The sequence below is a fragment of the Pyrus communis genome, chromosome 14, assembly GCF_041283825.1.
Source record: "Pyrus communis isolate YQ-2024b chromosome 14, ASM4128382v1, whole genome shotgun sequence".
In the NCBI taxonomy this organism is placed as follows: Eukaryota; Viridiplantae; Streptophyta; class Magnoliopsida; order Rosales; family Rosaceae; genus Pyrus; species Pyrus communis.
Window position 1 is genome coordinate 9,333,768 of NC_142578.1, and position 72,089 is coordinate 9,405,856.

General features: G+C 39.7%; 4 protein-coding genes, 1 long non-coding RNA gene and 2 pseudogenes across 7 annotated transcripts; 5 read left to right on the forward strand and 2 right to left on the reverse strand.

The window, feature by feature from the left end:
- The first annotated feature begins 3,842 nt into the window (after nt 1-3,842).
- Nucleotides 3,843-5,771, forward strand: LOC137713989 (ethylene-responsive transcription factor ERF061-like). Its single transcript, XM_068453351.2, has 2 exons — nt 3,843-5,401; nt 5,461-5,771. The coding sequence occupies exon 1, from the start codon at nt 4,127-4,129 to the stop codon at nt 5,090-5,092; it is 966 nt and encodes a 321-aa protein (XP_068309452.2). The 5' UTR covers nt 3,843-4,126; the 3' UTR covers nt 5,093-5,401; nt 5,461-5,771.
- A 314-nt stretch (nt 5,772-6,085) lies between these two features.
- On the reverse strand, nt 6,086-11,523 carry LOC137714003 (uncharacterized; annotated as a pseudogene). Its single transcript, XR_015955944.1, has 17 exons — nt 11,473-11,523; nt 10,739-10,872; nt 10,486-10,535; nt 10,218-10,394; nt 9,832-9,909; nt 9,613-9,724; nt 9,461-9,545; nt 9,319-9,370; nt 9,166-9,227; nt 8,969-9,087; nt 8,758-8,879; nt 8,539-8,607; nt 8,303-8,360; nt 8,063-8,136; nt 7,240-7,291; nt 6,950-7,029; nt 6,086-6,685 (listed from the first exon to the last, which is right to left on the reverse strand). The product of XR_015955944.1 is annotated as an uncharacterized LOC137714003 (transcript).
- A 3,118-nt stretch (nt 11,524-14,641) lies between these two features.
- On the forward strand, nt 14,642-16,510 carry LOC137712270 (putative polygalacturonase; annotated as a pseudogene). Its single transcript, XR_015955827.1, has one exon. The product of XR_015955827.1 is annotated as a putative polygalacturonase (transcript).
- LOC137712560 (uncharacterized) lies at nt 15,543-16,784 on the reverse strand. The gene has a single exon (XM_068451644.2). It carries the CDS (start codon nt 16,538-16,540, stop codon nt 15,767-15,769), a length of 774 nt encoding a protein of 257 aa, XP_068307745.2. The 5' UTR covers nt 16,541-16,784; the 3' UTR covers nt 15,543-15,766.
- A 3,841-nt stretch (nt 16,785-20,625) lies between these two features.
- On the forward strand, nt 20,626-21,681 carry LOC148691190 (uncharacterized). Its single transcript, XM_088684657.1, has 2 exons — nt 20,626-21,096; nt 21,399-21,681. The coding sequence occupies exons 1-2, from the start codon at nt 20,637-20,639 to the stop codon at nt 21,431-21,433; spliced, it is 495 nt and encodes a 164-aa protein (XP_088540783.1). The 5' UTR covers nt 20,626-20,636; the 3' UTR covers nt 21,434-21,681.
- Nucleotides 21,682-27,770: 6,089 nt separating this feature from the next.
- LOC148691191 (uncharacterized) lies at nt 27,771-28,597 on the forward strand. Its single transcript, XR_015955610.1, has 2 exons — nt 27,771-28,050; nt 28,144-28,597. It is a non-coding gene; the product is annotated as an uncharacterized LOC148691191 (long non-coding RNA).
- A 15,265-nt stretch (nt 28,598-43,862) lies between these two features.
- On the forward strand, nt 43,863-45,859 carry LOC137712266 (putative inactive receptor kinase At2g26730). Its single transcript, XM_068451371.2, has 2 exons — nt 43,863-44,376; nt 45,178-45,859. The coding sequence occupies exons 1-2, from the start codon at nt 43,911-43,913 to the stop codon at nt 45,744-45,746; spliced, it is 1,035 nt and encodes a 344-aa protein (XP_068307472.2). The 5' UTR covers nt 43,863-43,910; the 3' UTR covers nt 45,747-45,859.
- The last annotated feature ends 26,230 nt before the right edge of the window (nt 45,860-72,089 follow it).

The window sequence follows — 72,089 nt, forward strand, 5'->3', positions numbered from 1 at the left end:
CAACACAATGTTGTTTACTTATCCAAACTGAAGCTATGTTGACAGGAGAGTTAGGATAATTAATGTTTTTCTTAGGGTGTGAGAAGGGTTTTGCGTAAAGCATTTGAGCTGTATGTTAAGTTAAATGGGCTTTCCATATTGCAAAACCTCTTCTATTTATAGGTGGGACCTCATAGTAAACATGTATGTGGAGGTAGAGTCCTGATAGGATTGTTTGTGCATCGGCATTTACCTGAATATTCTCTCTTTACCTCTTTATCCAGTCTTAACGTCTTTGATTCAAATCAGGATTCTGAATCCAGTCCCTTTATGTAATTAATTCATCTTTATCTGATCAGGATGAATTATGATTCTTAAAATAATTCGCACCTAGCCAAAGCCTATTCTGATCTATGGCAATTTTTTACTAAGGACTCGACCGAGCCACGCTTAAACTTTAACTTTTCACAGTCCTAATCCTATAAGAACTCAGTCGAATCACTCTTCTCTTGGTTTGAAAGTCCACTAGCCTGCAGAATTATTACTGTCGAGGATTATGACTTTTTAACTTGGGTTAGGCCATTCTCGGCCCACACTGTTATTTCAGGCCCAAACACAATCACTATTTTTTAATACTTTTCTTTCTTGAATTTACAATCAATTTTTAATTTACAACAATTGATTTATAAAAGGGGAACTTAGAATGTTTCTAACTAATTGTCACCAAACGACGTCACCAATTTTTTTGTTTTTTTTTTTTGTCTCAATTTTAAGGAAAAATTACGTCGTTAGGTAATTATCACCCGTTTATGCATATAAAACTTGTTGTGACTCTTATATGACGGAATTTTGATAACCACATACACTTTGAAAGTGAAATTCATTGATAAGGAAACCCATTGTTCTTTGTACTTCTAGTCATTAAGTCAACTAATAGACATATGACCAACTTTGTTTCCCTTTTATTTGCTATGGGTAGACATGGAGATAAGAAAATGAGTTATCATCTTCCATGTTGTAGTTCCCAACTCCTAAGGGCTACACATTCAAAAAGTTTGTTTGTACAAATTTGTGAAACAAAGGTATAGTCATATGCATAAATCAATTCAATTTGCAATGACACATATAGATTCCCATTAGGGTTGATTGAGAATACAGTAAATTGAAAAGGTATATGGAAATGTTAGGTTTACTTACAAGACAACCCAATCTCTGAGTGGATTTTGCAAACTTTCAGCTGCACCACAAGATTTGAATTTTAACGATAAGGAAAAGAGCTTGAAAATTTTAAGTTTTAATGATAAGGACAAAATAAAGGGTAAAGTGAATAGTATCATGATTGACTTTTTAGTATAAAAATTTGGTTTTTCGTTAAAGTGAACAGTACCGGGAGTTTTTCGTTAAAGTTCTGTAAAATCTATACCTACCTTCCAACATTTATTTTTTACCCCCTTTGCTTCTTCTATCAACTCAGAAATTACCCCTCAAATTCTGTAAACCTCAATTTATGTAACAACTTTTAAGGATCAACAAAATCTGAACCTAATTTTGTTGATTAAGACATTGAAAGTATCAATGTTGGCAATTAAAATAAAAAGGTCCAACCATGATTCAAGTTCACAATTTTATGGTACTTTACTTTCTTATTATTTCATGCCCTAGTGATCATACTATATATAGGTTTTTTTAGTTAAAATGGTCCATGAGATTTGCATAACTCTTACTTTGGTCCCTGAAATTTGATATCAATAAAAGTGATTCCTAAGTTTGTCCACCATCAATTATTTTGGTCATTCCATGACAATTTTGTTAAATAAGAATCAAAATGACAAAATACCTCAATTTGATAAACAAATGGGCTAAAATGATTTAATAAAAATTGAGAGTATCTTTGCCATTTAATCCTTATTTACTGAAGACTTTTTTATGGAAAGACTAAAATGATTAATGATGGACAAATTCATGGACCACTTCTATCGATTTAAATCTCAGAAACCAAAGCTAGAAGTTATGTCAATCTCAGAGACCAAAGTTAGAAGTTATGCCAATCTCAAAAACCATTTTAGCTGAAAAGCCTGCTATATATATAATACTATTGAATATTAACTGACATTCTCTAGAAATTGTGTAATAATTCTATCTAAGTGGGTTTTTTGGGTGCTATTGAGAAGCTCTTTGCAAACATACCTTTTCGAAATCAGGATAAGTACAATTTTCTTAGAGCACGAAACCTTCATGTCAGAGAATGTAGTTAGGAATCCACATCAGGTTAGATTAAACTAATCTTGTGAGAATGAAAAAGCGAAGATTGAAGACGACTGATTGAGCTTATCATGTAAAAAACGTAATGAAGTAGACTTTACACCTTATACCCATATTGTCTAATATCTGATAAAAAATAGATAACTAGGGTGATGTTCGGATATTCTTGATGAGAGATTCTAAAGTTGTTGTTAACGTGTGTACTAATAACACCAATAATTCGATACATGTAAACTTTACTGTAAATTTTACATACATCAACAATTAATAACTATATTAACATAGACATTTGTAAAACTAATATATATATATATATATATTTGTTCTGTTTCAAACCTAGCTATTAGCTAAGCAGGGCACACATGCACGAGAGAGACTTCTCCACATGCACAACTTGTTCGAAGTGAAAGGATCAATTCCAAACCCTAATTATTGCTTAGTATTAGAACCTTAGGAGTTGGATCAAACTTCCCTACTTGACATTATCCTACTATTAATCCAAAACGTCAAATGGTGTCACGAGGTGTAAGTAAGTCATTCATCAATCTTCACATACATATTCATTTGAGGTGATGATCGAGTGGATCAAGCTCCAAACTCTTATAGTTAACGTTAGAAAGCTTAGAAAATGAATCAAACTTCCTCACATATAAAACGTTGTATCAATGGTTTAAAATTGTTACAGTAATGATATTTTAAAGTGTAGTAAGTCTTTCCTGGTACGCACAACTCCTTTGAAGGGAATAGGATCAAACTCCAAACCCTAGTAATCGCTTAAGGTAAGAATCTTTACCTGGTTAGCCGATCCAGCTGTGAATATTGACAGATATGATTAAGCTTTATATGAAAAGGTATGATCATCAATCAGCAATATATTTAGCACTGATGATGGAAAGGCGAAATCTTTGTGCAGTTGGATTGGGATTGGGAGGGAGAAGACAGAAGACGCGTGGCAGAAAAAAGTTATTGAAGGTGTGGACTTTAACAGAAGAGCTGACTGTCTGAACTGTGTATAATAATAAATCGATAGAGTAGCTTTTGAAGAGCAAGAGGGGACCAAACCGAGTGAGTGAGTGAGTGAGTGTGAAACCACCGACGGTACCAAACAACTAACTCGCTTTCCCCACAACTTCGCATTTGCAGATACAGTTCAATTACACCTTTTGGGAGTTCTAGATCCTGCTCGCAATTACAATATCACCCTTTATCCCTTCTCCTTTGCCATAATTTTTGCACTTGTGTGTTTGATAGCCTTTCGTTTGTCTTTTCAATTTTCAATTTTCATTCCTTCCTAAGCAAATTCAATACAAATAAAACTCAATGATCATGGGTTATGACTCACCATTGTGAGAATTATACTAAAACGATGTGAATCAAGTTATCACAATTCTTCACGAGTAAGCTAATAACCTCATATTTCGTATTAACAACTTTTTAATATATGAATATTATACAATATTATGTAAAAAACATGAGGTTACAGAGAGTCCACGAAAGTCTATTTTTGAGTCTTCTTATCATTTCTGTGGACGAAATTTCCTGTTAAAAATCCTATCAATTCATTACACACTGCAGCTATAAATAGCAACACCATTCATCCTTTCAGCATAGTAAATTCACGAGTCTTGCCCCAAACTCCACCAACAAAACAAATCTCACTCCTCCTCTCTCACAGACCCAAAAGCTTCTCCCCTTGAGCTCTCATCTTTGATATTTTCTGATCCATATATTTTTCTCCGATCATTTTCCTTGTTCTCCATCTCAAAAATTTCGTTTTTTGTTCTGAATTTTTAGGAAAGGGACTTATTTGCAGTTCCCTGTTTCCTACACATTGATAATATTTCAGAACACTCTGTTTCAATTTTGTTTATTATCCCAGAAAATCATGGACATAATGCATGAAAACAACCTTGCTTTTGGGTTCACAGACGCCATTGACATCCGATCTTCTCTCTCAAATCTCATACTAACAAGCTCCACAAACACCCTGGACTCGATTTTCTCTCACTGCCCCCAAACACTCGCCGCCACCGTGACAACCACCACCAGCGGCAGTTCTGTATCTGAGCCGCTGGGCTCATCAGTTTACCTCCGCCAGAGAGACCTCCTCCAGAAGTTCTGCGACGAAAGCCGAGCAAACGTAAACACCACGGCCTCACGCTCTTTTGCGACGAACCCATTTCAGAGTTCGGCTTGTTCTTCGACTACTTACATGGCTCCATGCAAGAAGAAGCTCTACAGGGGAGTACGGCAGAGGCATTGGGGCAAATGGGTCGCCGAGATCAGACTCCCTCAGAACAGAATGAGAGTCTGGCTCGGTACCTACGACACCGCGGAAGCCGCCGCCTACGCTTACGACCGGGCGGCCTACAAGCTCCGCGGAGAGTACGCGAAGTTGAATTTCCCCAATCTCAAGGACCCGAACAATTTGGGTTTTGGCGAGGGCTCTAGACTGAACGCTGTGAAAAACACCGTGGATGCGAAAATCCAAGCTATTTGCCAGAAGGTGAAGAGAGAAAGAGCAAAGAAGAATGTGAAGAAGAGCAGCCCTTCAGTTGGTGGTGATGGGAGTTTCCCTGAGAACGGGAAGGTTGTGAAGATGGTATCCTCGCCGTCGCCTTTGGTCGATGGCGAAGGTTTTGGTCACGAAATGGTGTCATTAACGCCCACGCCCACCGTGTCTGAGGACGGGGTTTGGAGGAGTGAGAACTCGCCGCCGTCTGTTTCAACAGAGTTTCAAATGGGGATGGCGGAGTTGGGAATGGGAGAGAAGTCGGAATTTGAGGGGTGTTCACTTGCCAAAATGCCTTCATTTGATCCAGAGTTGATTTGGGAAGTTCTTGCTATTTAGAAAGAGGATTTTGATTTGGGAAATCTGGATTTTAAATTAATCTTCCCTTAATTTTATCAACGGATTTTTGTCACAACCCGTCTCTTATGTTTTATCATGTTTTATCAAGTCATCAGTTTGATCCCTTATGTTTAAAACTCATCAGTTCATCCTCTATCAATAAATTCACTCATCAATGTGGTGTCATTAGTTTTCATTAAATACTCTGCTAGTTTGCTTACATGGCACATGTATGGCCTCCTTCCAACCAATCTTATGGTGGCATGTAAATCAAATTAAAAACAGTGAAAAATTATCTTAAAAAAAAGGGTAAAACTTTAATGCATTTGATAGTATCTACATCAAGGAACCATTTGACCCTTTTATAGGTGTATAAGCAGTAGTGCGTATATGTCTAGTTTTTGTGTGGCTTTAGTATTTAGAGTTTTTAAGGGTAAATTGGTAGTTTACTACATGATGAGCTATCTGAATATGTTTTTCTTGTTTTAAACTAGAGCCTAGAAGTGGTTATCCTTATGGGTTGTTTTGGGGCTATATTTGGAGAGGTCCTGTTGTGTAACCGGGGTCCGGGTGTCATAGAGGATCGGGATGAGAGATAGTGAACGGGCCTAAGGGACCTTGAGTTGTTAATTATGTACGTTTACTTATCAATAAGACGATTAATGAATTTTAAACATCATTTCCTACTAGTGTAACTCTTTATGCATAAACAAGAGGATCACTGCTTGGCTCCTTATTACCCAAAAACAATCACTCCCACAAATTACAATTTGATATCTAAATAATAATAACTCTTCAATATTCTATTTACATGTCAGATTTTGGAATTGTCAAAATATTTGGATTTCAAAGTTTCTTGCACAATTTATTACAGTACTTACAAGTATTGAGTGCTATTATATCATTTGACGATCTATGCTGTAATGATATCCAGTAAGTATGTAACTGTTAGATGATGATATTATTTACCTTAGTAGTCAAAATTCTTATATAAGAGGTGATGAATGGTGAGCCACGTAGGTGAAAGGAGCAAAACCTTATCTCTAATTCCTTCGTTTTGGTTGTGGTCCTAGTCGTCCTCCTCCTTGTGTGCTTGTGCCCATTGCTTGCTATTGAAGAATAAAAGAAACCATGTGCACGTTGTCTCTTCCATTCACTCATCATTCTTTCAAGAACGAGACAACACATACCACTTCCCTGCGGTGTCATAATTCATTTTACCAATTCCAGTATCAATACTGTTTGCTTCAAAATTATACAAATGGTAGTTGAAATCATAAATCATCATGTCATAGAACAGATCTTCTATTGATAACGCCGATATCTATATTGATTAAAATGAAATGTTATCGACAACTTATAAACACGAAATTGATGCTGAGTAGCGCTCCAAAAGTTAATAATTAGTGAATGCTAAAGATGTCGATTCTTTGTTAAAATCCTAATTGTCTTTTGAAATTATAATTTTAACATCAACTAGATCCATGAAAGTTGGATATTCACAACATGAATTGATAGCAGCAAACAGTTTTACCAATTAAAGGAGTTCTTAGACTGCTGCAGTTTCGCATTCTACAAACTTTCCATCTCCTCCTGCAATAAAAAAAGCATATTCATACACACATTAAAACTAATGCCGAAAAATTAAACTTTACGACTTAGTTGAATTCTGTGTTCTACTCTAGAGAAGTGGCTCATTCAAGTAAACAAATGGGGATAACGCCAGTTTCGCTTGACAGAGGTACAGTTCAAACTAATTCCCAAGAAAGCAAAGAGAATGGCAGTATGAGAAGGTGATTCTGGTTTATAGGTCAATTTTTTTCAATAAAAGGAGAACTCTAATAGAATGTTATGTACCTTGCAAGATTTTAGCAGAGGCTGCCAAAACGATGGTCTGAAAAACCTGATTGATTTCCCGAGTGACGTTCTGTCCCATTCTGTGATCAAGGAAAAGATATATGATACCATCATCAATCATAAAAAAAAAACATTTTCCATTTTAGTGCAGGTTCACCTGCAGTGAACATTTTCCTACTCACTAATCATACATGATGCAATCACCCAACTGCACAATGTTTCCGAGAGGTATGAACCCCTATGCTAAATCAGATGCGATGTCAAATAAAATGAAAGATAAGCGGTGTTACTTGACGCATCACCTTCTGCTCTCAAACCGCCAATGTTGAGTTGTTCTAAAAGCTGCATTCAAAATAATCATGTAAGAACCCAAAAACTAAAAGACAAGGAATTGCATAGCAATAAAAAAGCAGCTCATATGGCATTTACAAAATAAAAGGCATGTACAACATCTTTTTGGATACTTGGAAATGTTGCACATTAACTGGACAGCCTTAGCAAGTATGCATAAAGAAGGCAGCTAGCTAATGGATCGTGCAGTAGAACAGAAATCATAATGAGCAAGGAATGTTAGATAGCCAAAAATTCGTTGCTCAATTAAGATTAAAATTGAACTAATTCATATTTCCCATCTCCCTAAAACAGGCTATTTTTCAAATCTGGATCATTCATTCATGAAGATTGAAATAGCAAGGAGGGTGTTGCCGAAATGATTAGACCAACAATGTTATATGCATGTGGTGCTGGGCAACTAGGTTGCAACATGTCCATAGGATGAAAATAGCTGGATTGCAGATGTAAAGATACTTCAGTGATAGTACAAACAAAAGATACAATTAGAAATGTATGCATTCATAAAACGGAGAACTGGTATCAATTGAACATATTATAAGGGGAAAGTCGTTTAAAGAGGTTTTGACCATGTACAACAACCTAGAAATGCAGATGTTTGAAAGTATTGACATTATTTCAAATCTACTATGTTACATGTTGAATTTTTGTGAAAAGTTCGACAAAAAAAATAAAAAGAACAGAATCTCCCACAAGAACATATGGCCACAGGAAAATATGTATGCAGAGAAGAAGGAAACTGTACATGTAGCAGATCCTTACAGTGGAAAGGGTTGGTACTGCAGTAGGATCAAAGTCCTCACAATGATTTGGATCATTTGGAACACAAACACGACCTGAAACAAAATAATAAAATAGAGCATCATTAAGAATATCCAGATGCATAGTAATTATTAATTGGGGGAAGCATAAAAAGTGGTTGAGTGCCTGAAAAGTTTCAAGAAATACGACTAATCATATCCGATACCACCCAAAAAATGAAAGAGCGGCCCGGGGACTAACCTGTTTTTGGGTGTACACAGAAAGGTGCCTTTAACAAATGGTTCATGTGTTTCGAAACCTGCCATATACAGATACATTGCAAGAGAGAATCTTTCAGCACATATTTCTGAAGTAGTTGGTTTAAACTCATTACATAGTATCCAGTGTAGAATCAGAGAAGGATGTAAACTAAAAACTAGTCACTAGTTATTGAATAAAAGGAGGCAGTAAAAGAAAGTGGGGATGTTGTGCAAAACCTGCATGTCAAGCCTAGGGTAGGTAAGAGAGAACACAATCTCTTCAACGCACCTACGCAGTCCTTGCACCTTAAACAATAAATGATATCAAGAGAAATTAAGTACAGAAGAGGTTAAACTACAATTTAAAACATCAAAATCCTATAAAAAAGACTAGAACTATTGCCACAGGACAATGTACTTTGGGACTTAAACTCACAAACATCTGCTACTTTGTACCTTAGGTTTTCCAGATTGCAACGTAGTTTTTAGCTGCTCCCATCGAACAACATTAATGTCTTCTTTTGAACTGGAGGTTTGTCTCTTCTCCTGCCACCTTCCACGAAGCTCAGAAGTAATAGCTGCAAGGATAAATAAAGTACTATAACTCGACCATCATTCCAGGATAGGGCATAGAGATGCATAGGCGATGAAAAGAAACATCGTGTACATTGTTCAGGATTGGGAATCATATCTAAGATCTTTTCATATCTCTCCTCAGTTGAAAATATCTTTTGACTCAAAAGCAATTTCTTAAAGAACTCTGTAAGAAATCCAGTATAAGATCTCCTGCATGAATGAATAGGTCTTAGTGGAAGCAACAAATGGTCCAGTATTAGAAAGTCAATAATGCATGAGACAACTTACGCAAGGAACGGATGGAGAGAAAGACCGGGAAAAGAAACCTTCTTCTGACTGTTTTCATTTCCCTGAACAATAATATAGAATCAAAACCTTTCACAAAAATGTATACCGTATAAGATCTCTCAAAACCCAAATGTACCTTAAACAGTGATCCACCTTATAGACACGAAAATAGTCAGCAATAGCTGCTCTCTGTTCATTTGTGAGCCTGCAGAAAAATGATCATAATTGGAGTTTCATGACATGTCTTAAGAACCTAAGAAATGGAAGTATAGATTACAGCTGTTCAGAGAATTACCTTCTTGCTTTCCCATCACAAACCCAGCAATGAACTCCACGTCTGCCACTATATACCCAGAGAATGTGACTGAAACCAAAGTGATATGCAGAACATAGATTTACAAAATTGCAACCACACATACATCAGATGACAATTAACAAAGTTCCTACCTCTAAGGGCTGTATCAATCACTTTAATAGCAATTGTCATAAGTGGCCAGCACTCCAAGCAAACATCAGCTCCTGAACAGCAGTAGCTCACATCATCGTAGTCAGACATATCCTGTTGGAGAAAACCCAGTCAAACATGTCATACAACAGTAACAGTATAAAGTTCAGTTAGATTGTGATATTGACAATTTTCAAAGTTTAAGTGGTTGATTAGCTTACTATATTAAAAATCAGTTCCCTCTCCACTGGGGTGAAAACATTATCGCCACTCTGAGCATATGTGTGCCTCTTTGCAGGCTGCAAATACAAAAGATTAGAACTGAAATGAGAGATATGGTGGTACAAGGTAATCACACACCCAATCATAGGTAAATTAAAATCAACAAAGAAACCATGGATTGAAATTGTCTCCGATCTATAATTATGCACTGTTTGATCACATTTCTACATTTTTTTCCTTTTTTTATATTTGCATGGTTCAATGAATAATTTGAGTCAATATTGCCGTTATGAAATAGTTGGGTGGGAAGAGCGGCATTATTGTACATACACTGAAAAAGTTCAAGCCACATAATCACATTTGGTTTAGAAACAAGAAAACTTACATCAACACTGTACACAGGCCCAATATCTATTTTGACCGGACACTTTTTTTGGACAGAACTTCCAAGCTCAGACACAGAGTTGAAGGACTGGAACCGCAGATAGACATCATTATCCAGTGTGAAGGAGAACTCTCTCCGGCCAAAGTAAGACTAGTCACACGCAGGATGCTTCCCATCCGCAAATCAGCAGTCAGATTACACATTCACAGTAGGGACAATGTTCAGTGTGTAGATCAGGGACCTGGTTGATTAAGATATATGGCTTACCATTTCTATAGGACATCCATTTAAAAATATCCGCATATGGAAAGAGTTTTCCTGCCACAAATAACACTGTCTTTGAGGGGAAGATTACTGATATCTTGTTACACGCATTAAAGAAATCAGATTCTAATATCTAGTTCTAAGTTCTAACTTGTTGGTGACTTAAAATTATAACCATCAATCAAACTGATTCAACAAGCTGAAGTGGTAATCCTAAAAACATTTGAATAGAATAATAAAATTAAAACAAGGTTTACCATAGTAAACTTTGAGATAATGTGAATTAAATCCATCAGGAACAACATTGACTTGCTTCTGTTCATATTCTACAATCATCATGTCGTCACTGCCTTTGGAAACTTGGTCTCCGGTCATGTTTGAGTAGATTTACCTGCGTTCCATGCCCAATTAACATTGTCAATTTTCCCAAATTCATAGATTTAAGCATGTAACTACTAAACCCTAACCTGATAGGACTGGAAAATTGTACAAATTTATAGCATTTTAGTGACACACCATAAAGCATAAATCGAAGTATCTGTATAAAATCATAAATTTAAGTGTCACGTATTGGATGAGTTCAAATTTCTCCATTTCTGGGTTAATTGGATCGAAATTCTAACAACACGTAATTGCTTCAAAGCTATTAGATGGAAACCCTAATTCTCTGTTTGGTTGTCGAGAAAATGTCTAGGGACGATTTCTCAAAATTCAGGGAAACTACAATTCAAATATAAGCCGGTGAAATAATCGATTCCCCTAATTCCCTAACCCCAACAATGCAATTAAACAAAATTAACATTTCAACAAGAACGAAAAAAGGGCTCAAATTTTAAAACCCAGGATTATAAAGAAACAAAATTCACATTATAGTTGACAGTAAGTATCACAAAGATGTTCGTCGAGACTGAATTTTAATCGAGCTTTCTCGGCAACCAAACAAAAAGTCGAATTAAAAACATAATTGAAATTAAATGAAAGCTGCACATACCTTGGAGAGAGCCAAGTGAGGGATGGCGGGGAAAGAGGGAGGGAGGGAGGGAGGGGGGGAGGGCGCGGGGGGCGATGGTGTGGGTTGGGTGGGGTTGGGGGAGGGGGAGAGGAAGTGGCACTAGGGGAAGGGGAAACTTTGGCGGGGAAAAAGGTTAAAAGGGATATTTGGCGGGAAAGAAGATAAGGGAGCACGTAGTCCCGTGCACCTAAATTTATAGCCCAAAAGTCCAAAATTTATATAAGCCCCAAAGTCCGCTCGAAGTTTCCTTGTAACCCCCGGAACTTCTTCGTAGTGGCTCCACTTCATACCTCATTTCATAGGGAACTCTGCTCGAAGGTAACCTCCGGAACTTCTTCATAGTGAATGTCGATCCACTATCCAAATCTTACAAGATTCAACGACATTTTTTTTTTTTAACCGTTGGATCTTGTAAATAGAGTAAATTCGGGGCTTTTATTTTTAGTTTGAAATCTAGGGTATAATTCAGTGACGGACCATAACATTCATAATGCACCTCTTAAAAAAGCATAGAACGACTAATGTATTTTGATCCTATCTGACTCACATTGGTCCTATCTGGTGTGAGAACAGTCTTAGCCCACGAAGGTTGGCCAGAGGGCTCGTTTTAGCCCTTTGGCCCTCCAAGATATTAATATTTTAATAAATAGTATAGGGCCATATTTGCCTCCATCTCCAACAGAGTCCCAAAGGGCCATATGGCTCGTTTTAGCTCTGCCATAAAAAATCGTCTCCAACCGAGGGTCAAAGGGCCATAGGGTCAAACATAATTTATTATTTAAATTTAAAAGTTACAACAACTTAAACTTAAAAACTACAACTTATATTTAAAAACTACAACTTAAATTTAAAAATTACAAATTAAAATTATAAATTATAAATTAAATTCATAAAAAAAAAATGAAATTGGCCCAAAAAAAAAAAATATTGAATCCAACGGTAACTTGCCGTTGTATTTGAAATTATGGCTTACCAATGCTGTCGGATATAACCGACAGGAATAATGAAAATTCTGACTTGGCCCGCGGATGGCTGGCTAGTTGCTTTGGACCAGCCAGTTGGCCCTTTGATCCTTTTTTGTCCAATGGGGTCCACGAGCCCTTTAGCCTAGCCCTCAATTAGAGATGGTTTTTGGGCTATTTTCGGCCCTTTGGTCCTCTGGACCCCTTCGGTTAGAGATGGCCTTAGTGAGGCAGCTGTATTTTAGTCTTATCTAACTCTCTTCATGTATTGATGCTTTAGGATACTAGGAATTGGCCGTTGATTGATCCATTGCCATCTTATGGAAGAGGGAGGGAGCTCCTTGGAGGAAGGTATATAAGCTTTATCCATGGAGATGGAGTTCGTGAGAGTTGACTCAGCTTCTAATTCTCGTTTTATAGATACCTTATGGGTGTGTTTGTTACACCGGATTATCTCGGACTGAACTAACTACAAGAACTAGGCTGGATTGGCTTGGACTAGACTAAATAGGACTAATTTAGTGAAGCGTTTGGTGCAGTGCCGGACTAAACTACGGACTAAATTATTTTTAAAATTCAGATATTTTTCCTTTGTTCATTTTAATTCTTTCTCCTCAATCTCTACCGTTCCTTTCTCTTCCCACCAGACAAAACTTCTCAATTTTTATCCAGTTCTCAAACAAAGAAAATCGCAGCTGTTGAAGAAAATCAAAGGGACGAATAGTCCAAAGAAAGTAAGAATCGCAAGAGGGAATCAAGATCCAGAGGCTCGATTCCTGTGGGTGCCGGTATTGGACAGCGACGAGACTGGGTATTCGACAGAGGCACGATTTATTCCCACACTAGATGATCCTTCGCTGCTTGACTCTCTCTCTGATCTGCCTTTACGATTTTGGTCAAGTCCCCAAAAAAAACACCAATCAAGTTCATGAAAATAGAAAATTAATAATAAAAAATAAAAATAAAAAATAGTGAGAAACTAAAAATTCTGAGATTGGAAGGAGCGAAGATGGATCCAGTCCGTGTGTGACAAGACGATGAGGAGGTAGGCTCCACTCATCTCTCTACTCTCTTCTGTTCGATTTTTTATTGACTTTTTTTTTGCTATGATTACACTTGTTCTTGCAAATTAGCTGCTTTAATTCACTTGTTCTTCCATGGGTGGGGATTGGAGGTTGCAAACGGCAAGGGGTGAGTGGAGGAAGACGAGTCGTCATCAGAGATGGCGCAATCGTGCAAGACGAGCACGAGGATGCGGGGTGAAAGGGAAGACGGTCTTAGCTAGTCACAAGGTATTTGGGGGGCCTCGCTAGGACCGGCTAAGCAAGGTTTTAGTCGGAGCGAGTGAACTTTAGTCCCACTAAAGCTAGTCCGATGCTGATAACAAATACAAGATTGGACTAACTTTAGTCTAGTCTAGTCCAATGAGACTTAGTGAGGACAAACAAACGGGCCCATATATCTACTGCTTTGTTCCTTTTCAGGTGAGAATGGAACGATTGATGGCCAAGGGGATGTATGGTGGAACATGTGGAGGCAAAGAGCGCTTCTCATCGAATTCATGAACTCCAATAACATTATCATTTCCAAGTGATTTTTCAGAACTCTCCCTTTCGGAACATTTACCCGAGTATTGCACGTAACAGCCAAACATAGAATTTGGTTTTGCATTTTTACACCTAAAGATTGGTCTTGTGTATGTTTTTATTTCGGATAGCTTGCCCGCTTAGCGCTCCACGTTTGCACCAACTAAGTCTTAATTCAAACTCAACTCTTCTGCATCTTGTTTTCCTTAACTTCTCGTATAGTGTCGCTTGTTACTGACCTAATGCACCTTCTGCAAGGATTGTAAAGTTGTTGAGCTCTAACTTTAGGCTGATGCATTCTTTCTCCTCTGCAGCAACGTTGTTGTCCGGTATGTCACAATATTGGCTCCATCGGACTCTCCCAACACCGATGGAGTAGATCCTGGTACATGCGAATTTTCTAACTAAGCCACATCTTCTTCTCTGGGGAAAAAGATAACTGCTACTAGATTAAAGAGAGGTCGAATAATGTTGAAAATTTAGTATATTAACTTGCATGAATTGGCATGCGTCATTACTTCTCTATTCGAATTATCTATAAATTCTGTAGATAATGTTATGACAGGAATAGTTGTGGAAATCACAAACGGTCTATCTATTTAAAGTGGGAAGCCTTTGTGTTCATGATATATATGTTAGTATTCGTTTGTGCTGATTCAAGCTCTAATGTCTGCATACAGGACTTCTAGATATCCGCTGGAGAGGATCTCGTGGCTGTAAAGAGTGGATGGGATGAGTATGGGATCGCTTACGGTCGCCCAAGTTTTAACATTACCATCCGCCGGATTAGAAGATCATCCCAGTTTGCTGGAATTGCAGTCGGAAGTAAAGCCTCTGGTGGAGTGGAGAATGTCCTGGCAGATCACATAAACCGTTACAACATGGGAGTTGGCATCAATACAAAAACAAACATCGGTAGTGGAGCTTTTATAAGAAGCATCACCGTGTCAGACATGTACATAGGAAAAGTACGAAAGGGAGTAAAGATAGCACTAGCAGGAGATGTTGGAGACCGTCGGGATGAAAAATGCAACCAAAACGCTCTCCCAATCGTGAAGGCATCACGTTGAAGGACATCTGGTGCGTGCAGGTTCAGCAGGCCGGTTTACTCCTGGGCCAGAAGAACTCCCCTTTTACCGTAATCTGCCTCTGCAAGATCAACCTCCACGGTGTGACGGGATCAAGAAATGCCTTATGGTTAGCGGGGCTGCACATCTGGTAAGCCCTTTGCAATGCTCGGAATTGAGCGGTGCCCAGAAAACAGCTTCATGTTCCAACTACTCCTAAAGCTACTAGAACGCAGCTCCGTAATTTTCTTTCTTTTTCGCTATCCGACTATATAGAGAAAGGACAATTCTATTTCTTATATTTGGGCTCGCTAAAATGATCACTTTTCAGTATTTAGTCGTTATGTCATCAGGATTTGATTTTGATCAGTTCAACAATTGAGATTTGCAAGACGATCGTTTAAACCAATTTTCCGACATACTTAGTGAGCCAATAATCTCAAACAAAATTCAAATTCATCAAGTAGAAATACATAAACACAATCTACTCATACTCAATACAAATACAAATACATACATATAAACATACGATTATGAGTGTACGAACATAAATACGATTCTACATCTCTCATGGATGCAAAGTTCTTTACATAAACTAGAAGTAAGCATAAAAAGATAGATTAGATTGATATGTGGGATCAATCAATGGCTTCAAAGCTCAAAAGTGGTTCAAGAACTTGCGGAACTTCCTCATCAAACCGCCCTCGTGCTCATGCTTGTGCTCTCTAAAAGGCTTCTCCATTCCTTCGAATCCTTCGTGGCGGTCTTGGTCGTGGTCATGGTGGTGGCGGTGGTGGTCATGGTGATGCGGCCTCTCCAATTCCATTTCTTCGTCATGCCTGAACGGGAACCTAGGCCCACCGTGGCGGAAATTGACCCACCTAGAGGGGATCTGTCGCTCTCCGCCGTGAAACGCCGGATCGAATCCCATGTTGTCCCCAGACGCCATGATCATATCGTTGCCGTACGAAACAGACTCACCCTCGCGATGCTCGCGCTCACCTCCGTGAAAGCGCGGGGTCCAGGGGCGGCGGCTGTGGCGGCATGGGCGGCCGTGACGGAAAGACAACGGGAACGGGCGCCTGGGGAAGTGGCGGTTGACGGGGCGGAAGCTGAAGACGGTCAACGGGACGGTCTCGATGGTCGACTCTTCCTTTGCTAAGATGGTGGCGCCGGTTGCGGACTCTGTGTCGGGTTTCTCGCTAGGCAAGAGGATGGTGGCGGTGGTGGGGGTTTTGGGCTTGGGATTGGATTCGGGTAACTTGGCGTCGGCTGTATCGCGGGCTTTGATTTCGTTGGCGGGTAGATCGGAGGAGGTGCGAGCGTGGGAGAAGGAAAAGAGGAGGAAGAGAGCGGCAAGGCTGAGGAGGAGCTTGGCCATTTTGGAAGATGTTGTGTGAATGGAAGAAAACGAGCGGTTGGTGGTGTACATATATTTGGAAGTTGCAGTATTTGGGGCAGGTGGGGCAGGTGGGAAGTTGACTATTTGAGTGAGGGAAAGAAGTGAAACGCGGGCAACGGGCAATTGGGTGACCGGCCACGTGATTGGAGGGAGGAGGTTGCCGGTAAGTTTAGGTTGGCGTGGAGGGATAGTGATTCGACTCGGTTGACTTGGAAAATGCGAGCATGACTGACGCAGTTCAAATTCCACCCGCCCCTAGTACAACAATTTACAAGAGGCTTCTAGGTATTAACCTAAACTACTTTATTAATAAAATCCAAGTTCATATCGTTTCTATCAAAAAAAAAAAAAAATATAAACTCCAAGTTGTTAACTAAAATTATATAAAATTACAATTCTAACTCCCTCATCAAAACTGAACAAAAATAAAAGATATGGGCAATTTAGTAATATTACATGAATATAAATTTGTTATTTTTTACACCAATCTACAGTCAAATGAGCATATCATGCCATATTTAAAAATTAAAATAAAAACAAGATAAAAAAAAATAAAGAACATGCTCACATTAAAAGAAACTGGCCATCGTTGTCCCAACTTTCATAATTGATTTGTTTTAAAATTTTAAAAACTAATCACACTACATAATAAAAATCAAAATGAAATAAAATTGTTCACACACAATATGTGTGGGCATTTGCTATGTTAATAAAAAATACTTCAAGCACCAAACTATAGAAGAAACGCCTAAATCCAATTTGAGTTGCTTGCATGCTTTGGGTTTTTGTTTTCAATTTTTAGTTTTTAGTTTTTGCTTTTTCAGCTTGTGTTTTTTGAAAACTACAATCTTCTTTGGTAATTCTTTAAAAAAATAAAAACAAAAAAAGTGAAAACTCAGGAAAGAGTAATGGTTACCATATAGGATTCTAGTTTTCAGATTTGAAAAAACAAAAAAGTGAAAAAAAAAAAAAAACAGAAAACGAAATGTTATCAAACGGTCCCTAAATTATAGAAGGCTATCAATTTTGATCTGAATTTGCTACATGTAACTCAAAAGATACCATTTTATTCCATGAAACTCAAATTCGTCTCACTTTGACTTGTGGACTCTCTTTTCTTCCTAAAACTTATGGGCCACCTCCTAAAACATGTGGGACTCAACACCCAATAAGATTATGTAACATGTGCAATAAATTTGGCTATAAATCTTCATTATGCAATACTCAGAGAATATTTAGTTTAAAAGAAGTTGAAGAGATGAAAAAATAAAAATAAAAAATTGATTAGCCTAGCGCACCCAAATCAAACTCACATAAGAAATTAACAGATCTAAGTCAATGTAGAGCGAAATTTGAGTTTTATAGAGACAACTTTCGAGTTTGAGGGGGCAAAAAGAAATCAAAATCGAGTTCCAAATAGCAAAGTGGAGCGAACTTTGAGTATCAAGGAATAAAGTGGTGACTTTTGACTTACAAAGAGCAAAATATCATTAAAATCGAATTCCAATGAGTGTAGCTAAAAATAAGCATTATAAGAATATAGATCTCTAGCCATTTAGTATTACGGTCTAATGATATTCCTCTTCACTAGAAAGTGAGAGGTTTTATGTTCGATTCTCGCAAAAGGCGAATTTGAATCACATTATTGTTAGCCCATTGTGAGGCTGAACTTACCCCCTCCCCTTAGTGTAGATAATATTGATTGTTCAAAAAAAAAAAAAAAAGAATATAGATCTCTAATTGTCAATATTAGAACTAGGAAAACTAATGTTCATTGACTGAAGTCTCATTAGTTTTCAGATTTTGATCAAAGTTCCTAGCATTAATGCAATACTAAATTTACATGTGAGTTACTTAATTTTTAAAATAAAAATTAATAATTGATTTATGATTTTAATCTCACACCTTTATTGAACTCCTAACTAATCTTCAATTCAAAACATTTCCAAAATTAAAAAAAAAAAAATTAGAATAAGTTTGTACCCCTTAATTTTTTATAAAAAGGTTTCCAAGTTTTTTAATCTTATGTGTACCCATTTATGTAATTTTTCAATTTTCTAATGTCACATCCCCGCCCGGGATGGATCACTTCCCGGCCCCGCTCCACCACCGTAGCACGATATTGTCCGCTTTGGGCCCCGATCACGCCCTCACGGTTTTGTTTTTGGGAACTCACGAGCAACTTCCCAGTGGGTCACCCATCATGGGATTGCTCTAGCCCCCTTCTCGCTTAACTTCGGAGTTCCTACGGAACCCGAAGCCAGTGAGCTCCCAAAAGGCCTCGTGCTAGGTAGGGATTGGAATATACATTTAAGGATCACTCCTCTGGGCGATGTGGGATGTCACATCTAATCTTAAAATGTACCAATTCTTAAATATACCAATTTGTTGTATGTAAAATGTACCTTATTTTTTTTTATATATAAAATATATTCAATTGTTTTTTAATCCATTTTTAAACTTATATGAGTACATTTTTTTTCTTGATTTGAGAATGTATCCATGCCAAGTCTAATCAAAGAAATTTACTAATATTATTAAGCCTAATATCTATTATTTTTTTTGCGTGGTTTTGAAGAATGTACCCATATTTTGGTACAATAATTTTTTTGTTAATTTTGATGAATGTACCCATGTTTATATACATACATATATATATATATATATATATCTATACACACACAATATATTGGAGATTATAATTTAAATTTTAATAATTTTAATCCACGAATTATGGGTTTTTTTTATTTAAAATCTCATTAATACAAACAACTATAAATTTCAATTTTTAATTTAAAAAATATAGTAACCTACATTGAAATACATTATCACATGAATTTCAGGGATTTCGATCAAAATTTAAAAACCAACAAGATTTCAGTTAAAGAATATTGATAATTAGAGACCGCATTCAAAGTGTTGCTTATAACTAAAACAAATTCTATGCATATGAAAACTACATATGAAAACAAAGAAACATCCTACATATATCAATCGGTTATACAATAACATGGGAGAATGGGGTATATTAGTAAATCTGGGTGGCGGATGTTGGAAGTGAATCGGAAATGACGTCACGCAGTACGTGTATAAGAAGGGAGAAAACGAGTTTAGGTTGACTAGGATTGTGGGACGGTGACTTTAAAGCGGGAGACAGACATGAGATAGCCACATGCAAACCGCTATTTTAAGTTGTGATTGCTACGTGGCATCAGTTTATGTATTTTCTACTCCTTCTTAGCCATCTGGATCCTCGCCGGATCTTCTTTGTGAGGATTCTAAGAATTCGTGAACCATATTCGTTCATCGTACATCGTAAGGTCAAAAATTATAAATCATCGGTGTTTGCAACTAAATCATCGGTGTTTGCAACTAAAGATATTTGATGTAAGGAAGGTGAGTTAAAGTGCATGATTAGGGAGGAAGAGATGTATTGGAAGCAAAAATCATGAGTCTAGTGGATTTAGGAAGGGGGATAAAAATACTAAGTTATTCCATGCCCATACGGTGAAACAACATTGATGCAATAAGATTATGGGATTGGAGAATTCTCAAGGGGTATGGTGTACTGAACCGAGTCAGGTGGATACGATTGCAGTGAGTTATTTTCAAAATCTCTTTCTCACATGTAATCCGATAAAGGTTTCAGAGATAACGGAGTGTGTTGTTAGACAAATAAGGAATATGGTTGGAGTCCTTGTGTAATTGTATATAATATTATTATTGGAAGAATAAGCCGTCCTACAGCCGTCAAGCCGTTCTACAGCCGTCCTACCTTGTCCTACCTACACACTAGCCGTCCTACAGCCGTCAAGCCGTCCTACAGCCGTCCTACCTTGTCCTACCTACACACTAGGACGGCTACCTTGTCCTACCTACACATTTGTATCATGTATATATATCCTTGTAATCTTGTAGAGAAACATAATGAAAAAATAAGCATTCTCTTCCATTTGCATTCTCTTCCATAAGCATTCTCATCCATTTGCATTCTCTTCCATTTTTCCACATTCACGTATCAATAACAAATATATTTTTTAGCCTACATACCTTTTTCTACATGGTATCAGAGCAGGTTTATAACCCTAGCCCTAATTTTTTTTCGGCATCTTTCTCTGCCGTTCCCATGGCTGTTCGTGGCCCGTCCTGTCCCTCCTCTGCTCGTCCTCCCCTCCACTGCACCTACTGCAATTTTGATTATCATACCCGAGACACCTGCCATAAACTTCATGGCTATCCCGTTGGCCATCCCCTCCATGGCCAACCGTGGCGACCACCGCGCCGTGCCACTGCTTCCAGTTCTTCCCGCAGCCATGCACCTTCCAGTCTTCCCCGGCAGCCACGGTTTTCTGCTTCCCGGCCCCATAATTTCACCCAGGCCCATCACGTGCAAGGCACCCAGGCCCCCGCCTCCTCTTCTACTCCAGCGACCCACCAAGTGCACGGGGCCCAGCCCACTTTGCATGACTTGCAGCTTGCCATGCCTGACCTCTCTGCCGAGCAGCACTCCCGTGTTCTAGCTGCTCTACGTGACACCACCACCCCTCCTCAGGCCAATGCCGTGCTCACTACTGATTTTGCCCAAGGTTTGTTACCTGTCACCTTTCATCATGGTCAATGGATTCTTGACAGTGGTGCTACGGATCATATTACTTCTTCCGCTTCATGTTTGGTTAATCGCTCTCCTTCACATTTGCCGCCTGTTTCTTTGCCTAGTGGTGCTTCCGCTCCCATTACTTTTACCGGCACTCTTCCTTTAAATTCATCAGTTACTTTGAAGGATGTTTTATGTGTCCCTAATTTCTGAGTGGACCTTTTATCGGTTGGTAAACTTACAGATGGATTATCGTGTTCCATAACCTTCTTTCTTTCTTGGTGTGTTTTGCAGGACTTGGTTTCGAAGGCGATGATTGGTGTGGGTAAGCGACGTGGCGATCTGTATTACCTTGTGGCCCTTACCTCTTCTCTCCCCACCCGTCAACCTCTCTGCAACATCATTACCATCCCCTCCTCCCTCTGGCATAGGCGTCTTGGTCACCCCTCCTCCACTCGTTTGCAAGCTTTAGCATCTAGCTCTCTTAATTGCACTTTTGATTCTAGTCATATTTGTGATGTTTGTCCGTTGGCAAAACAAACTCGTCAACCTTTTCTTTTGAGTTCAATTTCATCCACTTTCCCTTTTGCTTTAATTCATTGTGATATTTGGGGCCCGAATCGTCAATCTTCTTCTCTTTCTGGTGCTCATTATTTCTTAACCATTGTGGATGATTTTTCTCGCTTTACGTGGGTCTTCCTCATGAAACATAAATCCGACACTCAACAATTAATTAAGGATTTTTTTGCTTATGTCACTACCCAATTCCGCACTACCATCCAATGCATTCGTACTGACAATGGTGGTGAATTTTTATCTCTTCGTAGTTTTTTCTCTGATCATGGGGTGCTTTTACAAACTTCTTGTGTTTATACCCCCCAACAAAATGGCGTTGTTGAAAGAAAACATCGTCATCTTCTTGAAACCGCTCGCGCCCTTCGTTTTCAATCCCATCTTCCTATCAAGTTTTGGGGGGAATGTGTTCTTACCGCTACTTATCTCATCAATCGTCTCCCTACCCGTCTTCTCCATCATAAATCCCCATTTGAGGTTCTCTTTTCGAAAACCCCATCTTATGACCACTTCCGCGTCTTTGGTTGTCTGGCATATGCCACCTCTGTCACTCCCACCACCAAATTTTCCCCTCGGGCTCATCGTTGCATTTTTCTCGGTTATCCTCATGGACAAAAGGCCTATACCCTTTACGATCTCGACAATCACCGCATTTTCACTAGTCGAGACGTCATCTTTCACGAAACTACTTTCCCTTATGCCGTTTCTCACCCTCCTATCCCATCCTCTTCGCCTACCCTACCCATCCCACCCCCTCTGGACTTTACATATAACCCACCCCTTCCTGCCCCGACGCCTCACCCTCCTCCACCTTCTTCCCCTTCCACGCCTCCCACAGATTCCCTTGCTGCCCCATTATTCGATCCTCCCCATGCCCCTGCCCTCTCGGCATCCCCTCCTTCCCCCCCCGCTACTTCCTTACCTTTCACCCTTTTACCCACGGACATCCCTACCTCCCCACTACCTACCAATCCTCCCCTTCCCCGCACCTCTTCCCGTGCCCATAAACCTCCATCCTATTTAAAAGACTACGTTTGCTCGCAGGTGATTTTGCCATCCCACCCATCTTCGACTTCGCAACCCGGTTCTACACAAGGTACGCGATATCCACTTTGTAATTTTCTCTCTTATCACCGTTACTCTCCCAGGCATTTTTCTTACATTAACTCTGTCAGTCGGACTGTGGAGCCTTCCTCCTTTGCCGAGGCTGCCACTGACCCCAATTGGCAACGTGCTATGACTGAGGAGCTTCAAGCTTTACATGCTAATGATACTTGGACTTTAACTTCCTTACCCCCTGGCAAAATTCCCATTGGTTGTAAGTGGGTGTACAAACTCAAGCACAATTCCAACGGCTCTATTGACCGCTACAAAGCTCGTTTGGTTGCTAAAGGCTTCACTCAGGCTGAAGGTATTGATTATCATGACACTTTTCTCCTACTGCTAAGATGATTACGGTGCGTTGTCTTCTTGCTCTTGCTGCTAGTCAGTCTTGGTCTCTTCATCAACTTGATGTTAATAATGCTTTCTTACATGGTGACTTACATGAAGAAATCTATATGTCTCCTCCTTGTGGTCTTCGGCGACAGGGAGAGAATCTTGTGTGTCGCCTTCACAAGTCACTTTATGGTCTTAAGCAGGCTTCTCGCCAATGGTTTGCCAAATTCACTCGTGCCATCATTTCTGCCGGTTTTCAACAATCCAAAGCTGACTATTCATTGTTCACTAAAAAGTCTGGTATTTCTTTCACAGCTTTGCTCATTTATGTGGATGATATTGTGATTACAGGCAATGATGCTAGTGCCATTAATTCTCTGAAGTCTTTTCTCCGTGATCATTTTCGGATAAAAGACCTTGGTGATTTAAAATATTTTTTGGGTATTGAGGTTTCTCGTTCCAAACAAGGGATTTATATTTCTCAACGCAAGTATGCATTAGAGATTCTCAAGGACTATGGTTTTTTGGGAGCACGACCCATTGCTTTTCCTATGGATGACACAAAATTATTTGATAAAGGAGAACTTCTCAAGGATCCTGAAAAGTATCGACGATTAGTAGGTCGGTTAATATATCTCACTATCACTCGGCCGGATATCACCTATTCTGTGCATGTTCTAAGCCGTTTTATGCACGAGCCAAGGATATCTCATATGGATGCTGCGCTTCGTATTGTTCGTTATTTGAAGGCTACTCCAGGTCAAGGTTTATTATTTCGTTCTGACAACCAGACCAAGTTAACTGCGTTTTGTGATTCTGATTGGGCAGGTTGTCCTATCACTCGCCGTTCGACTACTGGGTATTGTGTATTCTTGGGCGGTTCTTTGATTTCTTGGAGGACTAAACGACAGAAAACCGTTTCGCTCTCTTCAGCAGAGGCGGAATATAGGGCCATGGCAGGTGCTTGTTGCGAGATAGTTTGGCTTCGTTTTTTGTTGAAGGATTTGAACATTCCTTTGGATGGTCCTTCCATTTTATTTTGTGATAATCAAGCAGCGTTACATATAGCTGCCAATCCTGTTTTTCATGAACGAACTCGTCACATTGAGATGGATTGTCACTTTATACGAGATAAGATTGTAGATGGCACAATAGAGACCAAGCATGTGGGTACGGCACAACAGTTGGCAGACTTGTTTACCAAACCTCTTGGGAAAGAAAAGTTTTTGGGTATGTTACGCAAGTTGGGAGTTCTTGACATCCACTCTCCAACTTGAGGGGGAGTGTTAGACAAATAAGGAATATGGTTGGAGTCCTTGTGTAATTGTATATAATATTATTATTGGAAGAATAAGCCGTCCTACAGCCGTCAAGCCGTCCTACAGCCGTCCTACCTCTACCTTGTCCTACCTACACACTAGCCGTCCTACAGCCGTCAAGCCGTCCTACAGCCGTCCTACCTTGTCCTACCTACACACTAGGACGGCTACCTTGTCCTACCTACACATTTGTATCATGTATATATATCCTTGTAATCTTGTAGAGAAACATAATGAAAAAATAAGCATTCTCTTCCATTTGCATTCTCTTCCATAAGCATTCTCTTCCATTTGCATTCTCTTCCATTTTTCCACATTCACGTATCAATAACAAATATATTTTTTAGCCTACATACCTTTTTCTACATGTGTGGAGGCTATGATGTCGGTTGAGGACTCAAGAAGATTAATGCAGTCAGTGATGGAGGAAGAGGTGCGGCACATTATGTCCCAAATCCCTGCTGATAAGTCACCTGGTCCAGATGGGTTTGCTGGTAGTTTCTATCATGAATACTGGGATGTGGTGGGTAAGGATATCATGGATATGGTTCAGGCGTTTTGGTTCTCTGGGAAGATTCTACGGAACTTGAACCACACTCATCTTGTTCTTATTCCGAAGGTGGCTAGCCCTCGGACTATGGCTTAATTACGGCTGATATCCCTATGTAATGTGGCTTATAAGGTGATTGTTAAGCTTTTGACTAACTGCATGAACATGGCTATGCCGTATCTTATTAGTCCAAATCAATCGGCCTTTGTGGCTGGGAGACATATTTAGGATAACGTATTGGTGGTGCATGAGATATTGCACTCTCAAAATCACCAAGGTGATGGAGACTAGGCTTCTATGGCAATGAAATTGGATATGGCGAGGCTTATACCGAGTTGAATGGAGTTTTTTATTGGCAATGATGGAAGCTTTGGGTTTTTCGATTGAATTTTGTCGTCGAATTGCGGAGTGTATCACTACGGTCACGTATAGTGTACTAATTAATGGAGCGTCTACGAGATTTATCCAACCACAGAGAGGGCAGCGGCAAGGTGATCTTATGTCGTCCTTTCTTTTTCTCATATGTGTCGAGGGATTCTTGGCTTTGTTACGACGGAGGGAGGATGAGGGATCTCTTCATGGTGCATGTGTGGCGCTCGGTGGGGTTGCATTATCCCACTTATTTTTTGTTGATGATGCTGTAATTTTTTGTAAGGCTAAGGAAGATAAGGTTCACGAGGTTATGGATGTGTTGAAGTGCTATGCGGAAGCTTCTGGCCAATTTATTAATCGGGATAAGAGCTCCTTGCATTTTGGGGCTAATTGTTCGAGGCAACAACGGAAGAAACTTGTTTCTTGTACCAATATTAAGGGTTGAGAGGATTTTGGTAACGCTGACTTTCGATCATCGAAGAAGGTGGTCTTTGAGGGGGTTTGCGAGGCTTTGGAAGGACGAATCAATGGGTGGGCTAAGCAATTTATATCCCCTGTAGAAAGAGAGGTTCTTATTAAATTGGTGGCTATGGCGTTACCTAACTATGCGATGCCTTATTTTAAGCTTCTGGTTGGCTTTTGTAAGGAGTTGGAATCAGCTATAGCTAAGTTTTGGTGGAAGGGGAATAGGGATAGGAGCGGCATGCATTGGCTTTCTTGGCAAAAAATGAAACGGAGGAAAAACATAGGAGGGTTAGGGTTTAGAGACTTATTGTCTTTTAACCTAGCTTATTTAGCAAAGATTAGGTGGCGGATTTTGCTTAATCCGAAGTCGTTGTTGGGTCAAATTCTTAAGCAAAGTATTTTCCAGATAGGCCGTTTATAAAGGCTAAGCAGGGGAGAAGGTCTTCATGGGGGTGGAAAGGTATCATTCAGGGGAGGAGAATTTTGGAGAGAGGTTTAAGATGACGGGTTGGTGAAAGGCGGAGTATTTGTCTTCACAAGGACCCTTGGCTTCCATGGCTTCATACATATAAGGTGCGCTCAAAACATGTTGATATACCGGTGATGGTGGATGCATTGATTGACTCCGAGCGGGGTGCTTAGAAGGAAGATCTCATTTGGAGGTTCTTTAATGAGGAAGAAGGTACTATTATACTTGGCCTGCCTGTAAGTTTAATGGGGTGTCCGGATAGACTTATATGGCACTACTATAATAATGGATCCTATACGGTTCGAACGGGATATGGTGTTGCTATGGAGATGGAGGAAAATGGGAAGCTTGGGAGGAAAGAGACGGGGGCAGGGAGTAGGAGGGATGAGGGTGACCGGTGTTGGGGTGATATCTGGAGGTTAGTGGTTCCAAATAAATTGAAGTTTTTTATATGGCAGTGTTGTAACCATTCCTTGGCTGTGGGGATCAACCTCATTAAACGCCGAATGCAAGGGGATAGTAATTGTGTTTTGTGTGGAGCAGCAAAGGAGACCGAGTATCACTTGTTTTTCCAATGTGCGTTTAGTCGTGTGCTTTGGTACTGTTGCTCTTTGCAGCTGGACATGGCATCTATGGCAGGTAGGGATTTCCGTGACTATTTGCAGGGACTATGTGGTCGTCAATGAAAGACAAGAGGAGTTGATGTAGGAGTGTGTGTTTGTTATGTGGAGAATATGGAAGAGTCGGAATGAAATGGTCTTTAGCGGCGTGCTGATTAATCCCATGGAGATGGTGAATTTAGTGCGGCGACACCTCTTGGAGTTTCGAGCTGGGCATTGCAGGAAGTAAGCTTCACGAGTCAACGGGTTCGATGAAAGAGGCCACTTTTTGGTGTGATGAAGATTAATTATGATGGGGCTTGGTGTGGGAAGACTTGCAAAGGTGGATATGGGTGGGTTTTAAGGGATTTTGTTGGTTTGTTGCAAGCAGCTGGTGGGGAAGGAGGTGTGTTCTTCAACTTGGCAACGATGGCTGAAGCTGCTGCGATCCGAGCAGTTTTGCGAGTTTGTATCAAGTTGGGTTGTGTGGACGTGGAGATTGAATCGGATTCTCAGGTGCTTATTCGAATGCTTACGGGAGAGTATGTGATCGATGCTACTTTGGAATGCTTTATTCATGATATTGGTCTTTTGGTATCTCGATTAGGAAGGGTGAGGTTTGTGTTAGTTAAGTAGAGTGGAAATGTTGCTGCGCATGTTGTCGCCTTACATGGAGTTGCTTTCCGTTGGGATTCGATTGGTCCGGAGTTTTTATTTAATATTCTTGCTCAAGATGTAAATGTTTTAGTTGGAATCTAATAAAGTTTACCTTTGACAAAAAAAAAGAAAAAGAAAAAAGAACGGGTTTCGGCTGCAAGTTCACATGTGCACCACAAAAAAACCCAGAACATAGCCGTTTCATTGCCGATTTCTCATTTTAAGCTTCGAAATCCACAGGCGCTTGTCTCAAAGAATATAAAGCTGCAGCTCTCATGTCTCTCCTTTCTCTCTAACCAAAAACCAAAACAATCTCTACCTAGCTCTCTGGTCATTCCAAAATCTTCCAATGGTCCTGGATTTGTTGAACCCAAAAACAGATACCTAGCCGTGCCTCTATAGCTGTATCTCTGTCCAAACTTCAGAAAAATGGTCCATCACACGTGCAAACGAAGTTGCAGGCCCATACACACAACAAGACCATACGAACACCAGAAAATTCAAGGTAAAATCTACTCCGCCTTCCCAAAGTTTGTCTTTACTGTTGGATTTCAAAAATGATAATGGAATAACGCATGCATGTGTTTGATCTGTGTAGGAACATGAAAAAAGACCAGAGACAAGTCAGTACTGATCTCACAGATCCATACCAAAAACCTCATTTCTCAAAGCAAAACATTGATCCTATTCCCAGATCCACAAAAAGCAAAGGTGAAAACTGGGTTTGCCTCAAAAATGTTATCTCTGCTCTGTTTTGTGCCTAAATGCCTTGTATCTATGATTCTAAATTACTGAAAAATTTTGTGTTTGCCGCTGCGCATTGTCATGCACAAATCCATAAATCTATGAATTTCCTGTATTAAACTCATGTACATTTCTTTTTGGTCTTGCATGAACCATGTGATGAATGTCTGAGAAATTTTTGTGCTTGAATCTGGATCTGAATGCTAGGCCTGAACTTCTGCTCGCCTCTGTGCTTGGATTCTTCCCCCAAACAATGTAATGAAATGTAATAAAATGTGAGAAAGTGAGTAAAAGGGTTTTCAGGCATACATAGGTCTTCTCAGCGCCTCCACTGTAAGCACTTCTGAACCTCAACTTTGTTTCCGTTTCTGCATTCCTTTGATTTCTGCACTGCTGAATCTCATGAATGTTGATGTATTGATGATTGAAGCTCAGATAAGTGTTGATGAATGTATGGTTAATGAATGCATTTTGAAGTGAATGGATGTTGAATGCTGCTGAATGCAAGATTCAGTTGAATGTGTGCGTGTACTGGATATTTAGGGCCAATCAAATTCGGATGCAACCTGCAAAAACACACATTAAAAATCTAATTAGAATAAAACCCAATATAAAATACTGATTAATTAAAAATCTAATTAGGGTTGCCTCTCAATTATCACTTAAGTTAACGTCTATAGCTAGACGTAGAGGAAGGAATTGATGGTCACATCACCTGTTCTCTTAGAATCAACTACTCCATAGCAGCATCATAGAGCAAAAGTAGGTACATAATGACTTGTTTATCAATTATGTGTTTCAGGTGAGTGGTTGAATCCATCATATTTGGCCTTTTATGTGAATGAAGATTTGTAATCAAATAGGACCCTTTTCAGTGAGGCTTGTGTCTCTAATGAGCTGACTTAAATCTTCTATCTAACACCTACAATTTCTGCATTGGCCAAATTTCTCTACAAGGAATTTGGCTGCCATAAAATGTTTTCTTCTTCTCGTTGTATATCTCAGCTTGCTTGTAGGACTTTCGCCGATTTTCTTTAAATTTTATGGGCTTTACTGCTGGAGTGTTCAATTCAGCAACAAAAACTGTTTCAGGAGGCACCTGCCCTGTATTCGGATCGGTCAGCATGTTAGAAAGCTGATTAGGTGACATATTAGATATTGAATTTGTGTGAACCACCCCTAACACAATAAGACTCATGTCTTCCTGCTGCCTTTGTGGGAAAGATTTGGGTGGCACATGAAGTTGGGTAGCCAAAGGCTCTGGGTGGATTTTAGGATCAGCATGAGTTGTTTCATCCTTAGGGCATGAGTCACGTGCAATTGGCTCTTCAATTTTAGTGTCCTCCAGCATGTTATCATAACTCTCTGCATATTGGGGTGTTTGAATTCCGCAGCATTCCTCACTGAACATTGTGGATTACCAATTGGTTGACTAGGAGACTCATGTTCCCCCTTTTCTTTCCATTTTTGCACGAGTTGCTCAACTTGCTGCACTAGATTTTTCATTGATTTATGAATATTATGAATTTCTTGATCGGCTTGAACAAGCCTTGTTAGGATACTCTTTGCCAATATCTCAACTACAATCTCCCAATTAGCTTTTGCTGGTGCATGAGGCTATTCAAAAGGCTGTTATATACTCCCACAAAGGATTTTGATGCTCTGGCCATGATGGATAAAAATTTGAGTAGGAATCGCACCTAGGCCTCTGAAAATTGTTCTTCATATTAATACGGTGCTGCACAAACTCTAGAAAATATTGCCATTGGGGACAATATTTAGCATCATGAGTATTCAAATTGCAAATAGCATAAACTCTCGATGCTCCTTGTGAGGATCCAAACCAATCCATTACTTCAATGCTTTCAAAATCAACAAATTGTCACCTAAAAAACAAAAAAAAAAAAAAAAATTAAAATCAAGTAAATATAAAGATATATACAAAAATAATTAACTAAGAGTTGATAAACATAAATTATTTAAAACAATTCCCGGTAACGGCACCAATTTCTTGATAGGATTTTTACCACCTACAAAAGTAGGGATAAAAACACTTTAAATACTTGCAAGAGACAAGGTTATCGTAGAATAGATGGCTCTAGCAAGGTCGTTCTCCTCGGGGATTGAATGAATAATTTATGTTAAATCACATTTTAATTAATTATTTAAAACAAAGTTTAAGAAAATGTTGATTTTGTGATTTCAAATAATAAAAACAAATGTGATAGAAAATAACGAAATAAAGTGACAAAATAAAATAACTAAAAGAAAACAGTTTTTGAAAATTAAATTGTAATAGCCTAGGGTTCTGTCGTCATCTTAACAATCTTATGTAGTTCTTTCAATTACTTATGAATTACATATGCATACTTTGAAGGTTACGTTTTCCTAAAGTATGCCTACTTAGACCCCCAACATAGAGTGTATATCAAACATGCAACCCGTCTATAGTATTCAGATCAAATCTAAACATGCATGACTCATTAAACTTTGTGAAACCTTTTGAAAAACCATACAACCCTTAAGACGTGGTATTCATCCTAAGTGAACTTGCACATATTAACCACAAGAAGCATTCGTCAATTTCAGGGACCAACCTCCGACCCAAATTGAATCAAATTACTTTTCTAAAGATCCTAATGGTAGCTAAGCATTAAGGCAATTAGATAGTTTAAACTGGTGCATGCATAATATCATAAGTAAATTGAAAAGAAATTACATATTCTTGCTAACGCTCGTAGCCTCGCCCTAGCAAATGGAAATTAGTCACGAACAATCATAAAACAAAATAATATTAAAAATAAGGAAAACACCTTGAAATACAAATCGTCAAAGCCTAGCAAAGTTCTCCAAAATATTATGCGTTCTTCTCCTCTCTCCCCTTGTCTCTCTCTAATGGCTAAAAAGCCTTATTTATAGTACTACATAATTAAAATCCTTACTTGAAAAGGTCTTCTAAAAACTAGGAAACATAATAGAATGATAACTAGAAATACATTCATATTCTAACTTTGGGAAATGTGCCCAACCACAAATAAGCCATGTTTTTGGACTTCCAGTGCTCCAAAATAGGCCCAAAATGACATGAATTAAAGCTTGAGATGTCCCAAATGTAATTGTGAAGGCTTCGAACCCAAAAGACACCATCTTGGACTCCAAAAAGCCCAAATAAGCCCAAAACGTCACTTTGACTGCATTGCGCGTTGCTCCTTTATTTCATCACCATAAATAAACCGCTCAATAAAAAATTATGAAACTTTGATACGAACAAGTTGAGAGACACATGAACATCCTCCAATTTGAATCACTCCAAAATTTGTTCGTTTCATTATGTTTTGCTCCAAAGGAAGTCGAATGTCCTACATTAAGAATATAAATCAAAGTATCAAAATTCTCACAAAATAACCACTAAATTATAACTAAGAATAGGGTAAAATATATAGTATAATATCGACTCATTAGCTTACCATGGGAAGGACCGCTCCTTTGCCTTATCCACGAGGTACCGTGGCCATGCCAGCAGCGGTAGCTGTTATTGTAGTGGCCCACGGGGCATCCTCCATTCAACGCGAGGAAACCTTAGGGTAAGAGGCCTATGTCGCAAGCAACCAATAGACGCAAGCTCAGGTAGTTGCTCGCCCTCGTTAGTAGCCCTTAGCACCTACTACATTCACTTGGACGCGAGCTGCCCAGACTAAGGTAGCCCAAGCCACGCGAACCACGACGTAAGTTGCATCCTAGCACGAACACAAAGCACCTCCAGCTCAAGGCCAAGTAGGACGAACTGAGGCGGCCTAGCTTTTGCGCCCGACTTGCTTCTACAATCATTTAGATGGTCCAACATGGTCCCAGACTAGTTCAACCTGTCCAAATCCAAATTTCGAGGCTAACGGTTAAACCAAGGGTATTTTCACCTTACTTTACTGCAAATTTGACCCATCCTGGCTTAAGCTTTGCACCCATAGTCCATTACACTTCCACTACTCAAGCAAATGTTTACCGTCCCAGCTCCTCCACTCCAAATGGCAAACAACACTTATCCCGATAGGTCGCAGGACTGACAAGCTCCTTTGCGTAGCAAACTACTTTGGTGAGCCAGTTCCTGCAATGCACCAAGATACAGTGTGCCCCAGATGAGGTGTTCCGAACTAGAACAAAGATAGGCGATGACATTTCTCCTTAGCAGCGTCCCGGCAAACAACCCCTTGACCAGCCACAAATTGAGTGTTTTGGAAGTGTACACTCCCGTCTGGGCCCCTGAGATAGCGTATATTCTTATCTTAGCTCATAGAGAAACGTGCACTTTTGGTTAGGCCTTCGAACGAGTATGTGTTCATGGTTGGGGCCATACACTGATAATCAACATGGACAACCTTCGAGGAAAAATGTTCATTCGCAGCTGCCTGCAAGGAGCATCCTCCACCTCACATCGAAGTAAGCAGCACGACAGACAGAGAATTAGTCACTCAACCCAGCTTAAGTTTAATCAGCAGCTTACGAGTAATCCGTTTGTTTCCCAAGAATGTGCCACATACACCGCAGCTGCAGTATAGACGAGCTGAGTATAGGGAAGAACAACCGAGACCAATAGGTCATGATTGGGGGCACCCAAAAGCCACATTGCCTTGGTAGAGCCAAATTCAAGAAGAAGTAGAAAGGTTCTTGACTGAGCGATTAAGCGGATTCCAGCGTATAGAGACCATAGACGAGGCCCTTTGCAAGGATATGGCACACATGGGCAGATCACCTTTCACAGACGAGATCAAGCAGATAAAGCCTCCGTGCAAGTTCAAAATGCCACATTTCACCTTATTTAAAGGAAAATGAGGCCCGAAAAGGCACTCGAAGCACTACCGCAGTGCAATGATCTTCTACAAGGCCAACGACGCTTTAATGTGCAAGATATTTGCTACTACTTTGCAAGCTGAGGCGCAAGATTGGTTCCATACCCTGCTTCCACAGTCCGTCCAGAGTTTTAACGAGTTTTTTGTAGTCTTCACTAAGGAATACTCATCAGATCGCTCGATAAAAAGGAAGTCCGATCATTTCTTCAACATCAAGAAGAATCCGAAGGAGTCACTTCGTGACTATGTAAAAAGGTTCAAGGCGAAGAAGGTAAAGATGGTTAGCTGCAATGACTCGATCGCTAGCACAACCTTCTAGAAGGGACTCATTGCAAATCATCCCCTATTCGGAGAATTGATCATGAAAGAAGACCTGACTCTGGCATACTCATTCGCTATAGCAGAGAAGCATGTGCTTTGGGATGAGGACCGACAAGTGAACAAGGCATTGAGCAGTCTAACGACCAAAGCAGGCAAGTGGCCAAGTGTAGAGACCAATCTTAAGCAAGAGGAGGCTAGGTTACCAAGAACTATACCAAGTTCTAGATCCTAATTAACCAGATTATTTGCAACCTCAAGAGTAAGCCTTAGTTAAAAATGCCAAGACAACCCAAAAGAGACACCTTCAAGCTAGACCACACCAAGTACTGGGCGTTCCACTGAGATCATGGTCACACGACCAACAACTGTTATACCTGGAGGGACATCCTAGAGAAGTTGGTGAAAGAGGGTAAATGCGACGGATACTTAGACAAGCCAACTGCGCAGCTTAGGAGGAATGCAGGCGTAGATGATGAGCCATCTGCCAAGACCATCAGAATCAACAACATCTTCGCCAAGTATGAATACGTAGGGGCCACAAACAACTCCAATAAAGAGAATATCCAGCATGCTATAACAATCTCTTAGGTTCAGGCAGCCAATGCCAAACCTGGACCCATCGTTGGTTTCATCGAGTAGGATATTGAGGGAGTTGACTTCCCACACGACGATGCTCTGGTAGTGTCCATTCAACTGGCACACACTATAGTCAACAGAATGATGGTGGACAATGACAACATAGTAAATCTATTTCAGTTATCCATCATTTAGAAGATGGGCTTGGAAAACATGATAATATGCCGAGCAGAAGTACTCACTAGATTCAACGGATACACCTCAATTGTTATTGGCAACATAACACTCAATGTGAAAACGCCACTATTAGTCTTAAAGCAGACGTTCATTATAATCAGTGACCCGTCTCCCTATAACGGAATTCTAGGAAGGCCTTGACTAGTGAAACTGGGCATCGTAACCTCCATTGAGTACTTGAAAATCCAATTTTGCATCATGGGAGGAGGAGTTGGAGAGATTAAGTCTGACCAAGCCGCATCTCGACGATGCATGGTGCAAATGCTGAATGAGTCAAATAAGAAATCTTTCACCCTAGTAGGAGCTACGGAGGTTAAGAAGGACAAGCCTGCTACCAAATAACAATTACAGCAGGCAGATCAAGATGATGACGTTGGGGAGGACATTCCGACAGAAGAAAAATGATGAAAGCCAGAAGAGGACGCCAAATACATCATTCTTGATCCTGAGTAATCGGAGAAGATAGCTATAATCGGCTCGCAACTGAGCCTAGTCGCACTCAACTATTTTCTTTCGCAATCAACCGATCGATACAAGCCATTTTTCAAGGCCATCAAGAAGGCACAGAGAGACAAGTAGGACGACGAGTGTGAAAAAACATTTCAAGACTTGAAGAGATATTTGACATCCCTTCTGCTACTATCTAAGCTGGAAGTAGCCGATGAATTATACATCTACCTGGCAGTCCCTGATGTAGCAGTAAGCTTTGCCCCTATACGAGAAAAGTTGGGGGCCCAACTGCCAATATTCGACACTTCTAAAGCTCTCATCGATGTGGAAACAAGATACTCGATGATTGAAAAGCTAATTTTGGCGCTTATTGTTGCAGCTTGGACTCAGACCATACTTTTAGGCGCATACGGTCATTGTCATAATATAGTATCCCCTACAATCTATCCTACATGATCTAGACGCTTCTTTAAAAGTGATAAAGTAAGTATTGAAACTTGACCACTATGGCTTGGTTTATCGACCCCGCATGGCGATAAAAGTTCAGGCCTTGGTAAACTTCAAAGCAGAGTTTAATCTCGACCTAGAAGACACAACAACACAGCCTAAAGGCACCCCCGAAGTAGCCGAGCATGCCCTGGCCGCACCAACCTTTATGACAAAGACTTTTGGGCCTGCACATTGACGGTTTATCTAACTACAAGGCTTGATGCTCAAGTAGGCAATCACTTTAGGCTTTAAGGCATCAAACAACAAAGTAGAGTATGAGGCCTTATTGGCAAGCCTCCAAGTGGCACAAGATTTAACAATTAAGAAGCTTGCAATTCATTCCGATTCTTAACTCTTCACTAGCCAGACTACCGGGGAGTATGTAGCAAAACATCCAAGATGGCATTATACCTTGAAAATGTACAAAAATAGCTTGAGGCGTTTCAGACTTAGACCCTCACATAAATTCCACGGGCAGACAATGCTCATAAAAATGCTCTGGCAGCCTTAGGCTCTGCTTTGGACTATTAGTTTAGAAGCTTTATCCCGATCGAGTATTTGAGAAAGCCAAGCATAGAAGAAGAACTAGCAGCCGAGGTGTTACAAGTCAATGTAACCTCAAGCTGGCAAGATCTCATTGTCGATTACATAGTCGATAGGACAGTTTTTGCAGAAAGATTGGAAGCTAGGAAGCTCTAAATAAAGGCGGCATGCTACTATATATGGAACGACATTCTCGTCTAAAGATCCTTTTCAGGCCCACATCTCCGCTGCCTAGCACCTTCTGACGGCTTAAAGGTTTTAAGCTCGATCCACGAAGGCGTTTGTGGAAACCACTCATGAGGTCGATTTTGAGCACAAAAGGTCTTCAACACTAGCTATTACTGGCCCACCGTGCATCAAGATGCTAAGGAATTTGTTCAAAAATATGACAGCTGCCAATGCTTCAAGCCTGTACCTGCACTACTTGCCAGCGAGCTCTATACGCGGACAAGCCCATTACCATTCATGCAGTGGGCAATTGACCTGATAAAGCCCATGCTGCTCATTACCAAGGGCAGGGTCATAATGATTGTGGCTACCGACTACTTCACCAAGTGGGTAGAAGCCGAGCCCATGACTACCACTACTCAATCAGACATAGAATGCTTCATATGAAGGAACATCATTTTCCGATTTGGCATCCACAATTTATCGTCACCGACAGCGGCTTGGAATTCATAGGTAAGGTTTTTCTAGAAATATGGTATCGAGTAACACATGTCTATGCCTAAATATCCATAAGGTAACGGGTAGGCGAAGGTATCCAACAAAACAATCCTGAACTGCCTCAAGAAATCCCTCACAGATAAATAGGGAAAGTGGCCAGACGAATTTCCTAGTGTCCTATGGGCGTATCGCACAACTAAACGACGAGCAACCGATGAAACTCCTTTCTTCTTGGCATTTAGTTCAGAAACAATCATCCCTCTCAATGTTATCGTGCTGAGCATCGACATTATACTACCAACTTTGGAACATAACAGAAAGAAGATAGCTATAAATCTAGATCTGGCAGAGAATGAACACGAGAAAGTCATCACCCGCATTGCAGCCTACCATCTCCAGCTACAACAAAAGGGCAAGGATCCGATCATTTCAGCCTGAAGAGTTAGTCCTAAGAAAAACATTCATCACTACCTAAAGAGAAGGTTCCAAAAAGATGAATCCTATCTAAAAAGGTCTGCACAAGGTCAGTAGATCAGGTGGCAAGTGTAGGTACACCCTCACCACCATAAATGACAAAGTGATTGACAAGCAGTGGAATGTCTACAACTTGCAGAAGTATTATGCATAACCTCTTATTTCTCCCTAAGCTTTGTTTAGATGAAATAAAACTCTAAGACTCAAATAGCTCGACGAGCACTACCTTGCAAGCTAAGCACTATTTAGTTGTTACGTAATTTCTACCTTTTAGATAAGTTTGATATCTTTCCTCTCATTTTTCAATGAAGATTTATGAGGTTATTCATTATTTGGCTCGATTGCATATCTGCAACAACTATCTACTCCTGTTCTCATTAAAGATCACGCCCAATTAGGGACCTATCGCAAGAATTGCGCCCTCGGCAGACTAACCATGCTTTCCTTCTAGGAGAGGGTAAACTATGTACTCCGAATATCCAGACGTGGATGGTTTGGGCTACCTTGGTGTAACTAGAGCACGATGGCATGCACCGCCATTCCTAGAAGTAGCCATAATGGTCTTTTTCAAGGCTTAGCTTGATTGAAGAATTTTAGGCTTTTGGCTTGATCCGTGAGGGGTGGAGCCTTAGAGATGGATGAGGCATGCTGTGCAGCTTAGGCCTTGGACGACTAACCACGAAGATGGACCATAGTTGAACATCCTTGATGTGATTAGTTGTTGGCAAAGTTCGGCTAAGCATATTGTATGTGACCAACTAGCGATCTTAGTGTTATAGAATAATATTCTATCTACTGGTTAGAGGGACATCCCTTTTGAGTATCTGCGATGTGACCAGCTAGCATTCGCAGCTAAGCATCCCTGGTGCAATACATACGTGATCTCTGTGAGGATAAGGAATTCTAGCTTCAGCTACATGCATGGGATGCGATTGAGCATTCTTGATGTGACCAGCTAATGTAAGTAGCTGAGCATCTTGTATGTGACCAACTAGTGATCTCTACGTATCCCTGGAAACCTAAATTTGCTACCAATTTAATGAGTAGCCCATGGTTTCTGGAAGATCATTGGGAACCTAAAGCTGTTACCTATCTAACGAGTAGCCTATGATTTCTGGAAGATACCTGGGAACCTAAAGTCGCTGCCAATTTAATAAGCAGACTATGGTTTTTGGAAGATCCCTGGAAACCTAAAGTTACTGCTAATTCAACGAGCAGCCTGCGGTTTTTTGGAAGACTGTCTATGGTACACCTTTCGAGCAGTTGATCGCATAAACCTATACAACCACACAATATTGTGAAAGGTTAACAGGTTAGTGCACATATGCACTGCCTAGCGTATAATAACCTCTTGGGTTCACATTGATTCCTAAAGTGTTGTGCTACTTGTCACACAACCTATGAAATTGGTTACATAAGGTGTAAAACGTTTTTTTTGAACCACTACCCATAAAATTCCATAGAACCACACATTTTTGATGTGAAAGGGTAGTGAATTTCATGTCCCAGCAATCTTTAGTATGTTGTGATGTAGGCCACATAATTCAAAGGATTAGAGAAATGCCGACCTGCTAATCAACCAATGGTTAGGGGCAACAACCTAGCAGTCATATAGACTCGCTTGCTTCTGTAAGTAAGGCGCTTGACTACTGGCTCTCTTGTTAACAACTTTGCAGAGGTCCTAAGCCTCGATCGGTAGTCACATAGGTCATGCAAGCTTGTCTGCTTATTAAAAAGTAGTGTGCTACGCTAATGATGACTACGGAGGTCATTCGGCCATGCAAGTTAAAAGTTTCAAAAGATACCTCAAGTGAGCAAAAAATCACACTAGACAACCCGAGGTTAGCGCTTACAACAATAAAGATGGGCTTAACTACTTTGTTCAAAGTAGCCTGCTTAGTTGTTCATTTTGCGGCAAAGGCTTGAAGCAAGGCAAAAAGACAAAGATGAAGTAAAGCGAAGAAAAACAGTTTATTAATTTCTAGCAAATTGGTAAACTGGCACGAAGACCAACATAGTTAAAGAAAAGGAAAAAGCAAAGCAGGAAAGGGAAAAAAAGTAATCCTAAAGTCTATTTAAAGAGATTACTCCTCAGCAGCTTACACATCTTCAGCATGCATCGTTCACAACAGCATCAACCTCTTGCACTTCATCTACAGTTGCCTCATCCTTAGTGGCACTGTCATTAACCGCCTTTACCTAGGTGGCACTACCTTCAGCCATACTTACCTTGGCAGCCTCATCTTTAGCTGCTTTACGTTGCACTCTCGAATGAAAACTTAAGCAGATCCTTGGAATAAATAGAAAAAAGCTTGAAGTCCTTATTAGAAAAGGCGTAGTTAGACGGCATGCCAAGGAAATGATCTATGTAGCCAAGCTTGTAAAAGTCAGCTTGACCTTGGGTAAGGACAACCTTAAGACTGGACCTCTCGCTCTTCAACTGCTTATTTTCCTCTATCAGGTTAGTACGAGCATTTTGCAACTCATATAGTTCATTCTTCAGGTTCTTGCCAACATACAATACTCATTGCTGCTCCACTTCCTTGGACTCAACTTTACCGACGACCTTCTTCAGACTCAAACTCTTTAATTTTCTCAGCAGCCGAGCAAGCTTCTGCTACTATAGCTGCCGCTATCTCCCTAGTAGCGTTGGCGTCATCCTACTCCATACGTATGTACTCGGCTGCCAAGATAACAGATTTTTGCATCATAACAAGCAGGGAACCTCTCTGTGAGTGAGCTTCACACCTCGCAAAGAAACTAGAGTCGACAGCTTTATTTATGCCATCAATAAACTTGGCACATGTTTTCGTGTCCTTAAGCAGATCGAGCTTTAATAACACATGGGTCTCGAAAAACTCCCCTAAGGCTGGTTTGGTAGGCTGTTCACAGCTGCTCATGAGGGCAAGCGCTTCCTTCTCAATAGGAAGGACCGGCCCTGGCACTACTTTGGCAATGGAATTGCCATCCTCATTCTTTGCCGCTGCACGTACCTTCGAAATTGGATCAACCTTGGGCACATAAGGCTATCTCAGAATAAAACCAGGCACATGTGGCACAATAGAACTTCTCTGCTGCGCAATCCTGTCGGCGACTGTTCTAGCAACCCTTGGAGCATCAGGCTTTATAGGCTCAGATCCAGCAGCCTATTTCTTCCCCTTGAAAGAGGTTAAGTCAATCATGAGTCTCCCAGCAGTGGACTCACCCTCGCGAGCAACATGGGAAGTCTTTAGCTTTTTCTTCATCGAAGACTCTCGAGCAGGCGACGAAAATCTCTTTCTTCGGCCTTCACTAGCAACAAGGTCAACAGTAGCGATCAAATGAGCGAATGCCTCACCTTTGATCCTCTTAATCTCCTCCCACGGGGGCAGCCTATCTTTCTCCCTATGAAGATAATTGAGCAACCAACGTTACTTGGGATATTCAACAAGGATCCCCAGTATGATGTGCACCTTCTTCATGTTTGGAGAAGTCTTGGGAGTTGAATCAAATTCTGAATCTACATAACTAGAGGATGACAAATAATAAGGTAGCACAACAAAAGTATAAAGTATCATATAGACTAAGCAGTCTACTTACCATCAATGAAAGCAATCGAAATTCATAGTCCTGCCGAGGAGTCGAATTCCCACTCTCCTTTGATCTCTAGTGTCTTCTTGGCCCATTTATGATCATCTTTGCTCGAGTGATCGAAGAACCTATGGTGGGTCCTCAGCTTCAACACCATTAATGTGACTTATGTCAAAGAAGTACCAAAATTAGTTGGCAGTTAGGTCCAAGTCAAAAAACCTGCTCAAGTTATGGAACCCCACCATCGTGCAGACTGCATTTGGAAAGCACTGAGCATGATCACACTTTGGAAGAACCAAGGCATAGAAAAGGTGAACCCCAACATGAAGTAGTAGGGGTGAAACTTGATAGTTTTCCTAGACCAACACGATTCACAACTGCTACCATTCTTGACCCTTCATGCAAACACCAGACGAAATTGCATTCTTAAACATCTCGAAGAAGTCTTTGAACTTTTCATCGAAACCTACTTTGACATAAGCAGCGCTGAAGTAACCTAGCTCACTTGTAAATCCGCCTTGGCGATATAATGGCAGAATAAATTCATCATTCTTGTGGCTCGAGGAAGAGATGTTCGAAAAAATCCTACAACAACACAAGAAAAAATTGTCAGAAGGCTACTCGAAGAAGAAAAAAAAATCACATAGAGTAGCGCGCCAGGTCGTAGCCTAGCTGGTTACCCCACGGACCCAGCGTACCAGACCGAAGGCACGAGCCCAGCACGCCAAACCCTTCTCTTTCTTGGCCTGGCCCTATTTTCCTCTTGGCCCAACAGGCCAGGCCTCTTGCCTTTTTTCACCCTTGCAGCCTAAAGGCCATACGGCCAAAACCAACTAAAAGGGGGGCTGGCACCCTCGTGCCTCCCACTTTCTCCGGCATCTCTCACCATTGCACAAGCCCAAGCCCAGCAGCCCAAGACCGACACCCCAGCGCCTAAGACCAGTGCCCTAATGCCCAGGACCGAGATCTATGCACCTATCCTAGCCAGTTAAGGCGTACCTTGCCCAGAACTAAGATCTATGCACCTATCACAGTTGAGTCACGTTATACCAACCGTAGCAGCGAATCTGCCACAGTAGCAACAGCACAGCAGCCCGCACCTGCCTTTTTCACTCCAAAGAGCAAAAAATTCAAGCCCCAAGGCTCCGAAAAATCAAGAAGAAGGAGAAAATTAAATTTTTCTTACCTTGGAAAAAAAGAAAAGCAACGGAACACAATTCTTTGCATGGGCAAGTGAAGAAGATTGCTAGAGGAGGGGGAACAAATATCCTCTGGCTTTCTCTCTTTCTTGTGGGGTTTTATTTGCACTCTAAATTTATTTAATTCCCTGCTTGACACAGACTTAAATATGTTTTGGTGGCAATTACATTCCCTTTCTAGAAGGATTTAAACTCAAAGTCAAAGAGGGAATCTACATCAAATTGGGACACAAACTCCATTGCAGCTTTGGATTCCTACATCTCCTACCTTTTCCTAAGAGCAGTCCAGTAGGTATGGAGGCATTTGTGGAGCCAAAAATAATCCTATAAATCATGGAGCTGACATGTGGATTATTTCCCAAGAAAGACAAGATTGCCCCCATTAAATGAGCAAGAAGCAACTCATTCACCATGCCCAACTGAGTTAGAGCAGGCAGAGATCAACGACTGCTCAAGGCACCCCTGCCCGTAGGAAAAGTCAAAGGTACTTATGATAGGATAATTCCTTATTCTTATCATAAATACATTTCTAATCAGAGAAGACCTCCTTTAAGTAAGTAATCGTAATTCCATTTATTTAGGATATTTACCAAATTACTCCAAGTTATTTATTTACACAAATATCTTTGGAATATTCCCACCAAACCTTCAACATAGGGCCGACCACCCTTAAACCCTAGAGGGCTGACCCACTTCCTCCTTCTCTCCTATAAATACACCATTTATCTCCAAAAATCAAGAGGCTTTTTGCTACCCACAAACACTCAAACACATTCTTTTGAGAATTCTAACTTTAGCATCAGAGATTCTTCGGCCAAGGCCCCCATTCATCGTTGGTGCGTGAGACTTTTGGTTTTAATCTCATGTGTTAATATTTTAGAGGTGCAGATTCGTCAATCAAATGAAGGTGGAAATTTACATCGACAATGTAGACACTTAAGTGGACCATTCCGTTATAAGTAAAATTCTATCTTAAGAAAGATACTATTGCCCCCTACTATGTTTGACTATATTCAATTTAATCTAAGCCAATTCCATCATATTTAAGTTTACCATACATATACATACATACATATGTGTGTGTGTGTGTTTCGTCTTGGACACCAAACGAAGCAACTACCTCAGATGCACAAATTACTCAGTTACCTTTACTATAGGTTTCTTAACAACAAATAATATGTCAAATGTAGATTATGAAATTAAATTGTGGGAAAAACTACGTTACAAAGTAGTTCTTGCTGACAGTCATCTCGAAATTTCTCTGCAAATGCTAAGGAAAATGCCTAATGTTCTCAAAACCAGTGTTACCTCTGCACATTGTGAGTAGTAGAACTTTGTGGAGTGGATTTTCTGCCTCCCATTTCCATACTTTCCCCATGCCCTCTTGTGATGTGTGGTTACGGTTAAGCCACGTCAATATTTTATATTAATTTTTTTTTTATAGAAATAATAAAACAAAATGTAATAGGAATATAAAATATTGATGTGGTTTAACCGTGATCACACAAACAGGAAGGTATGGGGAGAGTATGGAAATAAGATGGCAAACAATCCACCTCCAAACTTTGTGGCCTGAATAGCTTTATGCTAGATGGACCATCTACTTAAATTGTACTTTTTAGATCACACAATGTGGTGGTCAATGATTAGATTTCTTTTTTAAATTATTAAACAAGAAGACCAACCATCAATTGCTACATCATGTAGTCTATAAAATATAATCTCAAAAGGTAGTCTCCCTAGCCACTTAGTATTATGGTCTTATAATATTTTTTTTCATTTGTAAGTTAGAGGTCATAAGTTCGATTATTGTCAAAAGTGAATTTGAACCACATTATTACTAGCCTCTGTGAGGCTAAACCCATCCTATTTTTCTTAGTGTAAATAATATTATTTGTCTGGAAAAAGAAAAAAAAACAAGATAGTCCCCCTCACATTTTCCTTTTTTTATTTTTTTTATTTTTTTTATTTTAATCTTTTATTTATTTTTATATATGGTAATGGAATAAAATAAACCAATATGGTCTGAATGGCTAGCCAAAGTTCGAAAAGAAATATATGATTCCACATTTGGATTTTTCTTTATTCCAAGGGCCCAATAACAAAGCTTACAAGCTAGCTGGATTGATATAATCAAGAAACGTCACAATAAATTAATCAAAATCACCCGAACAAGAAAAACAAAACCATATTTCTCATCAAACGAAACACTTTTCACATTCAAACTTCATCAGTTCCTCTCTGAAAAAACCATGTTAACCCTAAGAGAAAAACCTAGAAATAAGAGCCCCAAACACGACGACCTAATAAAAAGCTACGCCAGCTCCTTCGCCGACTATGAAGACTGCATCGTCGGTTTCATGGACGATCTGCCACTTGTCTTCTGTGGGCACGAGGAGAAGTGTTTGGGTTGCGGGGAAAGGCTTGCCCACCTGACACTGAGGAGTGTGCTGAGGGGTTCGGTGGGTGTGATTGGAGAGAGCAAGCTGGGGATGACTGAGAAGGTGGTGCTGTTGGGAGGTAGGGTTTGTGCCGTGAAGAGGTTCAGGAATGTGAGCTCTAGGAAGCGTGAGTTTGGGAAGAGAATTGAGCACTTGGCTAAAGTGAGTCAGAATTGTGAGTATCTTCTGCCTGTCATTGCTTATTTGTACGCTAAGAGGATTAAGTTTGTTCTCTCTGATTATAAACCCATGGGAAGCCTCGCCGACTTGCTTGCCGGTAAGTTTATGCATTCACTTGGACGTGCTTCCTAAAGCAGTAATTAATTCTAAAGTTTCAAACACTTTAAATGATGAATTTGTTTCATATTTCAATTGTTGAAATGATCTGTGTCATCCGATATTGAACTAACGTATCGTCAATCTTTGATCAATATCTCTTCAATATTTAATTTTAATTAGTTCAGCAATTAAAATTTGATTACACTTACATTTCAGCCAATTTGCATTTTGTTGAAGAATATTATGTAAAATAATTATATTAACAATCAGGGAGCCTCTTTAATTAGCATGAGCCTACTAAATTCCTTATCCATTTGGTGACGATTTGTGTGTTTTGGTTTCAGACTTTGTCCATGATCTTTGTAAAATTAATATCAAGTATTTTTCATCGATTCCAAATGAAAAAACGTATTAAAAAAAAATTAAAAGGTTCATATATATTTTCAATTTTTGCAGACATAAATTTCTAGGGAAATAGTTTTTGCACACTTTGTTTTATTCCTCATCCACAATCATATTTATATTTGACATTTAGATTTAATAAATTAAGAAAAATCAAGCGCCAATGAACAAGGTTGTGCGCAACACATTTCTCAATCTCTTAATGCTTCTCCAATAGAAGCTGCAAATGTTTTGGAATTAATGGACCTTTTACATTTTTTTGTTGGTCAGAAAGTTCTTCAGTAGGAGAGATGTACATAACTTTGATATTGTCAACCAGACGCTAGGACATTATTAAGTGAAAACTGTTTGTACCTAGTGATATCTGACAATTATTTTGGTTTGACCATAAATTAAGGTGCTAGGCAGCATGGCCACACAGCATTGGAATGGAACCAAAGATTCACTATAGTTAATCATATTGCACAAGCAATTGCTTTCATCCACGGACAATATCCTCCATACGAGAAGAAGATGAAGATGAACGTACACGGGAGCATTAGGCCATGCAATGTCATGGTGAACTTGGACTTCTCGGCCTGCTTGTCGGATTACGGATTCACCCAATTGGCGCAGCCGGTCGAAAGTTCAAACACATGGCAGCTGATGAAGTCGCCCAGCTGGCAAATGGAAAATAATTTCTGTGATGAACTGAGTCAGAAGAGTGACATTTACAATTTTGGGGTGATACTGCTGGACATATTGGCAGAACCAATGGGTTTGGAAATGACAAGGGGCATAAATGAAAAGCAAGCAAACATGAACTTAGAAGGTGGTTTGGAGTTTTTTGAGTTTCCAGTGAAGGAAGGGAAAGAGAGGAGGCAAGTGTCAATGGTTTTGCAGATTGCTTTGGCATGTACAAGTGCCAAACCAGAGGCTAGGCCTCCAATAGAGGAGATAGCTTTTAATATCTCGAAGATATTGTAAGTAGTGGTAACCAGACTTTAATGAAAGTAGTTAAAGTCTTTGTTTGTGTACAAGGGATCGATGTAAATACCCAAGCAAAATTCAGAAAATAATAAGAGGCAATAAATTTGTTCTGGAATGTTAGCCTACTTGTAATAGGAGAAGTCACAAATTGCTTGGGTAAGGAAAATAAGGGTCACAAATTGCATGGGTAAGGAAAAAAGGAATGAAAATTTGATCAACTAGCTCCCTCATTTATATGATTACTTATTTTAAAGTGGAGCTCATACATTTTTCTTTACAAATTCCATATGTATTAGTAAACTAAGGCTAGCATAAATTTCAAAGAACGTTTTGTTGAGCAAAAAATAATTTGAAGAATTCTGGAGGTGATACGTGAGTTTTTTTCTCAAAGAAGACAAAAATACTCTTATTAAATTGACGAAGCCCACAAGATTTCCACACGTAGTCGAACATTCCTAGAGGTTTGAGTAGCTAACGACAACATCACCAACTCCTCTACCCATGACAAGGAGAAAAGTCAAAAACATTAAAGATATAATTAATTACTATATCCTATCTTTAGTACTCTCCTAGTTGAAGACCAACTCAATCAATGAAGGAATCACAATTATATATAGGAAAGATAGTTCCACGATAATCCCAAGATTTATAAAATAATGTATTTGAGATTATTTCTTCCTCATCCATCCTATGGATGACATACCTTGGTCAATCGAATGCCAGCACATTTTAGGGCAAATGCTATACATGTGGTTGGCCCTAGCTCTATAAATACCTCATCTCCACCATTTTTTTTTTGTAAACTTGTTCCATGCCCTTAAACCCTCAACTCTTTGTTAGGGGACTTTTACGTCGAGGTGGACTTAGACTTTGAGAACATCCTTTTTTCTCCCTTGGTGCGGATTCGTACCAAGTCCCACGATATCTCGAAAAAGATAGCTTGTCCTAGGAAATACCCTGGTAACATCAATGGCTCGAAGATGGCATGAGTGATCAAGATAATGACTTGCTCAAGTGAAGCGTCATGTGGAAGCTAGAAGATTATCAGTTTACATGAGAGAGAATGGATTTGCATGGTTGCATGGTATTTTTAGCTGCATGATTTGGGCTTTCCTAGGGTGATAGTAAGGCTTCTAATGGTTGAGATGTTTGATGGAAGGCTATGTAAATTACTAAGGTTGTATGGATGGTGATGCCTGAGACTTGGAGTATGCTTCTGAAGTAAATGGAACTCTATGGGCTTCTTCCTGGGTGGTTCCCTCTCACTACGTTTTCTTTATTTCTCCCTCTGTGTTCATCTGAGTCTCCTCTTTCTTCCTCTATTCTACATGTGTTCCCCCTTTTATGTAAGTGAAGGGTTCTTCTCTAGGTTTCAAGGGAATATCCTTTTGTGGCTTCATCTTCCCCTCATTTCTCCCTAACTATCTTATTATTCCCATTTTGGTGTAAACTAGCTGCACTATTGAGACTTGCAAATTGCTACTTCCCGAGGCACACCTTTCCCAGGGCAGCCTTCCATAGGCACTAATTCTAGTAGCGCACCTCACGGGTTTCGCGCATTGATTGTCTGTGCAGGCTGGGAAGGGAAAGTTAGCATTAAATGCTTCACTTGCTAAGCTTAACATACATTTAATGCAAGAATCTAGTTTAGTTATAACTAAGGGAGTTGGCTTGCTAAGGAAAAGGGTAAACCAGGCTAATTCTCTTTCAATGATGCCTGCGTGAAATACAAAGGGTATTGGCTTCGATCTTTGGGCTCCCAAGCAGCCTAAAGTCTTCCATGACCCTCATTCCATGTAGCCCCGATAATCTTTCATAACCATCCACACTATAATCCACTTGACAAGCCTCGAATATGTGACTTGGGCTTAGCATGGCAGTGATTAGCATAAGGAAACATGGTGTGATGAATAGGTATGAGCATGGTGTGAGTATCCAACTTAATCACCGTGGCACGACATGTTTGTAAATATATTCCTCGTCGATCCCGTGCCTTGGCATGTATTTGGGCTTGAATGTAGGTTGTGCATGACAATTAGGCTTTGAGACATGGTTGGATTGGTGTGTGACATTTTTGGGCCCCAACATTAGCCCCATTGATTATTTGGGCTATGAGAATCCTTAAGTAGGCTAAATAATCAACCCAAGCCCAAGGGATTCTTTTTTTGAATGTGGGCTTCTTAATGAGACTCTTCTCCTTTCTTTCTTTCTTTTCCGCATGGATGTTGGTGACCTAGTGAGAATATGCTTCCTTGCTTTTTGTGCACATTTCATGATCCAAAAAGAATTCTGGGACCTCCTCTCTTTTTCTTGGTAATTGCTTGGAACACCTCCCTTCTCTAGGATAGGTATTTGTATTTTTTTTCTTCTTCTCATCGGTTCTTCTTTCTTCGATAATTCTTTCTTCTGTCTTTCCTTTATTAACCATTGTACCTCCTACTTGCATCTTTCTGTGCTTTTGGGTTCTTCAGTGTTCTATATCGAGACCTTCTTTCAGGTAAAGAAGAATTCCTTGACCTTGCTCTTCAAAACATTTCTTGTTTCCTTGTCTTCCATGATGATTTTGCTCGTGAATCTGAGCATGCTATGGTCGTTTGCTTGCGCTTAACGTACTTTAGGGTTTTAATCTTCATAGACAAGGGGCATGATCTTTCCCTCGGGAAATCGAACTCATGCTCCTCTATGGCTTTCGATCTTGGGTCTCTATATGGTTGCCCTTTGTAGATTTGTTCTTGTTTTCATGTGCATTGTGCGATTGTCATTTAACCTAACTTTTTTTCATGTTGGTCCATGCTTGAACGAGATCAATTGATCAATTGCATTGACCCGCTTGGCATGATTAGCTCGACTACATATAACCGGTTTCTCTTGGATACATGTATAGCATACTTTCCTAGGCTAGATCTTTTAGGGCTTTGATAGCATGACATGTGTAGGAAAAGATGCATATGTTTTGCTTGATAGCATGTACAGAAAAATAGTCATATGGCAAAGTCTTAGAGTCTTGCATGAAAGGCTTTGAATTTTATCCACATACCCTTTTGCTTTCCCAGGGCGTGCTTGCTCATTTTCCTAATGGGCGATTGCTTGCTTGCTTTCCTGGGGTAGGTTATTTGCTGTGTTTTTTTTTGTATGCTTGTATGTTTTGCCTTGCATGATATGATGTATTACAACCCTTATTGTTTGTTGCCTGTTTCCTATAGGAATTTTATGGCTCCAGTTTCTCCAAAATACTTAGGCATGGTAGATAAGTCTTTTTCGACTACTGATCGACTCCATTGAGGTAGACCACCACCTCCTTTCGGCTTCTAGAACAATGCTTTCAAGGGAGAAGGGTCTTCCCTAGACGTGGTTCATCTCGTAGATCCCAAGTGCGTTTTAAGGTACTGCATAAAAAACGGATGATTCCCTGTTGGTTCCAATCTATTTTGACCTTTTCCTATGGTGAAGCCACTGGCTGGGCTAACTGGGTTGATGCCAAATTAGGATTTACTAACCAGTGCACCATCCTGAAGAGGGCAAAAGTCCAGGACGCCATGTTCTTGACTAAGAGGCAAGTCGTTCATGTGGAGTCTGATTTCCTTCGGCATGTGGTTACAAGGCTTACATCTTCTCATTATAGAGAACGTGGACCCCTTCCACTACGATATTCCTCCCACGGATGCTGAAGTGTATAATATCTTAAAGAAAGGTGCTCCCACATCGCCGAGCAATACCCATCGGTTCAATGAATGGATAAAGCACTTTTGGTAGAATAGACAGGAGAGAAATTGTAAGTTTGAGCCCATGTTATGTTTGTGCCTTGGCCGCTTTATATTTTGCTATAATAAAGACACATTCCACCACCGAGTGATTCCTTTAGCCTTGGAGATTACGCAGGGCCACATAGTTCTGTTGGCTCCACTATTCCTTGGTCTCTTATACTGCGAGTTAGACAAGATTCACACTCTCGAAGAACAAGTAGCCGATGATGCCCCAATTAAGAGTTTCTTATGTGTTGGCGTCCTACAGATCTTCCTTTGGAAAAGGATTAGAGGCTTGAAGATTAGTCTTAACCTCAGTAGGGCCGCTAAGAGCTGTTTTGTTATTGATTTGTCATCCTATATGTCTAAGAAACTTCTGTTAGCATGCCATTGGTTCAGGAAGGTCCCCAGGAAAATGTGAGACTTCTTAGAGCTTTTTGATGATGTGATCATTTTTCATCCTTACACTATGCTCCTTGAAGGTTTTGAGTCGATGATGTTTTATACTAATGTCGTTTGTGGGGAAGACAATAACATGACCTAAATTCTCCTGTTTGAGAACTTGGATTTCCCTTCCCTTACTGAGAAATCGTTGGCTTTGTTGGCTTCGCCTCTTTGGAGAGATTGATAAGGAAAAAAAAAGCAGTTTATACTCTTTTCCTAGTGAAGTGACAATTCAGCTTTGACCAAGGGTTACCATGGTCTTTCCTAGCCGAAGACAGTGCCTCCGTCTGTCGATTATTTTGTAGCTCCGTCTATTTACCACCTGAAAACGTTCGGCCTTCCCACTATATTGCCAACAAGACCCAAGTGGGTTACATCTCCAAGCCTTATATGATGTACTGGACGAGGTGCTTTAAGGGCTATCGACAAGTTCCATGGTGACAAGCAGCTAAGGTTGCACTCTTATATCTTCAGCCATCCGAAGCTAATATTGGATAATGCAGGTGTCGTTTTTGGCTTGAAATAACGATGTCATTCAGTGACTGGGGACAACAACGTTCCTAGTGATTCTTCTGAAGCATCAAGAAGAGCAAGGCATCTTGCGATGGCAGAGGAATGTTTAGGAAGCAGAGTGAAAAAAGTAGCTTCATGTATGTTTCTTATCAAAACACCATTTGCTTTTCTTTATCTACTTGGCTTGTGTTTCAAGAATCTTGTATTTTGTGACTTAAGTGGCAAGGTGAAGCACTTAAGGCCTAATGTGGTGAAAGACGGTCTTCCCAATAGTAGGAAATTTGTCATTTTCGGTATTCCCAGGGAACCAAAGAGTAAGAGTTCTTGGCCCTTTGCATTATCTGGTGCCCCTAAGCATGCAGGGTATCTCGATACTTCTATTTCAAGTGAAAATGATTGGAGTACCAGCAGTACTGCTGATGAAAATGAGTCTAGTCAAGATCTAGAAGCTACAGAGAATAGCAATTCAAGTGTCGATTATGAGCTGGGAAGCAGCAGGTGTCATTAGGCTTCCCTTGGGGAATGTGCGGTCAGTATGGATGATAATGCAGAGCCAAGTGACAAAAGCGATAACAAGGTGATTGGTGATTATAATTTCGATGAGGTTAATGCTTTCCTCAATGATGATGTTCAAGTGAATATAGCGTGTTCTCTCATAGTGACTAGTGTTGCTACTGTAATGACCGTAGAGGTATTGTCTTTTCCTCAAAGACATCTTCATGTGAATTTTTGCAACTACTTGCCCATTCTTTCTTGCCCGCATGGATTTATCTGTGTGTTACGAGGTGACTAATCTTTGTTTGAGCATCGACATGTCTTTCTTTGTGTTGTATGTATGCATGTATAAGCATGTTAGCTCATTAAGGCCTTACCTTGATAGGCTTAGTGGCTCGTGATATTACATGCTTCTGCTTATTGATTTATCCTTTCACGATGCACGTTTTGTGCTTTCTCCATAGGTAAATGTTGATGGCCCGAATGTGGTGATTCTTTTATCCATGCAAGCTGAAAGTGATGGGGCGGATGTCTTTCTTGTCAATGTAAGCGCTACATTGGCTTCCTTGGGTCCTTAAGCCCCCAGTGTTGTTCCATCCCACCCTGTGGCTTTCCTTGAGGAAATGGCAGCAGATGATGAAGTTTTCCAAAGTGATGCCCAAGCTTTAAATGTTGCACTTTCTCCAAAAACTCTTCCCTCAGAAGAGCAGACTTCAATCAAGGAATGGCGTCATGGCACGAGGCTTTTGGTGCTTTCAAGAATGAATTTAAAAATGGTGCGATGGTGCTGAATTCGATCAAATAATTGATTCCTTAGGGCAAAACCTTCATCTTTTGTGTGGACTTCAAATGTGTAATGGTTTACTCAAGCTTGCTCAATGTCCTAGGCATGTTCTTTGAGAAGGTGGGGAATGTTGATGGAAACCTAAGGCACTTGTCACCCTATTTGTGTGGCATGGTGCTTGAGGAGCTAAAGGTCTTGCTGCTAGACATGGAGTATGTGCCCTGCTTGGAGCTTATAGAACATAAGATGTTATGTTGGCATGATGTGATTAGTGATCTAGCAACCTTGGGCATGCCTATAAAATCATTGGCCGAGAGGTTGGAGAAACTCCACGACACAATGTTTAGCCTCCGCCTCGAGAAAGACAAAGGCATCTTAGGGCAATTTGCAAAGGTGAGGGAGATAGAGCGTGCCTTCGAGCTTAAGCATAAAGAGTTGGAGCATGAGAAGTCCAAGTTGAAGAAGATGTGTCATGGGAGTTCAAAAAAGATGGCTAATTGCCTTCATCTTATGGCAGATCAAATGCAGGCTACTGCTTCTAATGTTCATTGGAAATCTAGCCCACTGTGGTCAATCTTTTGTTTTTCCCAGGCTATATATATATATATATATATATATATATATATATCACTTGGCTGTTTGATGTGCTTTACTCTTGCTTCCTTTTTCTTGGCAGAGCATGAACCTTGAGATGTTGAAGTAGCAAGCTATAAAGAAAGTTGCTTTGCCTACTCCACCTTTGCTTTTAGTTGTAATTTCCTTTTAGACAACTAGCTTATTGTTTTCTGAACAATAGCCATAGGGCCATTTTGCTTTGTATTTTGCTTATTTGCCTTTGACTTATTCCTTTAGCTTTGGATGCTGATATTAAACTTAGCATAATGCTTTTGATGTCTTTAATCTTGCAATGACATTGGCTTTTTCTTACTTCGGGTACATGAGAATTTGCTGGATGAAATTCTATTTAGGCTTTAAGACACAGGCTTAAGCTTTTGCTTGGTTTCCTGGGGGAAATAGCTGATCCTGTCACTTGGCACTTTGCCAGTGAGTTTCCTTGAGAAAAGATAGAAAAGATGTCGCAGCTTCCGTAGGGAAGCAGAGCATGTCAGGAAAGCTTGACTTGCTAAGCATTGATTTGCATAGGTAGGCTTAGGCTTAGCACTGATTTGCATTGATAGGCTTAGCATTGATTCACATGGATATGCTTAGCATTGATTTGCATTGATAGGTTAAAGCTTAGCATTGATAGGCTTAAGCTAAGCATTGATTTGCATCGATAAGTTTTGGAATCGATTTGCATAGATAGGTTTAGCATTGATTTGCATCGATAGGCTTAGCATTGATTTACATTGATAGACTTAGGCTTAACATTGATTTGCATCGATAGACTTAGCATTAATTTGCATCGATAGGCTTCGGCTTTGCATTGATTTGCATCAATAGGCTTGGAATCGATTTGCATCGATAGGCTTAGGGTTAGCATTGATTTTCATCGACAGGCTTAGCATTGATTTGCATCGATAGGATTTGGCATATTGCATAAGCATTGAACCATTGAGCAGCTTGTTTTGCATTAATAAGCTTTGGCATATTGCAAAAGTATAGCTTTTGAAAAAGCTTTAGTTGTTTGACTCAATGGTTTTGCATGGTGTATTGTCTCAGCACATTGCATAAGCGTTGAACCATTGAGCAGCTTGTTTTGCATTGATAAGCTTTGGCATGTTGCATAGGTATACCTTTTGGAAAAGCTTTAGTTGTTTGACTCTATGGTTTTGCATGGTTGTTGGCTAGGAATATTGCATAAGCATTGAACCATTGAGCAGCTTGTTTTGCATTGATAGGCTTTGGCATGCTTTGTCCCTTAGGGCGGCTTAGATGTAAAGAAACGAATGTACTAAAGATTTTGACAAAATGCTCATTCATTTCATCAAAACTTGGGGTACGTTAATCGTTGCATGGCTTTACAAAGCCTCATAGAGTAAGCAAAATGATCATTGCATAGAAAGAGCTTGTTCTTCTAAAATAGGCATGAGCGTTTTAGCAGTAATACGACTTTAGCCACTTTGCATTGATAGGTTCCGCTAGCGTACCTTCCTTGACCGAAGTCAATTAGTAGTAACCACTTTGATAGGCTTCCTTGACCACAAAAGGTCCTTCCCAGTGTGAGGTAAACTTCAAAGGTCCGGAGATCTGCCTCATTGTGTGCTTGGCTATCTTAAGGATGAGATCTCCTTCCTTAAAATTGTGTGGCTTGACTGTACAATTGTAGGCTCTGGTAACTTGGTGGTATAGGGCTACATTCCTAACTACTTTCACTCTCCTTTCCTTGAGTGACTCGAGATCTCATCCCCTGTATTTTGTGCAGGCAGTGGTGTTCCTTGGAGTAATACTATAGACTTACAGAACATCTGGGAGATGTGTGCTTTAGCCCCCAGCGTAGTTATGTACCATCTTACTTAGGATTCCTAGCAGTTTCTTGTTTATGGCTATGCTTGATCGTTTCCCTAGAAAAAGTACGACGTGGAACAGAGGTGCTTAATCCTGCAACATTGAGTGTGATACCTACCTATTTGTTTTCCCTGATAAAGTTAGGTACTGCAGCTCCTATTGCTTTCCTGAGAGGGATTGCTTCCACCTACTTTGTGAAGTACTCAGTGGCTACTAGGATCTATATGTGGCCTTCAGATTCCAGATTGATTGTTTCGATCAAATCAAGCCCTTAAGTATGGAATGGTCATAGGGTGCGCATGTCATGCAATCGCGTTCGTGAAGGAAAAATTTTGTCCTAGCTAAGAACATGTGAAAACATTTGAACACATAAGCAAACTAATAACACTTTAAAGTAGGCATGCATTACAAAACAATTCTAAAACCTATGACTTTCAAAGCTTAGTGAATGGTGAACCAAAAGACTTATTAACAAATTAAAGAGAAGAAAGAGTTTGAGTTTCATTACCCTTGAAGCTCATCCTTGTTTACACAAGGGATTCACCCAAGTGGAGGGCCTTCAAGAACACCAAAAGTTTAGTGTCTCTACACCAAGGATAAGGTGTGAAGATGAAATGGATAACTTAGAGGAAGGAAGATTGCTAGCTATTTTCCTTTAAGTATGGCCGACCTCTTTGGAAGACAAAGAAAGAAAAAGTTTTTCTCTTTTTGCCTCAAAGAAAACCCTAGTGAGAGAATGACTATAAAGATGCATTTATACACCTCACGTAATCCATTAGGTTCCAATTAAAGAGGCAGTGGGCGATTGTTACTCTTAACAATCGATTGTGAATTGAAACTACATTTCAATTCTCCCTTTGATGAAGATTAGTGTTTGCTAATCTTCAGGGCTTCCACAAACCATGAGTGACACCTAGTAGTATGTCATGGTTACCCAAGCTAAGTAGAAGTGGTTGGAGAACCTATCCATTTACAATTACAATGCAATACGGTCATTCTCTAATACAATACTCTTAATCACATTGTTTGAGTGATAATTTGTTTCATGTCTACTATCCAATGTAATACTTCTCTATATGATTCAATTGAATATGATTTCAAACAAACTTCCTAAGTCATATTCGTATGCTTTGGCCAAAGACTCCTGAATGATATCTCAGAGTATTCTCCCTCCACCGTGGAAGGTTAAAGATCCCTTGTTGTGCATTCATATGCCTACATAACTAGATAGCTTTACCCCAACAATGTCGTGGACACTCTCGATGGAACGCCGTTGACATGATCAAAGATCAAGGACCTAATCATTAGACATCTATGATGTCTCAGATCAAATGACTACTTTGCATATTGCTACTTACGAGTTCTTACATGACATGTATATTCGAACTCTCTTTTGATCGTAGTTCAGTGTACTCGATTACCTTTTGAGCACCTATGTGTTTGTCTGAGTGTCCAACACTAAATGACTTGAGACTAGTCATACTCACGCTTGAGTTAACATAACACATACTAACATTAACGGATTGTCAATGCCCAATTGGCAATCCTATGGCTAGGAATGTTTTAGGAATAAGCATAAGAGAAATGTCTTGTTAATTTGACTTACTTAGATCACTTCTTTCTTAAATTAAATACATTTCTTGGATTCCCTTATTACTTAATACAATTAACATTGATTAACAATAAGCTTTGCCCTTCATTAAACATATAATAATTTAACACAATAAGTATTCCAAAAGCTATTACATCAAATGAGTGGCTTTGTGGGCATACTTCCAACAATCCCCCACTTGCACTTAAAGACACCTTCCCATGTATCGAATACCTATCCTTTCCATATTGCGTTCAAGTTAGATTTGAGACATTGGCTTCGTTAGTGGATCTGCTCTGTTATCGGCTGAGGCAACTTTGAGGATGTTGACTTTCCCCTCGGCAACATATCTTATAATGATGTTAAAGTGTCTATCAAAATGCTTGTTCTTTTGATAAGCCCTGGGTTCATTGGCCTGAGGTATCGCCTCACTATTATCACAATACAAAGTTACTGGTGATGTAATGGTTAGAAACACTCCAAGTTTAGTAATGAACTTCTTCATCCAGAACGCTTCTTTGCCAACTTCAACTGCAGCAACATATTCAACCTCCGTCGTGGAATCAGCAATTACATCTTGTTTCTTGCTTTTCCAGCTGATAGCCCCGCCATTCAGAGTAAACACATATTCGGAGTTGGAACTTCTATCATCGACGTCAAATTGGAAATCTACGTCTGTATAGGCTTCCACTCACAACTCTGTCGCTCCTCCATAAACAAGGAACATGTCCTTAGTTCTTCTTAAGTACTTAAAGACTACCTTGACAGCTGCCTAGTGTTCTAATCCTGGGTTAGATTGATATTGACTAGTAATGCTCACATCATATGGGATATTAAGCCTTGTGCATACCATGGCATACATAAGACTTTCTATGGCAGAAGCATAAGGAACATCACTCATCTACTGTATTTCTTCTGGAGTCATAGGTTCCATGGACTTGGAAAAGTGTATTATAAGTCTTACATGAAGAAAACCTTTCTTAGATTGCTCCATCTGGAACCTACTTAGCACCTTATCTATGTACATAGATTGGGATAATCCAATTAAGTTTCTAGATCTATCACGATAGAGCTTTATCCTAAGCATATAAGATCGATCTCCCAAATCTTTCATGTGGAAGGTTTTGGACAACCATACTTTTACAAAAGAAAGTACTGCAGTGTCATTCTGAAATAGTAATATGTCATCTACCTATAACACTAGGAATACAACTGCATCCCTTACGACCTTTTGATAAACACAATTGTCATCTTCGTTTTAAGTAAAACCAAACGATTTGATTTCAGTGTCAAAACGAATGTTCCAGCTCTTGGAGGCTTGCTTAAGTCCATAAATGGACTTCTGAAGCTTGCATACCTTTGTCTTTTCAGACTTGGACACGAATCCTTCAGGTCGAGTCATATAGAGCTCTTCCTCTAGGTAGCTGTTTAGAAAAGCTATCTTCACGTCCATTTACCATATCTCATAATCATGGTATGCAGTTATAGCAAGCAGAATCCGAATAGACTTAATCATGGCTACAGGAAAGAAGGTTTCTTCATAGTCAATCCCTTATTGTTACCTATAACCCTTGGCTACTAGTCTAGCCTTATAAGTCTCCACGTTCCCATCAGCGCCTATGTTCCTCTTGAAGACCCATTTGTTTCCAACAGGTACTATACCTTCTGGAGGGTCTACTAGAGTCTAAACCTGATTTTGATACATCGAATCCATCTTGGATTTCATGGCATCTTGCCATCTCTTTGAATCAACGTCAGACATTGCTTCAATGTAGTCCCTAGGGTCCTCCTTTGTGTCATTATCACCTAGAAGGTGCAATTCCCTAAAGTCATTATCCAAGTTGTACCTCTCAGGTGGCTTGCTGACCCGTTCAGATATATGTGGAGCTAGGGGTTCAGGAATAGGGTTATCAACTTGTCAAGTGCTTGTTTGTGGTTCATCATTAATCTCATTAATTTCCATTGTTTTACTTGTAGTTCCATTAAGAACAAATGCATACTCTAGAAACTTAGCAGTTCTGGCGACAAAGACTTTCTGGTCGTCAGGGTGGTAGAACTCATATCCGATAGTTTCTCTAGGATATCCTACAAAATAACACCTAACTAATCTCACTTCAAGCTTAGTAGCTTCAAGCTTCTTGACATATGCTTCACAACCCTAAATCTTAGTATGATTAAGACTTGGTTTTCTCCCATGCCATATCTCATAGGGCGTCTGTGAAACTGACTTGGAAGGTACTCTCTTAAGCAAGTAAGCTACTGTATATAAAGCGTATCCCCATAATGTTACTGGTAGATCGGTAAAACTCATCATAGAACGAACCATGTTCATCAAGGTTCGATTTCTCCTTTTAAAAACTCCATTAAGTTGTGGAGTTCCTGGTGGAGTCCAATGTGATATTATTCCACACTCTTTGAGATAATCTAAGAACTCGTTACTTAGATACTCCCCCCTTTGATCTGATCTTATGATCTTTATCTGCTTCCCAGTTTGCTTGTCAACTTCATTCTTGAATTCTTTGAACTTTTCAAAGGATTCTGACTTGTTCTTCATAAGATACACATAGCCAAACCGACAGTGATCATCGGTGAATGGTCTATGTTCACATACGTTAGTGTGGATTAACCCTAGAATTTTAGTGGCATGCTCTCCTTTCCTAGTGAATGGAGATTTGGTTATTTTCCCTTTCAAGCATCATTCACAAGTACCCATTTGGTCATTACCTAGTAGGCGGAAATATCCGTCTTTCGACATTTTGCAAATCTTATCAAGGTTCACATGTCCAAGTTTAAGATGCCACATCTTTTCTTCGTTAACTTCTTTTCTAGCCCTTTTGGGTTTTGAGGTAGTCCGACTTTCAATACAATGCATCCCACTACTTGTCTAGGTGAAAAAAGTCCCTCTATTATATTACCATGAGAGATAATACGAGCGTTCAAGTATAAAGTGTAACTCATTTTGTCAAACAATAATGAGTGCCCATCTCGTAAAAGCATAGAGATGGAAATCAAATTCTTTATACATGAAGGAAAATATAAACAATTTTTAAATTCCAAGACTTCCCCAGAAGGTAGTTTAAGCATGTAGGTGCCTACTACCTTTGCGGAGATCTTAGTGCCATTCCCAAGTCGCACAATCATCTCCCCATTCCACAGTATCCTGCTCCTTATTAGTCCCTGCAACGAAATACAGATATGTTGACTAGCGCTTGAATCAAATATCCGGGAATTGGAGCTTACTGTAAAAGGAATCTTTATGACAGAAATAGTCCCTTACAAAGTTCATGTCATAAGGCTCGCAATGTGCACCCTGTATTTCTTCTTTCAACGTTCATCCTTTCCACAATGAAAGCATGTTCCTTTGGATTTTCTTGCTGTCTTCTTATGCAACTATTTCCTTGTGATTGCATTCTCACTCCCACTGTCCTTTTTGAAACTTTGTTCAAAGTTACAGCATGTCAATCATCTTGGTAAAAGTATGATCAAATTTATTCACTTTACAGTTTACTATAAACTTAGTCAAATCATTCGAGAGAGATGCAAGGAAAAAGTCTTGGGCCATTTTCTCATTGATGGAAGTTCCTAAACTCTTAAGATCTTCAAAGATCCTTTTCATCTTTGTCCATGTTTTTGGACCGATGTCCCCTTTGCCATTTTGGCATTCAATAGACTACAAACATTTGAGAATCGTATGTTACTTGTCTCAATGTCATGCATCTTATGCAAACTATCAACCATGGCACAAGAAGTGTCCATGTGCTCATGTAGGTTCTTAAGCTCCTTACTAAGTGAAGTGAGGATTAAGCATTTGGCTTGTAAGTCATCCATAAAGTGTCTAGTATAATTTTGACACTCCTCCTTTGAAGCTAGTTTCATAGGAGGTACATGAGGAGGGGATTGCTTGAGCATACACGATATGTCTTTCATCTTTAAGACATTCTCAATGTGATGATACCAAGCAAGGAAACGTTGGCACCTAAGGCCCATTTTGTCAAGTATAATGGTAGGTGTAATTTTAGGCATGTCGTTAACTACATAACATAGCATAAATTGTATTAGATTGTTGATTTTAAAACTGCTTGATTGGGTCTTAAATCAAATAGTATCACCCACTATTTTTGGCAAATTCCACATCCCTTAATGGAATCCGAAAGTTATGTTGAACTATTAGCGAGGTATGGGAGACTCACCATTACCAAGCCCACCTCACAATGATATGATGTTAGTTAGCAACAATAATAATGAGAGAATAACGCTTTAGACATTTACAACTCTTTTAATTACCCATCTACTTTGGCCTCTAGAAAATGATGCCTCACAATGACATGATGTTGGCACCATTGCACTTAGTTAAGTCATTCCCACCATGCTAGTTCGTGTAGGGGTTCAAGAATAGCCTCACAATGGTATGATATTGGCCATCCTCGTTGCCTACCTCACCACATCATGTATGCACATATGGACTCCTCCTGAATGTAATCACATACTTTGAACTTCCCCATGATAGGGTGAAGCTAGTGTATGAGTCAGAAACGATTGGAGCCCACCACGGTGGAAGGCCTGGGAAGAGATGTTCAAAGCATCTCTCACTTATCAACTTAATATTCGTTTTGTTGAGGGAGTAGTGTTGGGCTACATCAATTTCATTTTAATCTTATTAAAAGAACTTGGGCCAATCACAACCATTGGTCCAAGTTTATATGAATTAGTAGTATATAATACTCCCACTATTTCGATGAAACAAACGAGACTATATGGAACTACTAACAAATGCATTGCATCCTCATATGGACTATATAGTCATTTTAGGTTTTAGGATGATTATGAACTGTTTGATTTGATCTAACATGAGCCTTGTGTTGGACTTTGGGTCAAAGGTAGGTAGTTGTTGATTTTAGTTACAAGTTTAATCTAATTAAACCGTCATTTCCTATTGGGCATTGGGCCCAACTATTCCAATTTGCATACAAATAAGCAAAAATGAATACTTGAAATAAAGAGAAGGGCTTGTGCCCTTTTACAACACACTTATGCCCATTTACAGCACAATTGAACTAATCAAATTACATTCAAATCTAAACTACTTAAGCCAAACATTCATAATGTAAAGTGGCCAATCATATAGCTCAATTATCGAGGCCTTTGGTTCATAATCACCTTTTTCTTAATCAAATCACAATAACTAAGAAAACAACTTAAACAATTGGTTTTCAGATTCATAGAATGATTCAAATGGAACTAAATCAAATGAAAATCCAATTCTCATCATAGAGACAAAAATATTTTGTTCTCATCATATTTTGGGTTGAAAAAGCAATGACCTCAACTATTAGGCCACTAAGCAAAACACAACTTTTGGGGTCACTTTGTAAAAACTCAGAAGTCCACAACTTCATGTAATTACAATTAGAACCCAAAATTTTCAAAAATTATAAATACTTCATTAAAGGAGCAAAACAATTTGTCCTTTAGTGATTTTGGGCCTTTACGTAAAAATGTAAACTTTTGGGTCAAAGTGCCAATACACAAAAGTATCAAAACTTTATATGACTGAATAAAAGCCCCAAAAGTACCCCCATTATAGAGGTGGCCGGTTATCGTAGTGTGAGTGATGGGTTGGTTTTTGTTGAAAAACAAAGTCTTGCAGTATGGTTGAAAAAGTGATGGGTATGGTGTTGAAAAGAATAGGTATGGATGTCCACACCTAGTGATGATTGAAAAAGTCATACCAACTATCACAAAACAAGACTTTATGTAAACAACCAAAATTTTGAATCAAAATACCAAACCTTTTTGTTCTTGGTATGAACTACAAGAACATTCAAGAACATTCAAGAAAACCCATAAGAGCTCCATGAATGTTTTTCACTCAATAAAACTCAAATTTTCAATACTCAAAAGAGGGTTAACATCCTAGGTTACTTAGGGGTTCCAAAAGTCACTTTAAAACACTTCTAACAAGACAAACATGAAACCAAAAATCCACCCTTTGGATTTGGCCGAATTTCCCCACATACATGGGACCAAATTTTAGTTCCAATATTCATGCTTAAATGAACTACATCTACAACATTTGAGATGCTAAATTTTCAAGAAAAATTTATATTCAAAAAGAAAGAACAAAGCTTGTAACATTTACAACGTTTAAATCACAAACCATGAAAAACACAAAACCCAAAAGGATTCACCATACACTAGACCTAGTCAGCTACAATGTTGTTGATACAAATCTCCATAAAGGCTTCCTCGTCATTCTTGTCATAGCAGTCAAGGGTGAGGTCCCAGAAACGTTTGACAAAGTCATCGGATCTTCCCCGTGCTTTTGGCGTGTATTGTTGAGCTGAGTTGTTGTGACCCTTTCCTCATGCTGGAAGTATTTTTTATAGAACTTGCCCGCCAACTCTTCCCAGGTCCGAATAAAACCTAATGCGAGGGCGGTGCACCAAGTATAGGCACGATCAGTTAGGTTTTTTGAGAACTCACGTAGGTTGCAGTTGCCTGCATGAGGACCCAAAGTGTCAATGAAATTGCTTATATGTTCCTTAGGAGTCTCGTATCCCTTAGGATACGACATGTGGAGAACGTTGACTGGGTGTGGTGGCTCAGGAACATATTTCCAGTCCTCCGAGCTCTTGTGCAACTCTTTTTCGAGCATGGCTATAACGTATTCCTGAGTGACAAAGGATGGTGTTTTCTCAAGACCCTTGCCAGCAGCAGTAGCAACTGACTCCTCTTGAGAAGCCTTTTCCCTAGGCGTGTACACTTTGTCACTAACTTTCTTGTTTAGCTTTAGGGTTGAGTTTTTCAACTCATTCACAGATGCAACAATTTCTTTTTAGGCTTAACCCAAGGCATGAATGTCTGTAATGATGTCTAGCATGTCGTATTCATCCAGATTCTCCTGACTTTCCTAGTGCTAGCCTTCATATTAAGACTCGTCAAGTCAGGAAGCAGCCTCACCTGCATTTGAGGCGTTGCCCCTCCTTGTAATGCTTCTTCTGGATCTACAAGCCATTGAATGAAGGTTGTGGCCTATCCCCAGCAGAGTCGCCAATTTATGTTGAGAGACTTTTAGGTCGAGGTAGACTTGGGCTTTGAGAACGTCTTTTTGTTTCCCTTGGAGCGAATTCGTACCAAGTCCCAGGATATCTCAAAATAGATAGGTTGTCCTAGGAAACACCTTAGTAACATCAACGACTCAAAGATGGCATGATTGATCACGATAATGACTTGCTCAAGTGAAGCGTCGTGTGGAAGCTAGAAGACTATCAGTTTACATGAGAGAGAAGGGATTTGCATGGTTGCATGGCATTCTTAGTTGCATGATTTAGGCTTTCCTAAGGTGATAGTAAGGCTTCTAATGGTTAAGATACTTGTTGGAAAGCTGTGGGAATTACTAAGGTTGAATGGATGGTGATGCCTGAGACTTGGTGTATGCTTCTGGACTAAATGAAACTCTATGGGGTTCTTTCTAGGTGGTTCCATCTCACTACGTTTTCTCTATTTCTCCTTCTGTGTTTATCTGAGTCTCAACTCTCTTCCTCTATTCTACCTATGTTCCCCCCTTTATGTCAATGAAAGATTCATCCCCAGGTTTCAAGGGAATATCCCTTTGTGGCTTAGTTTTCCCCTCATTTCTCCCTCGCTATCCTATTATTCCCATTTTGGTGTAAACTAGCTGCGCTGTTGAGACCTACAGATTGCTACTTCCTGAAGCGCACCTTTCCCAGGGCAACCTTCCGCAAGCATTAATTTTGGTAGCGCGCGTCACGACTTTCGTGCTTTGATTATCCCTGATTCCACGTAGGCCCGATAATCTTCCGTAACCATCCACACCACAATCCACTTGACAAGCCCCGAATATGTGACTTAGGCTTAGCATGGCAGTGATTAGCATGAGGAAGCATGGCGTGATAAATAGGTATGAGCGTGGCGTGAGTATCCGGCTTAATCACCGTGGCATGGCATGTTTATAAATATATTCATCATCGATCTCGTGCTTTGGCATGTATTTGGCCTTGAATGTAAGCTTTGCATGACAATTAGATCTTGAGACTTGGTTGAATTAGTGTGTGACATTTTTGGGCCCCAACACTCAATTTTCATAAGAAACTGAATTAGGCATTGGAGAGCCATTGGCCAAATACTTCCCCCCCCCCTCGGTCCACACACACATTTGTTGGGTGGGCTTGGCTTTGGCCTTGCTCAAAAAGTGTATACTTGTTTTGTAGGTACAATTTTGTCAAGATTAAAGACGGTAGAAATTTGCTACCACAAATTGGTGCTTCATTGAGAGGTCAATTTAATATCTCTAAAAGGCCATCACAATTACTTTCAAAATTTTATGCTACGTAAAATTTCTCACAAGTAGAAGTTCTTGGAACCAAATTCGCACACATACACGAACGGAGGCAAAATCTAGTTCGAATTCCCCATGACAACCGACGAAGTATAATATGGTTGATTTCGAGGTATGGTTGAATCCTCATTGGACTGGCTACATATATCTGGGAAGGAGAATCAAACCATGAATGTAGTTGTAAGAAATTATGGTGTTTGTAGGCCCAAGGCAAAGGTCGAAGCCCTCTAGGTAATTGTTGATTAGGAAAAATTTCACCTTCCAAACTTAGTGTTTATGAAGATTTTCATTGCAATAATCAGAATACCACTTTACCCTTTAGGTACTGAGCCTATGAAAAATCTTTTGCTCCATACTTGCTTTAATGCATTGATCGGATTAAGGATGAGAAAATGTAATCATACTTGGAATAGCATCCAAATCTTAATGTCATTTTGACATGTTTGAATTACCTTGTTTTCAGATGATGTAATCTGAAAGTTCGAGTATGATTCCATTTTTCTTTCATTTGCCCTATTCTAGGTTAGAGGATTTTAATGGGCACAATGTGCCACCAAGAAGAGGCTTCCTTCTCAGTTCAAATTGTGTGTTCGTTCCTAGTGAATCTTAAATGAAAGTTTGTCGGGGACTTGGTTGCTTGCATGCAGGTCGAAAAAACATTTAGAATTCTTTTGTCAAACCCTATGTCTTAGACCTAAGCATTTTCGATTATATTTTGCTGGTTTAGCTAAGGCACTTCCATGTTTCGGAATGCCACTAGAATAAATATCCTCTTCAGAATTTCCTAATCTGGATGCCTCTTTCAAACCTGCTTAGATACATGGTGTCAAATAATGTACTTGACTTAGTACGCTAGTTTGGGAAGGAAATAATCATACACAGGGTTGGAATTCATAACTACCCCTCGGGTGATTTCCAGATTGCCCTTTCAATTATTCCTTCGAATAGCTTAGAGCACAAGTTTGAATGTTATAACCTACATACCTTAGGTTGTATAAACTTTTCGAAGGTCAGATGGTGCAATGGACTTCCAAGTCAGCGAGCCACGTTTCCGTGCCTATAACCCTCCTATCATAACCGCGCTTACTACGACTCAAGCCTCTCAAGTCGCTAACCGAACACTACAAAGTGGACCAAATGAGACACCTTTAACACTATCACCTTGAAATTTTAAACTTACAATTATGCAAAGTTACAAAGTTATGAGTTATTTAGGAATTTAGGGTATTCCATGTATTGCAATGAATGATTTAAGAATGAACAAGAAAAAGGCACGTGAGGATCTGAAAAGATCACTCCTAGCTTTGCGTCTGTCATGAATATACATTTACCCATGTATATAATTAAATCTTCAAAAGTACTTATCTCTTGGAGTGCTACCATGGTTTGGACCAAGGTTGTTCACTCGTCGGATAGACTTTGAGTTGTTTTCTTCTTTTATTTTTTATGATGCCATTGAGAATCCTAGAGGATATCTAAGAATAGATATTGCATCTTCTTAAGAATGTGACAACTTATGGGCACACTCCAATCCTTGGATTATAAGAAAGCTAAGAATATAAGAAACCTGGCTGATTTCATACCAGATCAGGTTTCCACACCTTGCGAAACAAGCACATTGAAGCTTCAGAACATGACGATGATGGCATCACTGCTCCGTTTGTGTAGCTTCGAGGTGGAACTTATTGATCGGACTACGTAGGCGCAGTTACTTCGATTCACCTTGCTCCAAATAGTTATAGGGTAAGCCCGAGCAGTATGTTGTTTGGATTTCTTCACGTGTGCAGTCAATTTACATTTCAAGTCATTTAGCTCAACCCATCGGCCTAGATTATACTTTTGTAAACGTTTGTAACCTTAAGTCTATCATTAAATGATTACATTATGTTTCTTGTTTTAGTTTCTATTTGCTTGCATTCATTTTTTAGGCAAGTATAAATGAAGTTACATTAAATTTTAAGCCCTTGTTTGCTCGAGGCTCATAAAGAACCTAATCGAACCAGCGTCCTACTCGGTGTAAAATCATTTGGTTAAGAAGTCAAGCTTACGCATAACTTTCACAGACATTCGAACACAAACACTATCTGTTGGCAGCCTTTAACAGTGGCACACATATTCTCTCTTTCTCTCAAGCCATCTCATGGAATCGAGACCGAAAGCAACATCTGAGGTAAATATGTGTTAAACCCAGTCCAAACTTTATCCGACTGTTCACACCAACATAGTTTTGGCACACCTAATGGGACAATGGAATTAAGGTTTCCCAATGCATTCTCAAGCACTGGAAATGAAATCCGAAATGTAGACTACGAACCACCTCTTATTCTTCTATTCAACCATGTTTTTTCACTAAATCGTTGGCAAGAAGAACTTTGGAGGAAAAAATGAATGATAATGACTCCTCACCTTAGTCACCTCTTGAGAATTCCCTTGGTTCTTAAAGAAATCAAGAACCAAATGATATGCAAGCTGCTATTACTCATATGCTCAAGGTTGTCATCAATAAGGCAATTAAGAATAGAAGAAGTATTAGCTTAGCGAGATGTGTGCAGCCAACCATGTATTGAAGCAAAAACTGGACTACGACATTGTTATGATATGCCAAACTAGCCGAGACAACCATAATCAACCAAGTTTATTCCACTTAATGGGCCCGATGTTGTTCCAAAAGATGAAACTTCTTCTCATAGGCCAAGATTCTCCAAGAGCGTTAATCTCATCCACTCTTCTTATGATCTTGATATGAATCTTAGTTCTCTTGCCCTTCGAGCAATGAATTCTTAATGAAGAACCTATTTAGAAATCGGTATTAGTGTAATTCATGATGATAGTGTCCTAACACCTGGTGAAGCTATCAATAAAGCTTCGCCTTTAAAGTATAATCCAAAGGTTTTACTACCAAAGGACAAACAAAAATTCCACTCGAAGGGAGGTTGGACCAGGCCTAGCCCGCTCTTAAATAGGGTGGCAAGAAGCAGAGGCAGGTCGACCGAACTTGGAGGGGAACGATGCAGATAACATTAGCAGCGAAACTGATGGCTAATTCAATCCTGAATATCCTGCCAAGGAAACCCGTTCCGTATATTATTGCTCATACTTAATAAGAGGACTATGAAGTAGTTGATGTCGAGATTAAGTTTAAGAATCAATCGATAATCAAGACCTCAGGCAAGTAGGTTATAGAACAAAAGCCATCCAGTGGCAATTTTATCTCGTAACATACACCAAAATTTAGAGTTACACATTTGACGTAACAAAAACAAAGAGATCAACGAGTTAATGAAGGCCATAATAGAGAAACTTGAGGCTAGAGTAAAGTTACCCACACCGAAGAGAAACCAATACTGCAAGCTGCATAGAGAGTATCTCTACTCAAAATTGCATCCAACTACGAGATAAAATCCAGGAAGCCATCAACTCAGGCAAGATTACTTTGGAAAAAACATAGCCAATCATAGGGATGGAAGCTGCTCTATTTTCCACCATGACTATTGGTATGGTGAATGTCAACTAACCGAGTGCGCACAACCTAAGAAAATGACACCTTGCAATTGATCTTAAGCCTTGAGGGCAAAAAGAAGTAAGCATTCTAAGAGATGGCCATTGTTCAATGCTTCTAGAATTAATGACATTGTCCTTTGCAAATAATGCCAATATGACTACGAGCTCGTTGCCAATAGTCATAGTCCACAAGAAAAGACCTAAGGTGTACGACTACCTAAGGAGATTGCCTCCCTGCTCGAGAAATTTAGATCATATAGCCCGAGGAAGAAGTATGATTGAGGAAACATCTTTAATTGCCTTTAGGGCAATGAAGATGTTAGCATAGCCTTGAACAAAGCCAAGAGGTTTGGAAACCTCACATGAATAACCTATAGGTCGAAGCAAGTAACAACTCCCTAAAGTTGACCATCCCAAAGCCAAGACCCAAGTTGCCAAAGCCCCAAAGTCTCAAAATAATTATGCATGAAAATGACAAGTGGTACCAAGTAGGATATGGAGGCAGAGTCGCCTGAGCAATTACCAACTCAACCAAAAGAAGATACCAAGGCAAAACAAGGCATACATTGAACATGTGGAGGGATCATCTTTTTCCTTTCTGTCTTCTAGTGGTAGAAGGAACCATAGTTCTAAAAAATGCTAGGCGCTAGTCGGCAGGCGAGTTGGCACCTAGGCGGATTTGTATTTTTTTAAATAAATTTATTATATAATGTAGAAATAAGTGCATATTTAAACTTAAAAACCATCCTTATATTAGAATTTAAAAAAATAAAATAAAATGAAAAACATAAAAAATAAATTATTATTATAAAATATGAGCGTTGTGTAAACTTTAGGGTTATTTTTATGACCATAAATTTGAAGTTATTATTGGGCCTTATTTTCTATGAGAAAGATGAAGTTGGGCTGGTATAATTGTTAAAAGAAAATGTCAAAAACTTTTACTATATAAAACAAAACCCTACCAACCCTAGCTAAACATTAGCCGCACCCCTTAAATCTCATATGCGCACTCTCTCTTCTATCTCCCTCTCTGCAGCAGATCACTTTTTTCTCGGGTTAATTACACTAACATTACTGTATGCTCGTCGATATATGCTCGTCGATACGAACTCATCAGTTATAATCTGAAGGGTACAAAACAGAAAGTGTGAGTAAGCAATAAAACCAAGCTTCCCAAAACAATTACCTTTCTAACAGTAATAACCCCTCACTATAAATCTCATACAGTATCCAAAAAAAATACTACTAAATAGGTACGAAAACCAATGCACAAGAGCAGGGAAAACTGAAGTATGCCATATTCATCAACTCTACAATGCATTAACAAGTAGGCCAAATGAACTTAATCAATATAAAATGATATATCAACCGGAATCACCTAACGTGACCTATACGACTGTACTCATATCTCATCAATCAATGCTAGCATATAAGTCGGGAGTCACCTCTAGTGACCTGTACGTTTTATCTTATATCTCATCAATCAATGTTATCCTATAAGTCGGGAGTCACCTCTAGTGACTTATACGACTTATCTCATATCTTATATCTCATATCTCATTAATCAATGCTAGCATATAAGTCGGGAGTCACCTCTAGTGACTTGTACGACTTATCCATAGCTCAACATGCTAGCCAATAGCTCAATAATATGTTAGCCAATAGCTCGATAACATGCTAGCCAAAGCTCAATAATATGCTAGCCAATAGCTCATCAACATGCTAGCCAATAACTCAATAATATGCTAGCCAATAGCTCATCAACATGCTAGCCAATAAGTCAATAATATGCTAGCCAAAAGCTCGATAACATGCTAGCCAAAGCTCAATAATATGCTAGCCAATAGCTCAATAACATGCTAGCCAATAGCTCATCAACATGCTAGCTAATAGCTCATCAACATGCTAGCCAAAGATCATTAATATGCTAGCTAATAGCTCAATAACATGCTAGCCAATAACTCATCAACATGCTAGCTAATAACTCAATAATATGCTAGCCAATAGCTCGATAACATGCTAACCAAAGCTCAATAGTATGTTACCCAATAGCTCAATAACATGCTAGCCAATAGTTCATCAACATGCTAGCCAATAACTCAACAATATGCTAGCCAATAGCTCGATAACATGCTAGCCAAACCTCAATAATATGCTAGCCAATCAATATCTCATCAGTGAAGTCCTGCACAGGAGTCGGAACTACCTACAGTGGTCTGTACGACAGGCTAGGTGTAACTAAATACGCTCAAGTGCTACGATCACGTAAAGGCTGTGTGAAGTATCACAAGTCACCTACAAGTCGGAACCATCTAAAGTGGTCTATATGACAAGCTAGAACCTACATTGGAATCCAAGGTGCGCGTAAGGTGCGGGAGGTGAAGGATCACATGAAGGCTAGGCCCTAGCCTCGGGCGGAGCACTGACACCAGGGTGCAGGACAATGAATTCTACTCACATCCATTTATCACTAATTACCATTCAATCATACCAACATTATATACTCACCTGAACTTACCTTGGCCTCCGCATTGGTGTGAAACACTATGCATGGTTGTACTAAATCACATACTAAAATGTAAACTAATTATGGCAAGGCATTTATAAGAAATAAAACCACAACTTCTCATTTCCTCACACATTGATTTATAACCAACATTTATTCACCCAAAACATAAGGTTAAATCTCATGTTTTTCACCAGATTCCTTCGCAATGCTCATTTTCCCTAACAAAGCTTTTGTCTCCATTATTTAATCTCACTTATTGTATGGCTGCATCTAACGTCTTGTTAGACTGCCTACGTACCCTAAACAGGGATCAAGCCATTCGTAGTTCACATTAGTACTTCGAGCATTCACATTAATTATATGAAGGTAATATACCTAAATCAATTTAAAAGTGTCAATGGAACTATCAATAATATGTACGATAAAAAGGAAAAGATCCACTCACCTGGAGTCCATGCTATGATTCTCTAGAGCACGCATCGAGACGTCCCGAATGATTGGCGCATGTGACCAATTATCGAATCACATCTCAGAACTCTTATTAATAGAATACGTAATTCATGTGAAACACATCCTCAAGGACATTCTAAAATAGTTCAAGACCCATTGACCACAAGTCAACCGTCGATCGAAGATCGACAGTAGGGTTTACAACCCTGTATAACTCAACCCGGTAGATCCGCATATCAGATTTCCAATCTGAAACTTCTAAAGATCCACAATATTCTTCTAGAATAACATATTAAAATTTCATTACGATCCAACGGTCAGATCTCCACCAATTACCAAAAACCAAGTGGCGGTTAACATTTATTTTACTAACGTACAAATCCAATTCAGCAAGATTTGTATGACGGTTTCCCAATCCATAAATTCCTATGATCTTTAAATATTACGTTTTATAATGTATCCAAGTTTGGTGACGATCCAACGGTCAGATCGTTGATTCACATTTTTATCAAATAACGTATCGTAACAAACTTAGGTTCCAACGATCAACCCCCATCATTCAAATATCAAAACTGAATTCAAGACATTTGACATAGCCTAAAAATAGTATTGGCGGCCCACTGGTCACCCGCCGCCGCACTCGCCGCCGTGGGTGGCGGTCGGCCGCCCCGATAAGTCTGAAAATTCAACTATTTTCAAAAATTATCAAACTTCACAGAAATGAAGATTTCAGTGAGTGGAGCAACTTTCATACCTGCCACAAAGTCCAAAAGTGGACGGAAGATTGTCAATTTTGCCCACAAAGCCGGCGGTGACTAAACTTCCCGGCGTCAATTCGTCATCTACGGTGGACCAATGGGGTCAAGGTTGGTTGGGATTTTCTCCTGGGATGATGGGCTACAAAACCCAAGTGGTGGCATTGGTCATCGCTTTTCCGTTTTGCCGGAAAATCAAAAAGGGTGGTTGGGGCACCGTGAGAACCATCAACTTTCGTGGCCTTAAACCGCCACGTACAGAGGTTAATCAAAGTGGTTCTTGGGTGGATTTTATAGAGGGAAATGAAGCTTCAAGATGGTGGTGGTGGCGTCAAAAATCTCCATCAGAGTTGGCCGGAATCGGCCTTGGAAGATAGGTGGTCGTGGAGGTATACAAACGGAAAACCCACGGGAAAAGCTCCCAGCTTTTCCCCCCTTTTTTTTTCTTTCTGATTTCTGATTGGGCTGCTACCCTTTTCTTCTTTTTCATCTAATTGGTCCTTCTTATTCTTTTAACTAACTCTCAATAACCAACTTCAAACGTCCATAACTATATCATTATAATCGGACTCTCAAACGGCTTTCACCTATGCGTTCGCATCAATGAGTACTACGAGGATATGCTAAAAGAATAAGTCATATGTCTCTCTAGACGATGGTCAACGTTAGTCAAAATCTTTGCCTCTAGGGCATTTTTGTAAATTCACGCTTTTAAATTTCATAAAAATGTAAAATTTGGAACGGG

Coding starts and splice junctions, on each gene's coding strand:
- LOC137713989 (XM_068453351.2), top strand. CDS start 4,127: ATGGACATAATGCATGAAAACAACCTTGCTTTTGGGTTCACAGACGCC.
- LOC137712560 (XM_068451644.2), bottom strand. CDS start 16,540: ATGTACACCACCAACCGCTCGTTTTCTTCCATTCACACAACATCTTCC.
- LOC148691190 (XM_088684657.1), top strand. CDS start 20,637: ATGGCTGTTCGTGGCCCGTCCTGTCCCTCCTCTGCTCGTCCTCCCCTC. Junction 21,097..21,398: donor CACTACTGATTTTGCCCAAG/GTTTGTTACCTG, acceptor TGTGTTTTGCAG/GACTTGGTTTCGAAGGCGAT.
- LOC137712266 (XM_068451371.2), top strand. CDS start 43,911: ATGTTAACCCTAAGAGAAAAACCTAGAAATAAGAGCCCCAAACACGAC. Junction 44,377..45,177: donor CCTCGCCGACTTGCTTGCCG/GTAAGTTTATGC, acceptor CCATAAATTAAG/GTGCTAGGCAGCATGGCCAC.